Below are 60,948 nucleotides of genomic sequence, written 5' to 3'. Positions count from 1 at the left end.
TTGGGCTCTTTCAGGGTGATGCGGCCATAGTAGATTTTTTCAGGCACTCTCAAACCTCTTGACAAATGCCAAGATGGTCACCTTGGGAAACAAACAATAAAGCAAGTCAACGCCAACAACATAAGGAGAAGTCTACAGCACCTAGTATTCCCAGGCAGTCTCCCATCCAGGTATTAACAAGGCACGACCCTTTCTAGCCTCTGAGATCAGAGGAGATTGGGCGCTTTCAGGGTGATGTGCCCATAGGCAATCTCTTTGGGCACACTCATCCCTCTTGAAAAATGCCAAGATAGTCACCCTGGGAAATAAGCGAAAAAAAACAGGTCAACACCAACAACATAAAAAGAAGCCTGCGGCATCTAGAAAACCCAGGCGGTCTCCCATCCAGGTAAAAACCAGGCCCAACCCTGCTTAGCCTCTGAGACCAGACAAGATTGGGCGCTTTCAGGGTGTTGTGCCTGTAGGCAATTTCTTTGTCAATTTCTTTGGGAAACAAGGGAAAAAAAACAGCGCAACGCCGACAACATAATGAGAAGCCTACGGCACCTGGTTTTCCCAGGCTGTCTCCCATCCAGGTACTAACCAGGCCAATCACTGCTTAGCCTCTGAGATCAGATGAGATTGGGCTCTTTCAGGGTGTTTTGGCCGTAGGCACTCTCTTTGGACACTCTGAAGCCTCTTGACAAAGACCAAGATGGTCACCTTGGAAAACAAGCTAAAAAAAACAGGTCAAAGCCAACAAAATAAAAAGAAGCCTACGGCATCCGGTATTCCCAGGCGATCTCCCAATCAAGACACTAACCAGGTCAGAACCTTCTATGGCACCTGGTCTTCCCAGGCTGTCTCCCATCCAGGTACTAACCAGACCTGACACTGTTTAGCCTCCGAGATCAGACGAGATTGGGCGCTTTCAGGGTTATGGGCCGTAGGTGATCTCTTCGGGCACTCTCAACCCTCTTGACAAACGGTCACCTTGGGAACCAAGGAAAAAAAAAAAAAACAGGTCAACTCCAACAACATAAAATGAAGCCTACGGCACCTGGTATTCCCAAGCAGTCTCCCATCCAGGTACTAACCAGGCCTGACCCTGGATAGCCTCCCAGGCAAGACAAGATCAAGCGCTTTCAGGATGATGTGGCCATAGGCGATCTCTTAGGGCACTTTCAACCCTCTTGACAAACGGCAAGAAGGTCACCTTGGGAAACAAGTGAAAATAAACAGGTCAACGCCAACAACGTAAAAAGAAGCCTACGGCACCTGGTATTCACAGATGGTGTCCCATTCAGGTACTAACTAGTCCACGCACTAGGCCTCCGAGATCAGATGAGATTGTGTGCTTTCAGGGTGATGTGGCCGTAGGTGTTCTATTCAGACACTCTCAATGCTCTTGACAAACGCCAAGATGGTCATCTTGGGAAACAAGCGGAAAAAAACATGTCAACGTCAACAACATAAAAAGAAGCCTACGGCACCTGGTATTCCCATCTCCCATCCAGTTACTTATCAGGCCCAACGATGCTTAGCCTCAGAGATCAGACAAGATCGGGCACTTTCAGGGTGATTTGGCCGTAGGCACTTTCTTTGGGCACTCTCAACCCTCTTGACAAATGTCAAGATGGTCATCTTGGGAAACAAGCGAAAAAAACCAGATCAACACCAACAACATAAAAATTAGCATACGGCACCTGGTATTCCCAGTCGGTCTTCCATCCAGTTACTAATCAGGCCCGACAATGCTTAGCCTCCGAGATTAGACAAGATCGGGCACTTTCAAGGTGATGGGGCCATTGGCGATCTCTTCGGGCACTCTCAACCATCTTGACAAACGCCAACATGGTCATCTTGGGAAACAAGCGAAAAAAAACAAGTCATTGCCAACATTGGAGGCTAAGCAGGGTCGGGAAATCAGTTCCCTTGCCTGAAATAGGCATCTCACAACTGCCATCTGGCTGCTTCCCGGGTTTCCAACTGCTTCAACTAATCCCAGGAGACAATACTTAGCCTCCATCCTGGTGGAGGTTCCAAAAACCCGATCAATGGTTCCTGTCACCTCCGTCCAGTAGCGGATCAACTTCGGGCATCTCCAAAACATGTGAATCATGTCTCCCCCCATGTTCCCGCACCGGGGGCAGTTTGCATCTGGCCACTCTGCCAAATTGGAAAAGTTTACGAGGAGCATAATAAGTTCTATATAATAAGAACAGATGTGACATCCTCTGAGAGGAGAGCCACAATTGACCACAGGCAGGATTCCTGTGGCCAATTATAGCTCAGGGGGGTTTAGTACACACCCCACACTATATAAGGCCGCCAGCGCGGCGGTCTTGTATGGTGTGTTGCGGCGGTCAGGGAAAGAGGACGATAGGCAGGGACAGTGTCTTTACTGCTTGGGAACTGCTTTGGAACCTAGCACTGTTAGAGTGGGGGTTATGTGCCTCCTGCACAGTACACACCTGAAGCTACCCTTTATTACTGGTGTTCAATTTCTGCAATACAGGCATCTGCAGTGGTTGTTGAGTGTGGGTGTTGTGTGCCTACTGCACAGTATACACCTGAAGCTACCCCTTATTGCTGGTGTTCTGTTTCTGTAATACAGGAACCTAGCACTGTTACAGTGGGTGTTGTGTGCCTCCCACGCTTTTCCTTATTTTCGGCAGCTGGACGTGTTGAGCCACATTATGCCGAAGACTTGGTTGGATGTGGAAGACCAAGCCCTCCTAATGCTCCTCATCCACTCTCACCCAGGCCCAGGGTACTAGCCTGTGTTCTGTATACACTAGGCTTTCTTCTGTATACCTTATTCTCTCTTTAGCCTGTCATTTATGTACACTAGACTCCTTGTTTAACTCATAAATGACAGTTTATATAGAAGGAAGGCTAAGCTAAGTATATACAGAGAGGCTAAGGGTAAGTTTATACAGAAAACCGGTTCGGTATACAAAGTAGTAGGCTATTGTATACAGAGAGGCTAGAGAATAAAGAAGACAGGCTAGTGTATACAGGACACATGCAGTGTATAGTGTATACAGATAACAGTATAGTATACAGTATAGTATAGTATATACAGTATAACAGTATAGTATATACAGTATAGTGTATACAGATAACAGGCTTGGTTATAGAGAGAGACTGATACTATTATATTCAGAAGAAAAGCTAGTGCATACAGAGAGGCAGGCTGGGGTATAAGTTTATACAGAAAACCGGTTCGGTATACAAAGTAGTAGGCTATTGTATACAGAGAGGCTGGGGTGGGGTATACAGAGAGGCTAGTGAATACAGATAGGGGTATGTATACAGAAATGCTAGTTTATACAGTGTAGTGTATACAGAGAGGCTGCCATAAGGTAGGCTGGGGTATACAGAGATGCTAATTAATACAGGTAGGGTGATGTATACAGAAATACTAGTGTATTCAGAGATGCTAGAATAAACAGTGAGGCTGGGGTACACAGAGAGGCTAGTTTAAAGAGATGTTAATGTATATAGAGAGGTCAGTGTATAGAGAGAGTCGAGTGTATACAGAAAGGACAGTGCATATAGAGAAACTAGTGTATACAAGACAGGCTTGGGTATACATCAAAGCTGACAGTGTATGCAGAAGACTGGGTAGTGTATACAGAGAGTATAGTGTGTATAGAAGACAGGCCAGTGTAAACAGACAGGCTAGTGGGTACAGAAGACAGGCTGGTTTATTAAAGCTAGTTTGTACAGGCTAGCGTATACTGAAGACAGGCTGTGGTATACAGACAGTTTAGTGTATTCAGAGAGTCGGCGAGACTGGCTAGTTTACACAAAGTTTAAAGAGATGCAAGGGGTACTAGCTAGTAAATATAGAAGACTACAGCATACAGAAGAAAGGCTAGTGAATACAGAATAAAGGCTGGCTTCTACGGAGAGGCAAGTGTATGCAGAACACTATCTAGGGTATACAGAGAGGCTAGATTATACAGAGAGGCTAGTGCATACAGTGAAGCTATTGTATAAGGAAGCCTGGTTAGTGTATACAGAGAAGTTACGGTGTACAGAAGAAAGGCTAGACAGGCTATAAAGAAGAGACGAGTGTTTACAGATACAGTTTGGGGTATACAGAGATGCTAGTTTATACAGAGAGACTAATGTATACAGAAGACAGGCTAGGGCATACAGAAGACAGAATACGTATTCAGAACATAGGCTAGTGTATTTCGAAGACAGGCTATTGTATGCAGAAGACCGTCTAGTGTAAACATGCTGGTGTATATAGAGAGGCTAGTGAATTTAGACCCTCTAAGTGATAACAGAAGACAATCTGGAATATACAGAGACATTTCTTCATTTCATCTAGCTCACATCTCTAATGGAGTTTGTCTCATTGCCTTTTCATTCTTATGCTAAACATAGATTATACTCACTACACGATTATAATCATGCAATAAAACTATCATACATCAAAGTACGGGCAAACCAATAACGGCCAATGCCTTAACAAATGACTTATCTTTGCTCTCTTTTGCTCTATTATGCATATTTGTTAATTCTCCACATCAACTGATATCACCATTGACGACACACCATCCTGACTTATTTTGCTTTATTACTAGAAATAGAGAGTACTATCTCAAAATCCGGTTAAATCTATTCACATCGATGTCTACCGCTAATTGTACGGTAATGTAAAATGTACACAAAACCATCCATTTGCTATCAGATATGCCGCACATACTAAGAGTAATGAAACTATCGCTCGCTAACGATGTAAACAGTTTTATTGCTCTTCTGACATTAACCGAGTATCTCTGACATTAACTATCTCTCTGCTCTAGAATTGTAATAATAATAATAGGATTGTGTAATGCAAAGATCAACTAGTCTAATATAACCTTTCTCAATGGTACCGGCATATCCTTTAAATTTAGACTAACGCAACTATTTCTCGGCCATTCTCAAGCTAAGCTTTCAATTTCTTACAGTTGAACAGTGATACTTCCTCCCTGCAATATTAAGCCATTTAAATGTCCTATTGGTGGCCTATATTATACAACTGTCTCAAAAGCATTTATGTAGAGAGTAAAACTAGTCTTACATCTTAATAAAACAGTTTTATTGCTCAACCAGTATCAGCTGTCATGACATAAGCAAATAAACGTTTCCACTGTTTGACTTTATTTTCTGTATTACTTCTTTTTCTCCACCTTAACTGTCACAGTTAAAACACAGTGACAAAACATTTCTTTTAACCGTTGCAAAATGTGAGAAAAGCAGTGTAAGCCGTCTTTCTGCCATATGCTTCAGAAAATTAATGTATCACTTTTAAATCCATATCAATTCCACATCCTAATACATTTTAACCGTCTTAAAATTTTAACATTTACTGATATTACATTATGATTATACCAGTGGAAAATTACCGCGTAAAGGAACTGTCAAATTCCTGTGACATAATCATAATCTCAGAGTTAGTTATCTGATAAATTTACTCAACGATAAACTTAGATTATTTTTCATGCTAAATCAATTTAATCTTAAATAATGTATACTATATTCTACTGTACTCTTAAATTATGTACTGTTTTTCTGTAGCTAGCCGTGCTCATATTTCGTGTCGTGTTACAACCATCTATTCTCATTGCTATTCCGACAGCAGCAAAATGTGAGAAAAGCAGTGGGACGGTTTAATTGATTGAGAAGTGATTGCACTATTAATGTTCAGGGTTACTGATACATTATGCCGATAACCAGTGAAAACGGAAAACTGTCGTCTTCATGCGTAACAAAATTAATGGAACGATTTACACGATGGAATTTTCAAGCTACGTCAATTTACTCTTAAAAAATGTATACCCCTTAGCTGCTTAGCTCACACTTTGCTGTATGTAGCCGCGTAAACTGTATTAATGGTAACATGAAAGTAACCGATGGTAATTGACATTTCATGTCTAACTCACACCTCTAATGCAATCTGTCTCTTTACCATGTCATACTTTGCAAGTTATTATACTTTCTCATCCTTAAAGACACGTAAGGATACTGAAAAACGATAGAAATCTCGTCACGTCGTTGCTGATATTTCATGATTACAGCAATCATCTCATCTAATTGCTATTTCGTCAATCTGCCTTGGTATTACTTTGCAACGCTCTATTGAATAATGTAAAGGTAAGATAGATATTTTGTGTATTTCCACTTAACCTCGACCTGTATATACTGTATCAATATTATCCTTTCTAATGTTTCTAAATTAGATTATAGAGTTTGCTATGTCTAAATCCAGGTAACCTACTCACCTTTATTACGTACACTGCTTATATTAGGATTATACAAAATCATCTTAATGCTTCTTTACACGCTGCACATATGAAGAGTAATGCAATGCTACCGATGTGAACAGTTTAATTGCTCATCTCAAATTTAGCTGTTATCTCTCTGAAATAGGAAACTAAATTTGTACTACAACGATCACTCATCTAATATCAGACCACTCAGTGCTACCGGGATAACTTTTACATTTAGAGTAATGAAAGAATTTCTCAGTCATTTTGAAGCTACTGCAACTAACGCTTCTGATCTCTTTTCAACTGCAATACTTAATCTCTGCAATTTTAAGGAATATTTAGCTGCTTAGCTCACACTTTGCTGTATGTAGCCGTGTTAACTGTATTAATGGTTCATCTCTAATTCAAATACACAATTCTAATGCAGTTTGTCTTTTTGCCATGTCATCCTCTGCCAGGTGTTATCCTTTCTCATCCTTATGCTATATTTGGAGTATATTCACTACATGATTAAAAAGACACGTAAAGAACCAGAATTATAAAAACCTAGACACGTCGTTGCTGTTATTTCGTGTTATGCCGCAATCATATATATTATGTGTATTTACACTTAAACCCGACCTGTATATACTGTCTCAATATTAATCTGAGTTATTTAGCTAAATTTATTATTAGAATAAACAGATTAATATCTCTAAATCCTAGTAAACCAACAAACACAAAACCATCTTATTTCTACCTTACACGCAGCACATATTAAGATATTAACATTTAGCCGGTATCACATTAACTGTATATATCACCTCTGAAAACACACCACTGACCTTTTAACAGCACCAAAATATGAAAAAAGCACTGTATCTCTTTACATGATTAAGAAGTAGTTGCATTAGCAAAAAATAAAGTCCTGTCATCTGTACACGCTAGCCTTTCTGCATATATTAATCTCTCGGTGTACACCGCCTTCTCTGTCTTCTGTATACATGTTCCCGTAATCTATATACACTAGCCTGCCTTCTTTTTACAATAGTCTCGGTGTCCCAGTCTCTCTGCAAACACTAGCCTCACTGAATTCCCCAGACTGTCTTCTGTATACAAAAGCCTATCTGTAAACAATAGCTTGTCATCTGTACATACTAGTCTCTCTGTATACACTAGCCATTCTTCTGTAAACACTAGGCTCAGGGGAATAACATTAGCCTATCTATATTACCTTGTATGACTTTTCTATTTTCTGTTTCTTTTCTAGGGTGTACCTCGCCGTATACCCAAGCCGATCTTATTACCCCAGCCTCATTCCAATTATACTGTATAACCTAACTTCTTTTTATACCCTGGCCTCACTGTCAGCTTGTCTCTGTACACTAACCGCTCTGCTTTCCCTAGTCTCTCTGTATAAAATAGCCTCTCTGTATACATTTGTCTGTCTTTGTACTCTAGCAAGTCTGCATACACTAGCCTCTCAGTGTAAAACATCCTCTCCCTTTGTATAACCTAGCCTCCATCTCTTCATACCCAGGACGTTCTTCTGTATAATCTAGCCTGTCTTTTGTACACATTAGCCTCTCTGTATAAACTAGCCGGTCCTCTGTATACACTAGTCCGTCTGTATACACTAGTAAGTCTGTGTAACCAAGCCTCTCTTTCTGTATAACCTAACCTCCATCTCTGCATAACCAGGACGTTCTTCTGTATAATCTAGCCTATCTGTATGCACTAGCATGTCTTTTGTACACATTAGCCTCTCTGTATAAACTAGCCGGTCTACTGTATACACTAGTCCATCTGTATACACTAGCAAGTCTGCATACTCCTGCCTCTCTGTGTAACCCAGCCTCTCTCTCTGTATACCTTAGCCTCCATCTCTGCATACCCAGGACGTTCTTCTGTATAATCTAGCCTATCTGTATACACTTTTGTACACATTAGCATCTCAGTATAAACTAGCCGGTCTTCTGTATACACGAGCCTCTCTGTATACCCTTGGTTGTGTTTTGTATACACTAGCTTCTCTTTATACATTAGCTCTCTGTATTCCCAAGCATCTCTGTATACACTAGTCTGTCTGTATACACTAGCAAGTCTGCAATCACTAGCCTCTCTGTGTAAACCAGCCTCTCTCTTTGTATACCCTAGCCTCCATCTCTGCATACCCAAGATGTTCTTCTCTATAATTTAGCCTATTTGTATACACTAGCCTGTCTTTTGCACTCATTAGCCTCTCTGTATAAACTAGCCGGCCTTCTGTATACACTAGTCCGTCTGTATACACTAGCAAGTCTGTGTAACCCAGCCTCTCTCTAAATTCTAAATTCGTCATTGACGGAAAATGGCCTTGTTTCTCAACCCTAACAGATCCGACAGGGCTTTTCCAACTGCCTTTTTGGAGAGCGGCGCAACGACATTATATTTTCTCCATTCCATTCCCAATCCTCAAACTTTCGCCTGCCCTCAGACAGAGTTCAAGACTCTATGCAAGAGCGAAGGCCCTTTAGCCCACATTATCTCTCAAACAGATCACCCACACTTAGACCTTAATTGCTAGTTTTCCCCAGCACAGAGACAACGCATTATCACTTTGGCTCTGAAAACCTCACTGTGCACGAAGAAACACGAGACAAATTTTAAACTTCTCACCAGGTGGTATTTGACACCATCAAAGCTGCATAAATGTTTCCCCTCTTCCTCGAACATATGCATTTTCTGGTCCTGCCCCAGCTTGGTGGACTTCTGGACAGAGATCCGATGCATAACACAAAAATTCACAGACTTCTCCATCCCGGAAGAGGCTGCATTCTTTCTCTTGCACCATCCACAGATTCCTATTAAGAAGTACACAAAATCTATTTCACGGCATGTGATAAATGCGGCGAAATCCTGCATCCCTCTCTATTGGAAAAAATGTTCCCCCCTTTTCATTATTCACTGGCTTAGGAAAATATAGGACATTAAAAAAAGTGGAGGACTTGATCCTCACATCACACGGTAAACAAGAATTTTTTCAACAAACCAGGGATATCTGGAATACCTTTATATTCTCGCTGGAAGGATGTCGCCTGCTATTGCCTTAGTGCTCTGAGCTTTCCTTGACTGGCCCCTTGGGCAGTGGCTGCCCTCGTGTCTCATCCCCTCTTCTCCTTTCCTGATCTTTAACCCCTTCTCTTTTCTGCCTTCTTGCCCTATCTCTCACCCCCTCCACCCCCTCTCTCTTTTGGAAAAAGTGCAAAATTGGGAATGACGGCCCCCCCCCCCCCTCTGGATGGATTATGTAGGAGGGACCTGGGGTTTGTGTGACCCTGGATCTTGGTACAGTACTTTATCCGTGCCTCGAATCATTATGATTGATGGAAGGCAGACTCACAGTTGCGAATATACCTGTATCAAGTATTGTTCAGCTGCTTTTTGCTCTGTATTTCTCTGTTGCATTATGTACTCGGTGGACCGCCTTCCCCTGTTTGGAGAAAAAATTATATTTGAAAAAAAAAAAGAAGCCTACGACACCTGGTACTCCCAGGTGGTCTCCAATCCAGGCATTACTAAGGCCCGACCCTGCTTAGCCTCCAAGATCAGACAAGATGGAATAGATTCAGGGTGATGTGGCCGTAGCCAATATCTTCAGGCACTCTCAACTCTCTTGACAATCTCCAAGATGGTCACCTTGGGAACAAGCGGAAAAAAATAGGTCAATGCCAACAACATAAACAGAAGCCTAATGCATCTTGAAATCCCAGCCGGTCTCCCATCCAGGTACTAAACTGGTCCCAACCCTGCTTAGCCTCTGAGATCCGATGAGATTGGGCTCTTTCAGGGTGATGTGGCCGTAGGAGATTTCTTCAGGCATTCTCAACCCTCTTGACTAACGCCAAGATGGTCACCTTGGGAAACAAACAAAAAAAACAAGTCAACGCCAACAACATAAGAAGAAGTCTACAGCACCTAGTATTCCCAGGTGGTCTCCCATCCAGGTATTAATAAGGCCCGACCCTATTTAGTCTCTGAGATCAGACGAGATCTGGTGCTTTCAGGGTTATTTGGCCATAGACGAGCTCTTCAGGCACTCTCAACCCTCTTGACAAACACCAAGATGGTCACCTTGGTAAACAAACAAAAAAAAAAACAAGTCAACGCCAACAACATAAAAAGAAGCCTACAGCACCTAGTATTCCCATACTCTAGCCTCTCTGTGTAACACAGTCTCTCTCTCTGTATACCCTAGACTCCATCTCTGCATACCCAGGACCTTCCTCTGTATAATCTAGCCTATCTGTATACACTAGCCTGTCTTTTGTACAAATTAGCCTCTCTGGATAAACTAGCCGGTCTACTGTATACACGAGCCTCTCTGTATACCCTTGGTTGTCTTTTGTATACACTAGCTTCTCTTCATACATTAGCTCTCTGTATACCAAGCCTCTCTGTATACACTAGTCCGTCTGTATTCACTAGCAACTCTGCATACACTAGCCTCTCTGTGTATCCCAGCCTCTCTCGTTGTATACTCTAGCCTCCATCTCTGCATACCCAGGACGTCCTTCTGTATAATCTAGCCTATCTATATACACTAGCCTGTCTTTTGTACACATTAGCCTCTCTGTATAAACTAGCCGGTCCTCTGTATACACAAGTCCATCTGTATACACTAGCAAGTCTGTGTAACCAAGCCTCTCTCTCTGAATACCCTAGCCTCCATCTCTGCATAACCCGGACGTTCTTCTGTATAATCTAGTCTATTTTTATACACTAGCCTGTCTTTTGTACACATTACACTCTCTGTATAAACTAGCCAGTCTTCTGTATACACTACTCCGTCTGTATACACTAGCAAGTATGCATACTCTAGCCTCTCTCTCTGTATACCCTTGCCTCCATCTCTGCATACCCAGGATATTCTTCTGTATAATCTAGCCTATCTGTATACACTAGTGTGTACAGAGGACCGGCTAGTTTATACAGATAGGCTAGATTATACAGAAGAAAGTCCTGGGTATGCAGAGCGCTCAGCTTCAAGGGATGGCCAACGTGAGTAATATGAGGGACACTCCCCCCCCCCCCACCTACCAGATCTGACTTTCATCCCCTTGCCCTCTCTGCCCCGATCATCTGGTGGCAATTTTATGCACTCCCTGGCCCCCACCCATTTATAATCCTTACCGACCTTGCCTTCCGCTGCTCACAGCAACACACTGGATGACTTGTCCAATTAACCAATTTGTACAAGACACCGCTATCCTCCTGTGTCACACCGGTCCCCCTTGGAGGCTTTATCCCTCACTTTTTGGGTGGTCCCTGCCTCCCCCAGGATGCTCCACATATACCCCGACGACATTGTCTGAGGGGCACCACTTGACAGGACACCAGGCTGTCATACCGGTGGCATCTCCCATTGGAGGAAGGGATGAGCAGATTCTTTCATGTACAGAGCAGGGCGGCTCATCTTCCCTTCTGGAGTCTTGACCTTAGAGGGGGGAGTTGCACTTTGGGGGGTCTGAGTGATACCTAGTGCGCGGTACTGGAAGGGCTTTGACATTCCCGCATATTTGTCCCCTCCCCCTGGTTGCGCCCCTTGTCCCCCCTCTCTGGCCCCCACCTACTCTTTGCCGACATTGCCTTCTACAGCTTACGGGGACACCCTGGATGACTTATTTATTGAGCCTATTGGTACGAGACACTGCTTCCCTCCAGTTTGACTCTGGACCCCCTTGGAGGATTTACCCCTTACTGTTTGGGTGGTCCCAGCCTCCCTCCGGATGCTCTACACAGCCCCCGATGGCGATGCAGGAGAGACACTAATTGGCGGGCCCCAGGACTGCTGCTCGTGTGAAGTCTCCCTTTGGATGGAGGGATGGTGGCCCCAGCCCCTTGCCTGCCGGATTTTCCATGCACCGACCAGGGCTGCTCCCTTTCATCTTGATGTGGTGACCATGGAGTGGGGGAGTTGAAATTTATGGCGTCCGGGTGGTTGCTGGTGGGAGTGCGCTAAAGGACTTGACATTTCCGCATGTTTGTCCCCTCTCCCTTGCTGCCAACGTCCTTCCTTCCCCCCTTCCCCTCCTTCCCTCCTTCCCTTCCCTCCCCCCTTTCCTTCCTCCTTTCCCCCCTTCCCCCCTTTTCCCCCTTCCCTCCCCCTTTTCCCCCCGGGGCGTGGACAAGGGAGAGGGGGTAAGGAGAGGACAATCTGCCAAAGGGAGAAATGTTTGGGGACTGCATGTACTTTTGGGGTATGGGACGGGGGGGGGGGGTGGATCCCATTCTGTGATGCCTTTTCTGTTTTGACGGGCTCCCTCGTGCATACCTACGTTTAGGGCGAGCCGAGGTGACCCCTCAGTGCTGTCTTTTATTTGCATACCGGTATCAGACGTGACATTTACCACTGCCGGGACTGGGGAGACTAGGATCCGTGGGCTCCCTCTCCGTCCTGTCTACCCACCAACCAAAGTAGGGCGGTGCTTTGAACCCAGTGTACATCTGGTAAGCGCTATAGCATAATTGTGCTGTTTTAGTATACCCTTCCTGTACTGTTGAGTGCGGACAACCCTTTAAGGTTAAGGTTAAGGGGTTAAGGTGCCCGGCCTCTTTTTCCCCTTACCTTTCCTTCCATTTGCCCATCCATTACCTACCCAATACCTACCTTGGTTCAACTTTCTTTGCTTTTCTCTGACGTCCCCCTCACAATCCCCGAGGAGCGATGGCTGACTCAGTCAAGGTCACCTCTCTGAAAGTTAAGGGACTGAACTCCCCTGAAAAACGGTGGATCCTCCTGTGAGAACTGAAGACTTCCTGTACTGATGTGGCCTTTATACAAGAAACACATTTTAAAAATACTAGCCTCCCCTTTCTACGGTCGAGATCCTTCCCTAAGGTCTACCATTCTACTAACCCCTGCTCTAAGACCAAGGGAGTCTCCATTCTGATCTCTAGCAGGCTCCCCTGGGTTCTCTAGGATTCTCTGGTGGACCCTGGGGGCCGATATCTTTTACTTAGGGGCCACATTGGAGAGCTCATTTTTACATTTGCCACTGTGTATGCTCCCAATGATCACCAAGACACGTTCCTCATAAATACCCTGCACAGATTATGTGACTTTCGGGAGGGCCAGATGATATTAGGTGTGGACTTTAATGTCCCCTTTCGCCCTCGGTTGACACTTCTGCCTCTTGCTCCTCGCTCCTCATTTCCTCTAGAAAACGGATTACTAAGTGTTTACTGAATGACCAATTAGTTGATGTCTGGCGTCTGCAACACTCCGGGGAAAGGGACTACTTTTTTTGCTCTTCCCCTCACAAATCATACTTGAGGATAGACTTGGTGAGCTCTTCCTCCATCGGCCACATTACTTGTTGGAGGCTCACAAGTCAGTACTCCGCAGGGTACTTATCAGGCACAGGGCACGCATCAAACGAACACGGAAGGAACAGCTTGCTAATCTGTTTCGTGAACTTGCCTCTGTGGAAGCGAAACATAAACATGCCCCCTCATGGACCTTAGAGATTGAATTGGGGACACTCCGTACCCAGATTACTGACCTACTCCATTATAAAGCGAAAGCGGCACTCCAGTTTTGTCATAAACTGACGTAGGAGTCAGGGGACAAATGCAGTAAAATCTTAGCCAGGTCAGTAAAGGAGTTGAAATTTGCCTCTTACATACCACATATATTGATAGATGAGAATGGCCAGAGGGCCTCTACCCCAACCCAAATAGCCAAAGTCTTTGAAAAATTTTACTCTGATCTCTACAACCTGCCCGATTCAGGGTCCGGACAGGACAATATAGACAGATATGTAACCGGCTCTGGTCTACCAACCCTCTCATCTGAATCACGGGAGTACTTGGAGGACCCAATCACACTGGAAGAAGTCCAGACGGCCGCGGGACCTCCAAAGGTAGGTAAGGCTCCGGGCCCTGACGGATATACCGCACAATACTATAAGACCTTCCTCCCTATTCTCACCCGCGCTTGGTGAATTTATTTAATACTCTGAGCTCGAATGGGTATTTTCCTGAGGATACCCTTAGAGCCCACATCTCGTTGATACCTAAGGAGGGCAAAGACCCGTGCCTATGTGGGAGCTACAGACCCATTTCCCTCCTAAATTCGGTCCTAAAACTATTTTCTAAAATCCTCGCCACGCGATTGGCACAGCACTTGCAGTCCCTTATACACATTGATCAGTTAGGTTTTATTCCCACTCGGGAAGATAGGGACTACACCATTAAGGTGCTTACCCTGGTCCATAAAGCAAAGTCATCTGGGACCCTTGTCTTTTCGTGAGTACTGATGCCGAGAAGGCTTTTGATCGGGTCAAATGGACATTCATCTTCTCGGTCCTTCGCCATATCGGTCTGAGTGAACGGATGCTGGCATGGATAAGTAAGATATACTCACGCCCTTCAGCTCAAGTCAAAGCGAATGAGGTGCTCTCATCTCCCCTTGACATCGGGAATGGGACCAGACAGGGTTGCCCCCTGTCGCCCCTATCATTCGCACGTCATTGGAACCCTTTCTCTCCACAATTCGACAAAAACTACAAAAGTACATGCAGTCCCCGAACATTTCTCCCTTTGGCAGATTGTCCTCTCCTTACCCCCTCTCCCCTGTCCACGCCCCGGGGGGAAAAGGGGGAGGGAAGGGGGAAAGGGGGGGGGGAGGGGGGGAAAAGGAGGGAAAGGGGGGAGGGAAGGGAAGGAGGGAAGGGGGGAAGGGGGGGGCAGCAAGGGAGAGGGGACAAACATGCGGAAATGTCAAGTCCTTTAGCGCACTACCACCAGCAACCACATGGATGCCATAAATTTCAACTCCTCCACTCCATGGTCACCACATCAAGATGAAAGGGAGCAGCCCTGGTCAGCGCATGGAAAATCCAGCAGGCAAGGGGCTGGGGCCACCATCCCTCCATCCAACGGAAGACTTCACCCAAGCAGCAGTCCTGGGGCCCGCCAATTAGTGTCTCTCCTGCATCGCCATCGGGGGCTGTGTAGAGCATCCAGAGGGAGGCTGGGACCGCCCAAACAGTAAGGGGTAAATCCTTCAGTGGGTCCAGAGTAAAACCGGAGGGAAGCAGTGTCTCAATAAATAAGTCACCCAGGGTGTCCCCGTAAGCTGCAGAAGGCAATGTCGGCAAAGAGTAGGTGGGGTCCAGAGGGCTGGGACGAGGGGCGCAACCAGGGGGAGGGGACAAATATGCGGGAATGTCAAGCCCTTCCAGTACAGTGCACTAGGTATCACTCCCCCTCTAAGGTCAAGACTCCAGAAGGGAAGATGAGCCGCCCTGGTCTGTACATGAAAGAAACTGCTGCCAAGGGGTTGGGGCCATCATCCCTTCCTCCAATGGGAGATGCCACCGGTATGACAGCCTCGTGTCCTGTCAAGTGGTGCCCCTCCGACAATGTCATCTGGGTATATGTGGAGCATCCACGGGGTCAGGGACCACCCAAACAGTGAGGGATAAAGCCTCCAAGGGGGACCGGTGTGACACAGGAGGATAGCGGTGTCTTGTACAAATTGGTTAATTGGACAAGTCATGCAGTGTGTTCCTGTGAGCAGCGGAAGGCAAGGTCGGTAAGGATTATGAATGGGTGGGGGCCAGGGAGTGCATAAAACTGCCACCAGATGATCGGGGCAGAGAGGGAGGCTGGGACCGCCCAAACAGTAAGGGGTAAATCCTCCAGTGGGTCCAGAGTAAAACCGGAGGGAAGCAGTGTCTCGTACCAATAGGCTCAATAAATAAGTCACCCAGGGTGTCCCCGTAAGCTGCAGAAGGCAATGTCGGCAAAGAGTAGGTGGGGTCCAGAGGGCTGGGACGAGGGGCGCAACCAGGGGGAGGGGACAAATATGCGGGAATGTCAAGCATCCAGGATGCTTGACATTCCCATGTCAATGTCAAGGGCAAGGGGATGAAAGTCAGATCTGGTAGGTGGGGGGGTGAGGAGAGTCCCTCATATTACTCACGTTGGCCATCCCTTGAAGCTGAGCGCTCTGCATACCCAGGACTTTCTTCTGTATAATCTAGCCTATCTGTATACATTAGCCTGTCTTTTGTACACATCAGCCTCTCTGTATAAACTAGCCAGTCCTCTGTACACACTAGTGTATACAGATAGGCTAGATTATACAGAAGAATGTCCTGGGTATGCAGAGATGGAGGCAAGGGTATACAGAGAGAGAGGCTAGAGTATGCATACTTGCTAGTGTATACAGACGGAGTAGTGTATACAGAAGACTGGCTAGTTTATGCAGAGAGTGTAATGTGTACAAAAGACAGGCTAGTGTATAAAAATAGGCTAGATTATAGAGAAGGACGTCCTGGGTATGCAGAGATGGAGGCAAGGGTATACAGAGAGAGAGGCTGGGTTACACAGCCAGGATAGTGTATGCAGACTTGCTAGTGTATACAGACGGACTAGTGTATACAGAGAGGCTTGGGTATACAGAGAGCTAATGTATAAAGAGAGGCTCGTGTATACAGAAGACCGGCTAGTTTATACAGAGAGGTTGTGTACAAAAGACAGGCTAGTGTATACAGATAGGCTAGATTATACAGAAGAATGTCCTGAGTATGCAGAGATGGAGGCTAGGGTATACAGAGAGAGAGGCTGGGTTACACAGACTTGCTAGTGCATACAGATGGACTAGTGTATACGGAGAGGCTTGGGTATACAGAGAGCTAATGTATAAAGAGAAGCTATTGTATACAAAAGACAACCAAGGGTATACAGAGAGGCTATTGTATACAGAAGAACGGCTAGTTTATACAGAGAGGCAAATGTGTACAAAAGACAGGCTAGTGTATACAGATAGGCTAGATTATACAGAAAAACTTCCTGGGTATGCAGAGATGTAGGCTAAGGTATACAGAGAGAGAGGCTGGGTTACACAGACTTGCTAGTGTATACAGACGGACTAGTGTATACGGAAGCCCGGCTAGTTTATACAGAGAGGCTAACGTGTACAAAAAACAGGCTATTGTATACAGATAGGCTAGATTATACAGAAGAACGTCCTGGGTATGCACAGATGGAGGCTAGGGTATACAGAGAGAGAGGCTGTGTTACACAGTGAGGCAGGAGTATGCAGACTTGCTAATGTATACAGACGGACTAGTGTATACAGAGAGGCTTGGTATACAGAGAGCTAATGTATAAAGAGAAGCTAGTGTATACAAAAGACAACCAAGGGTGTACAGAGAGGCTCCTGTATACAGAAGACCGGCTAGTTTATACAGAGAGGCTAATGTGTACAAAAGACAGGCTAGTGTATACAGATGGGCTAGATTATACAGAAGAACGTCCTGGGTATGCAGAGATGGAGGCTAGGGTATACAGAGAGAGAGGCTTGGTTACACAGACTTGCTAGTGTATACAGATGGACTTGTGTATACAGAGGATCGGCTAGTTTATACAGAGAGGCTAATGTGTACAAAAGACAGGCTAGTGTATATAGATAGGCTAGATTATACAGAAGGACGTCCTGGGTATGCAGAGATGGAGGCTAGAGTATACAAAGAGAGAGGCTGGGATACACAGAGAGGCTAGTGATTGCAGACTTGCTAGTGTATACAGACAGACTAGTGTATGCAGAGTTGCTAGTGAATACAGATGGACTAGTGTATACAGAGAGGCTTGGTATACAGAGAGCTAATGTATAAAGAGAGGCTAGTGTATACAAAAGACAACCAAGGGTATACAGAGAGGCTCGTGTATACAGTAGACCGGCTAGTTTATACAGAGAGGCTAATTTGTACAAAAGACAGGCTAGTGTATACAGATAGGCTAGATTATACAGAGGAAGGTCCTGGGTATGCAGAGATGGAGGCAAGGGTATACAGAGAGAAAGACTGTGTTACACAGAGAGGCTAGAGTATGGGAATACTAGGTGCTGTAGGCTTCTTTTTATGTTGTTGGCGTTGACTTGTTTTTTTTTGTTTGTTTACCAAGGTGACCATCTTGGTGTTTGTCAAGAGGGTTGAGAGTGCCTGAAGAGCTCGCCTATGGCCACATAACCCTTAAAGCACCAGATCTCGTCTGATCTCAGAGACTAAATAGGGTCGGGCCTTGTTAATACCTGGATGGGAGACCACCTAGGAATACTAGGTGCTGTAGACTTCTTCTTACGTTGTTGGCGTTGACTTTTTTTTTTTGTTTGTTTCCCAAGGTGACCATCTTGGCGTTAGTCAAGAGGGTTGAGAGTGCCTGAAGAACTCTCCTACGGCCACATCACCCTGAAAGAGCCCAATGTCATCTGATCTCAGAGGCTAAGCAGGGTTGGGACCAGTTTAGTACCTGGATGGGAGACCGCCTGGGATTTCAAGATGCCGTAGGCTTCTTTTTATGTTGTTGGCGTTGACCTATTTTTTACCGCTTGTTCCCAAGGTGACCATCTTGGCGTTTGTCAAGAGAGTTGAGAGTGCCTGAAGATATTGGCTACAGCCACATCACCCTGAATCTGTTCCATCTCGTCTAATTTTGGAGGCTAAGCAGGGTCTGGCCTGGATAATGCCTGGATGGGAGACCGCCTGGGAATACCAGGCGTCGTAGCCTTCTTTTTTTTTTTCAAATATAATTTTTTCTCCAAACAGGGGAAGGCAGTCCCCCGAGTACATAATGCAACAGAGAAATACAGAGGAAAGAGCAGCTGAACAATACTTAGTACAGGTATATTCACAACTGTCAGTCTGCCTTCCATCAATCATAATGATTCGAGGCACGGATAAAGTACTGTTCCAAGATCCAGGGTCACACAAACCCCAGGTCCCTCCGCATAATCCATCCAGAGGGGGGTGTGGGGTCATCATTCCCAATTTTCAACTTTTTTCAAAAGAGAGAGGGGGTGGAGGGGGTGAGAGATAGGGGAAGAAGGCAGAAAAGAGAAGGGGTGAAAGATAAGGAAAGGAGAAGAGGGGACGAGACACGAGGGCAGCCACTGCCCAAGGGGCCAGTCAAGGAAAGCTCAGAGCACTAAGGTGATAGCAGGCGACATCCTTCCAGCGAGAATATAAAGATGTCCCAGGTTTGTTTAAAAAATTCTTGTTTACCTTTTGATGTGAGGATCAAGTCCTCCATTTTTTTAATGTCCTATATTTTCCTAAGCCAGTGAGTAATGAAAAGGGGGGAACATTTTTTCCAATAGAGAGGGATGCAGGATTTCGCCGCATTTATCACAAGCCGTAAAGTAGATTTTGTGTACTTCTTAATAAGAATCTGTGAATGGTGCATGAGAAAGAATGCAGCCTCTTCCGGGATGGAGAAGTCTGTGAAATTTTATGTTATGCATCGGATCTCTGTCCAGAAGTCCACCAAGCTGGGGCAGGACCAAAAAATGCATATGTTCGAGGAAGAGGGGAAACATTTATGCAGCTTTGATGGTGTCAAATACCACCTGGTGAGAAGTTTAAAATTTGTCTCCTGTATCTTCGTGCACAGTGAGGTTTTCAGAGCCAAAGTGATAATGCGTTGTCTCTGTGCTGGGGAAAACGAGCAATTAAGGTCTAAGTGTGAGTGATCTGTTTGATAGAGAATGTGGGCCAAAGGGCCTTCGCTCCTACATAGAGTTTCGAACTCCGTCTGAGGGCGGGCGAAACTTTGAGGATTGGGAATGGAATGGAGAAAATTATGTCGTTGCGCCACTCTCCAAAAAGGCAGTTGGAAAAGCCCTGTCAGATCTGTTAGGGTTGAGAAAGAAGGCCATTTTCCATCAATGACGAATTTAGACGCATGGTCTAGGTTGGAATTTCTAAGTGGGTCCCCGGTTCTAAGTTTGGATGGCCACGTATAGGGAATAGGGGGGAAGTCAAAGACGTGAGTGTGTTTTGGGTAGCGATCAGGTGACTGATTTTCAACGAAGCCCCTATGGTGGGATGTGACATCAATTCTGTGGGTAAATCCTTATAGCACCACATGGCGCTTCTTAGCGGAATTCGGGAGTGAGATTGTTCTAGTTGCACCCAGAGCTTAGAAAGTTTGTTTTGATTCCAGTCGCAAGTCAGGGAGAACCAACCCTCCCTGTTGTTTAGACAATGTCAACTGTGACCGCTTAAGTCTGAGATTTTTGTGGGCCCAGTTAAATTGAGTGAGCAGGGATTGAGCTTGCTTAAAAAATGGGACTGGAATCTGGATTGGGAGAGCTTGGAAAAGATAGGTAAATTTAAGGAGTATGTTCATTTTAATAAGATTGCATCTCCTGAACCAGGAATGGAGGCCAGAAAGTCCCCCGTGAAGCAAACTGCGGATCTTTGTGACAAGGGGTGTGGGAAAGTTCAACATAAACGTACGCGCAATGTCCGGTGGAATGTAAGTACCTAAGTTCTTAAGGGCTGTATGGGTCCATTTAAATTGAAAATTGGACTGCAAGTCTAGTAACGTTTGTGGGGGGACTGCAACCCCCATGGCCTCTGATTTCAAGAAGTATCCCATATAGCTGGAATTCCTGAAGGAGATTTGGCAAGGATACTCTGGGATTCGTCAGCAAGAACAGCATGTAATCCGCGTAGGCAGATATCTTGCACTCAATAGTACCCATTTGGAGTCCCGTTATGTCTGAGTTTTGTCGAATTGTGGAGAGAAAGGGTTCCAATGACAGTGCGAATAATAGGGGCGACAGGGGGCAACCCTGTCTGGTCCCATTCCCGATGTTAAGGGGAGATGAGAGCACCCCATTCGCTTTGACTTGAGCTGAAGAGAGCGTGAGTATATCTTACTTATCCATGCCAGCATCCGTTCACTCAGACCTATATGGCGAAGGACCGAGAACATGAATGTGCATTTGACCCGATCAAAAGCCTTCTCGGCATCAGTACTCACGAAAAGACAAAGGGTCCCAGATGACTTTGCTTTATGGACCAGGGTAAGCACCTTAATGGTGTTGTCCCTATCTTCCCTGGTGGGAATAAAACCTAACTGGTCAATGTGTATAAGGGACTGCAAGTGCTGTGCCAATTGCGTGGCGAGGATTTTAGAGAATAGTTTTAGGACCGAATTTAGGAGGGAAATGGGTCTGTAGCTCCCACATAGGCCCGTGTCTTTGCCCTCCTTTGGTATCAACGAGATGTGGGCTCTAAATCCCCATTCGAGCTCAGAGTATTAAATAAATTCACCAAGCGCGGGCCGAGAATAGGGAGGAAGGTCTTATAGTATTGTGCGGTATATCCGTCAGGGCCAGGAGCCTTACCCACCTTCGGAGGTCCCACGGCCGTCTGGACTTCTTCCAGTGTGATCGGGTCCTCCAAGTACTCCCGTGATTCCGATAAGAGGGTTGGTAGACCAGAACCGGTTACATATCTGTCTTTATTGTCCTCTCCGGTCCCTGAATCGGGCAGGTTGTAGAGATCAGAGTAAAATTTTTCAAAGACTTTGGCTATTTGGGTTGGGGTAGAGGCCCTCTGGCCATTTTCATCTATCAACTGTGGTATGTAAGAGGCAGATTTCAACTCCTTTACTGACCTGGCTAAGATTTTTCCGCATTTGTCCCCTGACTCCTACGTCAGTTTACAACAAAACTGGAGTGCCGCTTTCGCTTTATAATGGAGTAGGTCAGTAATCTGGGTACGGAGTGTCCCCAATTCAATCTCTAAGGTCCGTGAGGGGGCATGTTTATGTTTCGCTTCCACAGAAGCAAGTTCACGAAACAGATTAGCAAGCTGTTCCTTCCGTGTTCGTTTGATGCGCGCCCTGTGCCTGATAAGTACCCTGCGGAGTACTGACTTGTGAGCCTCCCAAATTATCCCCGGGTCGCAGTCCTGCGTTTAGTTTTCTTGAAAATAAAGGGCCAATTCCCTGGTCACATCTGCTAAAACTTCCGGTATCTCTAGGAGGCTCTCATTAAGGTGCCAGAATAGAGACCTAGGTGAGGGGTTCCTAGAGAGGGTGAAGGTAAGGGCTACAGGAGCGTGGTCAGACCAAGTAATATGGCCGATGGAGGAAGAGCTCACCAAGTGCAGTTGGTATAAGACTGTTATAGCTGTTTAAGAAGTTGTAGATGTATAACGAAATGTAATGTGAAATCTATGGAAAGAAAAGATGAAAAAATAAAGAATTTATAAAAAAAAAGAAGAAGTCTATCCTCAAGTATGATTTGTGAGGAGAAGAGCAAAAAGAGTGGGTTCTTTACCAGGAGTGTTGCAGACGCCAGACATCAACTAATTGGTGATTCAGTAAACACTTAGTAATCTGCTTTATAGAGGAAATGAGGAGCGAGGAGCAAGAGGCAGAGGCAGAAGTGTCAATCGATGGCGACAGGGGACATTAAAGTCCCCACCTAATATCAACTGGCCCTCCCGAAAGTCACATAATCTGTGCAGGGTAGTTCTGAGGAACATGTCCTGGTGATCATTGGGAGCATACACAGTGGCAAATGTAAAAGGGAGCTCTCCAATGTGGCCCCTAAGAAAAAGATATCTGCCCCCAGGGTCCACCAGAGAATCCTGGGGAACCCAGGGGAGCCTGCTAGAGATCAGAATGGAGACTCCCTTGGTCTTAGAGGAGGGGTTAGTAGAGTGGTAGACCTTAGGGAAGGATCTCGACCATAGAAAGGGGAGGCTAGTATTTTTAAAATGTGTTTCTTGTATAAAGGCCACATCAGTACAGGAAGTCTTCAGTTCTCATAGGAGGATCCACCATTTTTCAGGGGAGTTCAGTCCCTTAACGTTTAGAGAGGTGACCTTGACTGAGCCTGCCTTAGCTCCTCGGGGAGGGGGACGACAGAGAAAAGCAAAGAAAGTTGAACCAAGGTAGTTATTGGGTAGGTAATGAATGGCAGGAACAAAGCGGTAGAAAGGAAGGGCAAATGGAAGGAAAGGTAAGGGGAAAAAGAGGCCGGGCACCTCAACCCCAGGGGGAGAGGGAAATTAAGGGTTGTCCACACTCAACAGTACAGGAAGGGTATATTAAAACAGCACAATTATGCTATAGCGCTTACCAGTTGTACACTGGGTTTAAAGCGCCGTCCTACTTGGGTTGGTGGGTAGACAGGTCAGAGAGGGAGCCCCCGGATCCTAGTCCCCCCACTCCCGGCAGTGGTAAATGTCACGTCTGATACCGGTATGAAAATAAAAGACAATCAGTAACATCATAGAACCAAAAAACAATAGTGTAATCAAAACAGTGGTAGAGCATATATCTGTCAGCACCGAGGGGTCTCCTCGGCTCGCCCAAAATGTAGGCATGCATGAGGGAGCCCGTCACAACAGAAAAGGAATCACAGAATGGGATCCACCACCCCCCGTCCCATACCCCAAACGTACATGCAGTCCCCGAACAAATGCATTTTTCCCTTTGGCAGATATTCCTCTCCTTACCCCCACGTCCCGGGGGAAAAGGGGGAGGGAAGGGGGGAAAAACGGGGAGGGAAGGGGCGCAGCAAGGGAAAGGGTACAAGCATGTGGAAATGTCAAGTCCTTTAGCGCACTCACAGCAGAAACCACCCGGACCCCATAAATTTCAACTTCTCCCCTCCAGGGTCAACACATCAAGATGAAAGAGGAGCAGCCCTGGTCGGTGCAAGGAAAATCCGGCAGGCAAGGGGCTGGGGCCACCATCTCTCCATCCAACGGGAGACTTCACCCGAGCAGCAGTCCTGGGGCCCGCCAATTAGTGTCTCTCCTGCATCGCCATCGGGGGCTGTGTAGAGCATCCAGAGGGAGGCTGGGATCGCCCAAACAGTAAGGGTTAAATCCTCCAGGGGGGTCCAGAGTAAACTGGAGGGAAGCAGTGTCTCGTACCAATAGGCTCAATAAATAAGTCATCCAGGGTGTCCCCGTAAGCTGCAGAAGGCAATGTCGGTAAAGAGTAGGTGGGGGCCAGAGGGGGGGACGAGGGGTGCAACCAGGGGGAGGGGACACATATGTGGGAATGTCAAGCCATTCCAATACAGTGCACTAGGTATCATTCAGACCCCCCAAAGTGCAACTCCCCCCCCTAAGGTCAAGACCCCAGAAGGGAAGATGAGCCGCCCTGGTCTGTACATGAAAGAACCTGCTGCCAAGGGGTTGGGGCCATCATCCCTTCCTCCAATGGGAGATGCCACCGGCATGACAGCCCCGTGTCCTGTCAAGTGGTACCCCTCCTACAATGTCGTCAGGGTATATGTGGAGCATCCAGGGGGAGGCAGGGACCACCCAAACAGTGAGGGATAAAGACTCCAAGGGGGACCGGTGTCAGACAGGAGGATAGCGGTGTCTTGTACAAGTTGGTTAATTAGACAAGTCATCCAGTGTGTTCCTGTGAGCAGCGGAAGGAAAGGTCGGTAAGGATTATGAATGGGTGGGGGCTCGGGAGTGCATAAAACTGCCACCAGATGACCGAGGCAGAGAGGGCAAGGGGATGAAAGTCAGATCTGCTAGGTGGGGGGAGGGGGTGAGGAGTGTCCCTCATATTACTCATGTTGGCCATCCCTTGAAGCTGAGCGCTCTGCATACACAGGACGTTCTTCTGTATAGCCTATCTGTATACATGAGCCTGTCTTTTGTACACATTAGCCTCTCTGTATAAACTAGCCGGTCCTCTGTACACACTAGTGTATACAGATAGACTAGATTATACAGAAGAACGTCCTGGGTATGCAGAGATGGAGGCTAGGGTATACAGAGAAAGAGGCTAGAGTATGCATACTTGCTAGTGTATACAGACGGACTAGTGTATACAGAAGACCGGCTACTTTATATAGAGATGCTAATGTGTGCAAAAGACAGGCTAGTGTATACAAATAGGCTAGATTATAGAGAAGAACATCTTGGGTATGCAGAGATGGAGGCTAGGGTATACAGAGAGAGAGGCTGGGTTACACAGAGAGGCTGGTGTATGCAGACTTGCTAGTGTATACAGACGGACTAGTGTATACAGAGAGGCTTGGGTATACAGAGAGCTAATGTATAAAGAGAAGCTAGTGTATACAAAAGACATCCAAGGGTATACAGAGAGGCTCGTGTATGTAGAAGACCGGCTAGTTTATACAGAGAGGTTAAAGTGTACAAAACACAGGCTAGTGTATATAGATAGGCTAGATTAACTGCCATTTATGAGTTAAACAAAGAGTCTAGTGTACATAAACAACAGGCTAGACTATAAAGAGAGGATAGGGTATACAGAAGAAAGCCTAGTGTATACAGAACACAGGCTAGTACCCTGAGCCTGGGTGAGAGTGGATGAGGAGCATTAGGAGGGCTTGGTCTTCCACATCCAACCAAGTCTTCGGCATGATGTGGCTCAACACGTCCAGCTGCCGAAAATAAGGAAAAGCGTGGGAGGCACACAACACCCACTGTATCAGTGCTAAGTTCCTGTATTACAGAAACAGAACACCAGCAATAAGGGGTAGCTTCAGGTGTATACTGTGCAGGAGGCACACAACACCCACACTCAACAACCACTGCAGATGCCTGTATTGCAGAAATTGAACACCAGTAATAAAGGGTAGCTTCAGGTGTGTACTGTGCAGGAGGCACATAACCCCCACTGTAACAGTGCTAGGTTCCCAAGCAGTTCCCAAGCAGTCCCTGCCTATCGTCCTCTTTCCCTGACCGCCGCAACACACCATAGTGTGGGGTGTGTACTAAACCCCCCTGAGCTATAATTGGCCACAGGAATCCTGCCTGTGGTCAATTGTGGCTCTCCTCTCAGAGGATGTCACATCTGTTCTTATTATATAGAACTTATTATGCTCCTCGTAAACTTTTCCAATTTGGCCGAGTGGCCAGATGCAAGCTGCCCCCAGTGCGGGAACATGGGGGGAGACATGATTCACATGTTTTGTAGATGCCTGAAGGTGATCCGCTACTGGACGGAGGTGACAGGAACCATTGATCGGGTTTTTGGAACCTCCACCAGGATGGAGGCTAAGTATTGTCTCCTGGGATTAGTTGAAGGAGTTGGAAACCCAGGAAGCAGCCAGATGGCATTTCTGAGATACCTATTTCAGGCAAGGGAACTGATTGCCCGACAATGCTTAGCCTTCAATGTTGGCAATGACTTGTTTTTTTTCACTTGTTTCCCAAGATGACCATGTTGGCATTTGTCAAGATGGTTGAGAGTGCCCAAAGAGATCGCCTACGGCCCCATCACCTTGAAAGTGCCCGATCTTGTCTAATCTCGGAGGCTAAGCATTGTCGGGCCTCATTAGTGTCTTGATTGGGAGATCAACTGGGAATACTGGATGCCGTAGGCTTCTTTTTATGTTGTGGGTTTTGACCTGTTTTTTTTAGCTTGTTTCCCAAGGTGACCATCTTGGCCTTTGTCAAGAAGCTTCAGAGGGCCCAAAGAGAGTGCCTACGGCCAAAACACCCTGAAAGAGCCCAATCTCATCTGATCTCGGAGGCTAAGCAGCGATTGGCCTGGTTAGTACCTGGATGGGAGACAGCCTGGGAATACCAGGTGCCGTAGGCTTCTAATTATGTTGTCGGCATTTACCTGTTTTTTTTTCCCTTGTTTCCCAAAGAAATTGCCAAAGAAATTGCCTACGGGCACAACACCCTGAAAGCGCCCTGGTCTCAGAGGCTAAGCAGGGTTGGTCCTGGTTTTTACCTGGATGGGAGACCGCCTGGGTTTTCCAGATGCCGCAGGCTTCTTTTTATGTTGTTGGTGTTGACCTGTTTTTTTCGCTTGTTTCCCAAAGTGATCATCTTGTCAAGAGGGTTGAGAGTGCCTAAAGAGATCGTTTACAGCCGCATCACCCTGAAAGCACCCTATCTCTTCTGATCTCGGAGGCTAAGAAGGGTTGGGCCTAGTTAGTACTTGAATGGGAGACGGCCTTGGAATACCAGGTGCCGTATTCTTCTTTTTATGTTGTTGGCGTTGACCTGTTTTTTTTCGCTTGTTTCCCAGGGTGACTATCTTGGCATTTTTCAAGAGGGATGAGAGTGCCCAAAGAGATTGCCTATGGGCACATAACCCTGAAGGCGCCCGATCTCCTCTGATCTCAGAGGCTAAACAGGGTCGGGCCTTGCTAGTACCTGGATTGGAGACCACCCGGGAATACTAGGTGCTGTACACTTCTTATTATGTTGTTGGCGTTGACTTGTTTCTTTTGTTTGTTTCCCAAAGTGACCATCTTGGCGTTAGTCAAGAGGGTTGAGAGTGCCTGAAGAAATCTCCTACGGCCACATCACCCTGAAAGAGCCCAATCTCATTTGATTTCAGAGGCTAAGCAGGGCTGGGACCTGGTTAGTACCTGGATGGGAGACCACCTGGGATTTCACGATGCCATAGTTTTTTTTTTAAGTTGTTGGCATTGGCTTTTTTGCTTGTATCCCAAGGTGACCATCTTGGAGTTTGTCAAGAGGGTTGAAAGTGCCTGAAGAGATTGCCTCAGGGCACATCACCCTGAAAACACCCGATCTCGTTTGATGTTGGAGGCTAAGAAGAGTCGGGCCTTGTTAGTACCTGGATGGGAGACCGCCTGGGAATACCAGGTGTCATAGGCTTCTTTTTATGTTGTTGACATTGACCTGTTTTTTTTTGCTTGTATCTCAAGGTGACTATCTTTGCATTTGTCAAGAGGGTTGAAAGTGCCCAAAGAGGGGGGGCGTGGCTTAGCGGCTGATGTAGGAGGACGTGCATGCCTTGAGCTCCGCCGGCCATCCGTGCTTACATCCTTACAGTCTGCTCTGAAATGCTGTTTTCGGGGCCCTTACCTCCTGCCACGCTAGGAGAAGCATCTCGGACCACCGCGGTATATCTTGGGACCCATGCTGTGATGTCCAGACGCCATACCGGAGGGAAGGGGCTGACGGACCCCCCAGGCCAAGATGGCGCCAGCGTGCGGCGTGCAGCCAGAGACCAGTACAAGCAAGCGGCACAAAAGCTCCTCTATGGTGGTAAATCATTCAAGGATGCCCTGGCTGGCCAGCCCTCTCCTCAAGCTACCCCTGGAGGTTCTCCTGAGGCAGATGACACAGTCCCCTTGGAGGATGCAGATGGATTGTCCGCAGCATGGCACACAGTGAGTACACCCAGGGACAGTGCTAGGCCTGAGGCACAGGCCATCCCCTCTCCAGTACTGGAAAGTGAGCCTACACTAAGGGACATATTTGCCGCTGTCACCTCCTGTAATCACTCTATTGCAGCCCTCTCAGAGGACATTAAAGGGGTTAAGGCTGAAATAACTTTTGTCCGCCATGACATGCAAAAGCTCAGGGAGAGAACAGCTGCCTTGGAAGGCAGACTGAGTACAGTAGAGGATGATCTGGCCCCCATGCAAAGGGATCTGAAATATAATTGCCATCTTACTGAACAGCACGCTATGCGACTTGATGAGATGGAAAATCGCATGAGAAGCAATAATATTCACGCTTTGGGGATTCCTGGAACGTGTTGAGGGTAAAAACCCGGTTGACTTTATTGAAAATTGGTTGATTGCCACCTTTGGCAAAGAATCCTTGTCACCGCTTTTTGCTGTAGAACGCGCCCACCGGGTGCCATCTCGCCCCCTACCCCCGGGCAATCGCCCCAGGCCCTTCTTGTTTAAACTCCTCAACTATAGAGACAGGGATACCATTCTCTCTAAAGCGCGGGGGTTGTCAGACAAGATGGAGATTGAGAATTCCAGGATTTCGCTATTGCCGGACTTTTCAGCAGAGCTCCAGAAAAAGCGTGCAACATTTCTTGAAGTTAAGAGACGCCTTCGGGACCTTAACGTTCAATATGGTATGCTATATCCGGCCAGGCTCAGGGTTACGGCCCTGGGCTCCACGCACTTTTTTGACCGCCCTGCAGCGGCAGCACAGTGGCTTGACCAGGAGCACAACGCACTCAAAGCCGCCAAGCTTCAAAGATCTCCTCCACGATAACGGCACTTTCAGACAGGATGACTGGACTTCCACTTTTGCAGGTCCGGCGGAAGGCAGAGGTTTTTGGTTCCATTGCAACCCCATTAGAGCTACAGGATGCCTGCACATGTGAAACCCTGTTTGTCATCTAGAAGAGTCTTCTATGGGCGTTTCCATGGCCTTCCCCCAGCCCCCGAGTTTTGTATGGGGACTATTAGACTGCTATCTTTCCCGTGTGGGAGCCCCGCGGGCTTTAATACAGAAGATGCCACGGTTTTTTGCTGTTTAACTGTTTTTCTTTTCTTTTTCCTGTTGCTTAATTTTCTTTCTCTCAGGATCGCAACGGACAAGGACTATTTCCCGGCCTGTCTGCACCCGTCTGGGCGCCTCTTCCTAGCTGCTACAGCTCATGCCGGACTTTTTTCTCCCCATTTTTGGGGCATCTCAGGTGATGCGACTTCCCAGTCGCTTGTTGCTGATATATATGTGTTAACTGCATTTTTCCTCCCTGGTTGTTTACGAATGTTAATATGGTCACTCTTATCTACATTTATATTTTGTATTCCTGATGGCTAAGGTTAGATTTCTTTCTTGGAATGTCAGGGGGCTGGGCAGTCCGGTGAAGAGGCTGGCGGTGTTGCGGCACCTTAAGGATATGAAGGCTGGTATTGTGTGTCTGCAGGAGACACATTTTGCTCCTGCTGGTACTCATAGCCTTGGGTCTAGACTGTATACCCAGCAATTCCATTCTACATACTCTGCTTATGCAAGGGGAGTGAGTATCCTAATTAGACAACATACCAATTTCTCTTGCTCCCAACAGGTTATTGACCCGGGGGGGAGGTACATCTTCTTGTTGTGTAAGATTGCTACTGTACATTGCATTATCGCTAACGTTTATATCCCGCCGCCGTACTCGGCGGAGGTTCTTAGGCGCCTAGCTGGGTTCATGGCACAGTTCCCTGGCATACCCCTGCTGGTGATGGGTGATTTTAATAACTATGTTAACGGCCTGTGGGATAAGATTCCAACTCCTCCTGTGGTCCCCTCCCGCCCTAATGGCAATACTCCCTTTGCAGCTCTATTAGCTGAACTTGGGCTGGTAGATGTCTGGCGGAGAGCCCACCCCCACACCCGTTTGTACTCCTGTTGCTCTCCGGCGTTTGGGAGCTTGTCCAGAATAGACTTGTGACTGGGGAACTCCGCCCTTCTTCCCCTAATTAGTGACTCTGGATATGGGGTTAGACATGTATCCGACCACTCCTCTTTGTGGATTGAGATGTCCCTATCTACTGACCTCGCACCTAGGAGTTGGAAGCTTAACCCCTTTTGGCTTGCACTTTTCCCGCAGCCTGACCCCATAGCAAGTGCCCTTAAACTTTTCCTGCAGGACAATTTAGGCTCGGCCTCTATAGACGTAGTCTGGGATGCAGCTAAGGCCTTCCTTAGGGGGCAATTTATCACTGCTATAAATAGTATAAAACGGAATACTAAAGCTTGGGAAATGGAGGTCGGTAGAGCACTTAGAGAGTCAGAGCAGGCCTATGTTGACAACCCTTCGGAGGACACAGAGGTCTTGGTTGGGGGCGCAATCTATGTCTAGACAGGTGACTTTACAACTGGCAGAAAATAAACGATTTTTCCTACAACAAACGCACTTTGAGGAGGGGGAATCGACAGGCCATATGCTGGCTCTGCTGGCGAGGGCTCAGGGTTCCGCTCCTATGGTTCACTCACTGTGCGATTCACAGGGGGTGACCCACTCGGACACCCCTGGGATCTTACAGATATTTCGGTCCTTTTATGCAGACTTGTACTCCTCCAAGGTGCAGCCCGGTGACGGGGAGATTGTGGACTTTTTGAATGGTTGTGATATTCCATGCCTGTCTGCGTCGGATGGGGGGCTGTTGAACGCCCCCATAACGGAGGATGAATTGGCTTCTGCACTGGAACACTCCCATAATAACAAAGCTCCGGGGGCAGATGGCCTCCTATCCGAGGTATACAAGCGTTATGCCGGTGTTCTTTTGCCCACCCTTTTGAAAGTGTTCAACAACGCCCTAGAGACAGGGGTCCTGCCCGCTTCTATGAACGAAGCAATCATAATTGTACTTCTAAAACCGGGTAAGGTAGCGACATCACCGGACGCATATTGGCCCATCTCCTTGCTCACGACAGACGTTAAACTATTGGCTCGGGTCTTGGCGACGAGATTGTCCCTGGTAATACACAAACTGATCCATAGGGATCAATCAGGATTTATTCCCTCGCGTTCAACTGCCCTAAATATTCGCCGTTTATTCCTAAACCTACAGGTCCCTGTGGATAACCCTGGTAATCAGGCCGTCCTCTCACTGGACGCGGCTAAGGCCTTCGATAGTGTTGAGTGGCCTTATCTGTGGAAAGTGATGGAGCGGATGGGGCTGGGCAGTACATTTATTAGCTGGGTCCAACTATTATATGCCAAGCCGACGGCTAGGATTAGAGCTAATGCGGAGCTTTCCGACCCATTCGTGCTGTATAGAGGCACGAGACAGGGGTGCCCTTTGTCGCCCCTGCTCTTTGCCATGGCGCTTGAACCACTAGCAGCCAGAATGAGATCGGCTCCGGACATTGTTGGATTCTGCAGGCCCACTGGAACGGATGTGGTATCACTATACGCGGATGACACGCTTATATACCTGGGGGACACACAGGGTTCCCTCACAGCCACTATGAACTTGATTACCCTATTTGGTACATTATCCGGTTTTAAGATTAACTGGGACAAGTCTGTAATACTGCCCTTGTCCCCTCTAACGGCACCTCTACCCCCTTGTGCAAAGATGATCCAGACGGTTGCGTCCTTTAAATACCTGGGGGTACAGATATCCCCCGAGGTGACGGACTATGCCAATCTGAATCTTCTGCCATTGTTACTTAAGTTCAGGGATAAGTGTAAGATCTGGTGCAAACTGCCGCTATCGGTAGTGGGAAGGGTGAACCTCATTAAAATGGTATGGGCTCCGCAGTTGCTCTACGTTTGTCATATCTCCCCGACCTGGATCCCGAAACGTTGGTTCGATAAAATTGACTCTCAGTTTAGGGAATTAATATGGTGTAGAAAGACGGCCAGGCTTAGTTTACTTACCCTGCAATATAATAAGGACGAAGGGGGGTTGGCACTACCACATGCTAGGCTGTATTTTTTGGCTTCGCAGCTCCAGCACCAGGGTGGGTGGGGGTCAGATGATCCCCTGGACCCGATACGTAGGATACTGGATGACACTGTCGCCCCGGACATAGCATTGTCCAGGTTGGAAGCAGGCTTCCCTCATATGGACAGGAGTTCCCCGACTATTATACTGCTGAATACCCTATGGTCCCCGGTTAAACAACTATTACGAATACGTGGCTTCCTTGCCCTCAACCCTATTTGGCGGAATGCTAATTATGGTGAGCTTTTTAAGCTCAAGGGATTTGGTAACTGGAGTAGGAGCGGCCTCCGGTACCTCTCGCAGCTGTATAGTGGACGGGTACTGAAGTCCTTCATGGAAATACAGGCTGAGTTTGACATCCCACGTAGGGATTTTTTTAAATACTTACAGTTACCTCACGCGCTACAGACACAGGCATGAAGTGTGCAGCTTTCCCTAACGGACCATCCTGTGGTACAAGGGATATTCATGCAGACTGAACGTAAAGGTATGATTTCTAGGGGGTATGCTATGCTTCTTGACGCAGTGCAGGACCCGGCACGTCTTCAATGACGGCAGAAGTGGGAGGCGGACCTGGGGCCCTTGGACGCGGAGACCTGGAACCTTTGTTTGTCCTCCGCTCCGTTGGTGTTGGTATCGGCCTCCCATAGGCTCTCCCATCTATACTTACTACATAGGACTTATAGGACACCAGTTAAACTGCACAGTTGGGGTGTTAGGGGGTCTCCCCTTTGCCCTAAATGTATGCGGGACCATGGGGATCTCATGCATATGTTCTGGAGGTGCCCGAAACTCAAACGGTATTGGGATGGAATCCTTGACACTATATCTTCTGTGTTCTCTGTTGATATTCCGCAGTGTCCGTTGGTCTGCCTGTTGGGAGCCCTGGATGAAGAATCGTTGACGCCCTCGGTTCATACGGCCATTATTAGGTTGCTATATGTAGCCAGGAAATTAATAGCGCGATTGTGGATAACACACAGGGTTCCCACCAGGCAGCAATGGACGGAACAGGTGAACCAGATGCTGATCAGGGAAAAGATAACATACCAACACAGAAAGGCACCGCACAAATTTAATGCCATGTGGGGGGGATGGCTCGAGGTTCCGGGACTAGCCCCCCACCAACTTATACAGGACAGACTTTTACAGGGTTGACTGAAGGTCCAAGGACCTGTGCATGGAGGTACATAAATACTCGTGATCCCGGTAAGGGGCTAATTCTATGTCTCTCCCTCACCCGGTATTTGTAGGGGGTGTAGGGAGACACCAGTAGGACTGGGTGGAGGGATGCGGGCCGCAGTGCATAATCATGGTACTTATGTGGTTGTCTCCTGGTGCGGTGTGGTCTCTGAGAGAATGTTACTTTTGTTTTTACTCTTGGTTCCTTTTTCTTACTTTTTTTTTTTAGTTTCATTGACATTTTCCATGTCTCAGCAGTCTACAAACCGAGCCTATTTGTACTTTGTGTTTCCTGTATACCTTTTGATGTAAAAACCAATGCTGCTGTACGACTGTACTTTACTCCTATGTTTGGTTTGTACCATATGTGTTTTGCAATAAAAACTTATTTGATTTAAAAAAAGAAAGTGCCCAAAGAGATTGCCTATGGGCACATAACCCTGAAAGCGCCCGATCTCCTCTGATCTCAGAGGCTAAACAGGGTTGGGCCTTGCTAGTACCTGGATTGGAGACCACCTGGGAATAATAGGTGCTGTAGGCTTCTTTTTATGTTGTTGGCGTTGACTTGTTTTTTTTTTTTTGTTTGTTTACCAAGGTGACCATCTTGGTGTTTGTCAAGAGGGTTGAGAGTGCCTGAAGAGCTCGCCTATGTCCATATGACCCTGAAAGCACCAGATCTCGTCTGATCTCAGAGACTAAACAGGGTCGGGCCTTGTAAATACCTGGATGGGAGACCACCTGGGAATACTAGGTGCTGTAGACTTCTTCTTATGTTGTTGGCGTTGACTTGTTTTATTGTTTGTTTCCCAAGGTGACCATCTTGGAGTTTGTCAAGAGGTTTGAGAGTGCCTGAAAAAATCTACTATGGCCGCATCACCCTGAAAGAGCCCAATAGCATTTAAACTCAGAGGCTAAGCAGGGCTGGGACCTGGTTAGTACCTGGATGGGAGACCACCTGGGATTTCACGATGCCATAGTTTTTTTTTTTAATTTGTTGGCATTGGCTTTTTTGCTTGTATCCCAAGGTGACCATCTTGGAGTTTGTCAAGAGGGTTGAAAGTGCCTGAAGAGATTGCCTCAGGGCACATCACCCTGAAAACACCCTATCTCGTTTGATGTTGGAGGCTAAGAAGAGTCGGGCCTTGTTAATACCTGGATGGGAGACCGCCTGCTAATACCAGGTGTCATAGGCTTCTTTTTATGTTGTTGACATTGACCTGTTTTTTTTGCTTGTATCTCAAGGTGACTATCTTGGCATTTGTCAAGAGGGTTGAAAGTGCCCAAAGAGATTGCCTATGGGCACATAACCCTGAAAGCGCCCGATCTCCTCTGATCTCAGAGGCTAAACAGGGTTGGGCCTTGCTAGTACCTGGATTGGAGAGCACCTGGGAATAATAGGTGCTGTAGGCTTCTTTTTATGTTGTTGGCGTTGACTTGTTTTTTTTTTTTTGTTTGTTTACCAAGGTGACCATCTTGGTGTTTGTCAAGAGGGTTGAGAGTGCCTGAAGAGCTCGCCTATGGCCATATGACCCTGAAAGCACCAGATCTCGTCTGATCTCAGAGACTAAACAGGGTCGGGCCTTGTAAATACCTGGATGGGAGACCACCTGGGAATACTAGGTGCTGTAGACTTCTTCTTATGTTGTTGGCGTTGACTTGTTTTTTTTTGTTTGTTTCCTAAGGTGACCATCTTCGTGTTTGTCAAGAGGGTTGAGAGTGCCTGAAGAGCTCGCCTATGGCCACATAACCCTGAAAGCACCAGATCTCGTCTGATCTCAGAGACTAAATAGGGTTGGGCCTTGTTTATACCTGGATGGGAGACCACCTGGGAATACTAGGTGCTGTAGACTTCTTCTTATGTTGTTGGCGTTGACTTGTTTTATTGTTTGTTTCCCAAGGTGACCATCTTGGCATTTGTCAAGAGGTTTGAGAGTGCCTGAAAAAATCTACTATGGTCGCATCAACCTGAAAGAGCCCAATCTCATTTGATCTCAGAGGCTAAGCAGGGTTGGGACCGGCTTGACACCTATTTTGGTAACTATTGCACTTCTTTGGAGGCCATTTGTGTGGATGTACCCACATTTTGTGTACACACTCCATTGTAGCCAAGTAACAGTGGCGCCGGACCTTGCATATAAATAATTCTGTTACTGGTTGCATCCCCTTTGGGGCTGCGATTTATAGGGCTGGCGACGCTGTCTGTGTGCCCTCCCATTTACGTCTAGTCTCACTTTAGCCTCTGTAGCGCGGCCTGGGATCTGCAAGATCTGATTACTTTTTAATTGTTTCCTAAGGTGACCATCTTGGCGTTAGTCAAGAGGGTTGAGAGTGCCTGAAGAAATCTCCTACGGCCACATCACCCTGAAAGAGCCCAATGTCATCTGATCTCAGAGGCTAAGCAGGGTTGGGACCAGTTTAGTACCTGGATGGGAGACCGCCTGGGATTGCCAGATGCCGTAGGCTTCTTTTTATGTTGTTGAGTAAAATTTTTCAAAGACTTTGGCGATTTGGGTTGGGGTAGAGGCCCTATAGCCATTCTCATCTATCAACTGTGGTATGTAAGAGGCAGATTTAAACTCCTTTACCGACCTGGCTAAGATTTTTCCGCATTTGTCCCCTGACTCCTACTTCAGTTTATGACAAAACTGGAGTGCCGCTTTCGCTTTATAATGGAGTAGGTCAGTAACCTGGGTACGGAGTGTCCCCAATTCAATCTCTAAAATCCGTGAGGGGGCATGTTTATGCTTCGCTTCCATAGAGGAAAGTTCACGAAACAGATTAGCAAGCTGTTCCTTCCGTGTTCGTTTGATGCGCCCCGTGCCTGATAAGTACCCTGCGGAGTACTGACTTGTGAGCCTCCCAAATTATCCCTGGGTCGCAGTCCTGCGTTTAGTTTTCTTGGAAATAAAGGTCCAATTCCCTGGTCACATCTGCTAAAACTTCCGGTATCTGGAGGAGGCTCTCATTAAGGTGTCAGAATAGAGACCTAGGTGAGGGGTTCCTAGAGAGGGTGTAGGTAAGGGCTACAGGAGCGTGGTCAGACCAAGTAATATGGCCGATGGAGGAAGAGCTCACCAAGTGCAGTTGGTCATGTGGAATCAATAAGAAGTCTATCCTCAAGTATGATTTGTGAGGGGAAGAGCAAAAAAAGTAGTCCCTTTCCCCGGAGTGTTGCAGACGCCAGACATCAACTAATTGGTCATTCAGTAAACATTTAGCAATCCGCTTTCTAGAGGAAATGAGGAGCAAGGAGCAAGAGGCAGAAGTGTCAACCGATGGTGAAAGGGGACATTAAAGTCCCCACCTAATATCAACTGGCCCTCTCGAAAGTCACATAATCTGTGCAGGGTAGTTCTGAGGAACGTGTCTTGGTGATCATTGGGAGCGTACGCAGTGGCAAATGTAAAAAGGAGCTCTCCAATGTGGCCCCTAAGAAAAAGATATCAGCCCCCAGGGTCCACCAGAGAATCCTGGAGATCCCAGGGGAGCCTGCTAGAGATCAGAATGGAGACTCCCTTGGTCTTAGAGGAGGGGTTAGTAGAGTGGTAGGCCTTAGGGAAGGATCTCGACCGTAGAAAGGGGAGGCTAGTATTTTTAAAATGTGTTTCTTGTATAAAGGCCACATCAGTACATGAAGTCTTCAGTTCTCACAGGAGGATCCACCGTTTTTCAGGGGAGTTCAGTTCCTTAACGTTTAGAGAGGTGACCTTGACTGAGTCTGCCATTGCTCCTCAGGGAGGGGGAGGGGGATGTCAGAGAAAAGCAAAGAAAGTTGAACCAAGGTAGGTATTGGGTAGGTAATGGATGGCGGGAACTAAGGGGGAGAAAGGAAGGGCAAATGGAAGGAAAGGTAAGGGGAAAAAGAGGCCGGGCACCTGAACCCCAGGGGGAGAGGGAAATTAAGGGTTGTCCGCACTCAACAGTACAGGAAGGGTATACTAAAACAGCACAATTATGCTATAGCGCTTACCAGATGTACACTGGGTTCAAAGCGCCGCCCTACTTGGGTTGGTGGGTAGACAGGTCGGAGAGGGAGCCCCCGGATCCTAGTCCCCCCAGTCCCGGCAGTGGTAAATGTCACGTCTGATACCGGTATGCAAATAAAAGACAGCACTGAGGGGTCTCCTCGGCTCGCCCTAAAACTAGGCATGCACGAGGGAGCCCGTCACAACAGAAAAGGCATCCCCAGGACTTTCTTCTGTATAATCTAGCCTATCTTTATACATTAGCCTGTCTTTTGTACACATTTGCCTCTCTGTATAAACTAGCCGGTCCTCTGTACACACTAGTCCATCTGTATACACTAGTGTATACAGATAAACTAGATTATACAGAAGAACGTCCTGGGTATGCAGAGATGGAGGCTAGGGTATACAGAGAGAGAGGCTAGAATATGCATTCTTGCTAGTGTATACAGACGGACTAGTGTATACAGAAGACCGGCTAGTTTATATAGAGAGGCTAATGTGTGCAAAAGACAGGCTAGTGTATACAAATAGGCTAGATTATAGAGAAGAACATCTTGGGTATGCAGAGATGGAGGCTAGGGTATACAGAGAGAGAGGCTGGGTTACACAGAGAGGTCGGTGTATGCAGACTTGCTAGTGTATACAGATGGAATAGTGTATACAAAGAGGATTGGGTATACAGATAGCTAATCTATAAAGAGAAGCTAGTGTATACAAAAGACACCTAAGGGTATACAGAGAGGCTTGTGTATGCAGAAGACCGGCTAGTTTATACAGAGATGCTAATGTGTACAAAACACAGGCTAGTGTATATAGATAGGCTAGATTATACAGAAGAACGTCCTGGGTATGCAGAGATGGAGGCTAGGTTATACAGAGAGAGAGGCTGGGTTACACAGACTTGTTAGAGTATACAGACGGACTAGTGTATACAGAAGACCGGCTAGTTTATACAGAGAGTCTAATGTGTACAAAAGACAGGCTAGTGTATACAGATAGGCTAGATTATACAGAAGAACGTCCTGGGTATGCAGAGATGGAGGCAAGGGTATACAGACAGAGAGGCTAGAGTATGCATACTTGCTAGTGTATACAGACGGAGTAGTGTATACAGAAGACTGGCTAGTTTATACAGAGAGTCTAATGTGTACAAAAGACAGGCTAGTGTATACAAATAGGCTAGATTATAGAGCAGGACGTCCTGGGTATGCAGAGATGGAGGCTAGGGTATACAGAGAGAGAGGCTGGGTTACACAGACAGGATAGTGTATGCAGACTTGCTAGTGTATACAGACAGACTAGTGTATACAGAGAGGCTTGGGTATACAGAGAGCTAATGTATAAAGAGAAGCTAGTGTATACAAAAGACAACGAAGGGTATACAGAGAGGCTCGTGTATACAGAAGACCGGCTAGTTTATACAGAGAGGTTGTGTACAAAAGACAAGCTAGTTTATACAGATAGGCTAGATTATACAGAAGAACGTCCTGGGTATGCAGAGATGGAGGCTAGGGTATAAAGAGAGAGAGACTGGGTTACACAGAGAGGCTAGTGTATGCAGACTTGCTAGTGTATACAGACGGATTAGTGTATACAGAGAGGCTTGGGTATACAGAGAGCTAATGTATAAAGAGAAGTTAGTGTATACAAAAGACAACCAAGGAAATACAGAGAGGCTCGTGTATACAGAAGACCGGCTAGTTTATACAGAGAGTCTAATGTGTACAAAAGACAGGCTAGTGTATGCAGATGACTAGATTATACAGAAGAATGTCCTGGGAATGCAGAGATGGAGGATAAGGTATACAGAGAAAGAGGCTTGGTTACACAGACTTGCTAGTGTATACAGTCGGACTAGTGTATACAGAGGACCGGCTAGTTTATACAGAGAGGCTAATGTGTACAATAGACAGGCTAGTGTATACAGATAGGCTAGATTATACAGAAGAACGTCCTGGGTATGCAGAGATGGAGGCAAGGGTATACAGAGAGAGAGGCTAGATTATGCATACTTGCTAGTGTATACAGACGAACTAGTGTATACAGAAGACCGGCTAGTTTATACAGAGAGGCTAATGTGTACAAAAGACAGGCTAGTGTATACAGATAGGCTAGATTGTACAGAGGAAAGTCCTGGGTATGCAGAGATTGAGGCTAGGGTATACAGAGAGAGAGACTGTGTTACACAGAGAGGCTAGAGTTTGCAGACTTGCTAGTGTATACAGACGGACTAGTGTATACAGAAGACCGGCTAGTTTATACAGAGAGGCTAATGTGTACAAAAGACAGGCTAGTGTATACACATAGGCTAGATTATGCAGAAGAACGTCCTGGGTAGGCAAAGATGGAGGCTAGGGTATACAGAGAGAGAGGCTGGGTTACACAGAGAGGCAGGAGTATGCAAACTTGCTAGTGTATACAGATGGACTAGTGTATACAGTAGACCGGCTAGTTTATACAGAGATGCTCGTGTATGCAGAAGACCGGCTAGTTTATATAGAGAGGCTAATGTGTACAAAACAGAGGCTAGTGTATATAGATAGGCAAGATTATACAGAAGAACGTCCTGGGTATGCAGAGATGGAGGTGAAGGTATACAGAGAGAGAGGCTGGGTTACACAGACTTGCTAGTGTATACAGATGGACTTGTGTATACAGAGGACCGGCTACTTTATACAGAGAGGCTAATGTGTACAAAAGACAGGCTAGTGTATACAGATATGCTAGATTATACAGAAGAACATCCTGGGTATGCAGAGATGGAGGCTAGAGTATACAAAGAGAGAGGCTGGGATACACAGAGAGGCTAGTGTATGCAGACTTGCTAGTGTATACAGACGGACTAGTGTATACAGAGAGGCTTGGTATACGGAGAGCTAATGTATAAAGAGAAGCTAGTGTATACAAAAGGCAACCAAGGGTATACAGAGAGGCTCTTGTATACAGAAGACCGGCTAGTTTATACAGAGAGGTTAATGTGTACAAAAGACAGGCTAGTGTATACAGATAGGCTAGATTATACAGAAAAACGTCCTGGGTATGCAGAGATGGAGGCTAGGGTATACAGAGAGAGAGACTGGGTTACACAGACTTGCTAATGTATACAGAAGGACTAGTGTATACAGAAGACCCGCTAGATTATACAGAGAGGCTAACATGTAAAAAAGACAGGCTATTGTATACAGATAGGCTAGATTATACAGAAGAACGTCCTGGGTATGCAGAGATGGAGGCTAGAGTATACAGAGAGAGAGGCTAGAGTATGCATACTTGCTAGTGTATACAGATGGACTAGTGTATACAGAGGACTGGCTAGTTTATACAGAGAGGCTAATGTTTACAAAGGACAGGCTAGTGTATACAAATAGGCTAGATTATACAGAAGAACGTCCTAGGTATGCAGAGATGGAGGCTAGGGTATACAGAGAGAGAGGCTGGGTTACACAGAGAGGCTAGTGTATGCAGACTTGCTAGTGTATACAGACGGACTAGTGTATAAAGAGAGGCTTGGGTATACAGAGAGCTAATGTATAAAGAGAAGCTAGTGTATACAAAAGACAACCAAGGGTATACAGAGAGGCTCGTGTATGCAGAAGACCGGCTAGTTTGTTGGCATTGACTTTTTTTTTTTTCCTTGTTTCCCAAGGGGACCATCTTTGCATTTGTTAAGAGGGTTGAAAGTGCCTGAAGAGATTGCCTATGGGCACATCACCCCGAAAGCACCCGATCTCGTTTGATGTTGGAGGCTAAGAAGAGTCGGGCCATGTTAGTGCCTGGATGGGAGACCCCCTGGGAATACCAGCTGTCGCAGGCTTCTTTTTATGCTTTTGGCATTGACCTGTTTTTTTTTCGCTTGTTTCCCAAGGTGACCATCTTGGTGTTTGTCAAGAGGGTTGAGAGTGCCTGAAGAGATTGCCTATGGCCATATCACTCTGAAAGCACCCAATCTCGTCTTATCTTAAAGGCTAAGAAGAGTCAGGCCTGGTTAGTACCTGGATGGGAGACCACCTGGGAATACCAGTTATTGTAGGCTTCTTTTTATGTTGTTGGCGTTGATTCGTTTTTTTTCTTCGCTTGTTTCCCAAGGTGACCATCTTGGCATTTGTCAAGAGGGTTTAGAGTGCCCAAAGAGATCGCTTACAGCAGCTTCACCCTGAAAGAGCCCTATCTCTTCTCATCTCAGAGGCTAAGAAGGGTTGGGCCTAGTTAGTACCTGGATGGGAGATGGCGTTGAAATACCAGGTGCCGTATTCTTCTTTTTATGTTGTTGACATTGACCTGTTTTTTTTCGCTTGTATCTCAAGGTGACTATCTTGGCACTTGTCAAGAGGGTTGAGAGTGCCCAAAGAGATTGCCTATGGGCACATAACCCTGAAAGCGCCCAATCTCCTCTGATCTCAGATGCTAAACAGGGTCGGCCTTGCTAGTACCTGGACTGGAGACCACCTGGGAATACTAGGTGCTGTAGGCTTCTTTTTATGTTGTTGGCGTTGACATGTTTTTTTTGTTTGTTTCCCAAGGTGACCATCTTGGCGTTAGTCAAGAGGGTTGAGAGTGCCTGCAGAAATCTACTACGGCCACATCACCCTGAAAGCACCAGATCTCGTCTGATCTCAGAGACTAAATAGGGTCGGGCCTTGTTAATACCTGGATGGGAGACCACCTAGGAATACTAGGTGCTGTAGACTTCTTCTTATGTTGTTGGCGTTGACTTGTTTTTTTTGTTTGTTTCCCAAGGTGACCATCTTGGCGTTAGTCAAGAGGGTTGAGAGTGCCTGAAGAGATCTCCTACGGCCACATCACCCTGAAAGAGCCCAATCTCATCTGATCTCAGAAGCTAAGCAGGGTTGGGACAAGTTTAGTACCTGGATGGGAGACCGCCTGGGATTTCCAGGTGCCGTAGGCTTCTTTTTATGTTGTTGGCGTTGACCTATTTTTTTCCGCTTGTTCCCAAGGTGACCATCTTGGCATTTGTCAAGAGGGTTTAGAGTGCCCAAAGAGATCGCTTACAGCAGCTTCACCCTGAAAGAGCCCTATCTCTTCTCATCTCAGAGGCTAAGAAGGGTTGGGCCTAGTTAGTACCTGGATGGGAGATGGCGTTGAAATACCAGGTGCCGTATTCTTCTTTTTATGTTGTTGACATTGACCTGTTTTTTTTCGCTTGTATCTCAAGGTGACTATCTTGGCACTTGTCAAGAGGGTTGAGAGTGCCCAAAGAGATTGCCTATGGGCACATAACCCTGAAAGCGCCCAATCTCCTCTGATCTCAGATGCTAAACAGGGTCGGCCTTGCTAGTACCTGGACTGGAGACCACCTGGGAATACTAGGTGCTGTAGGCTTCTTTTTATGTTGTTGGCGTTGACATGTTTTTTTTGTTTGTTTCCCAAGGTGACCATCTTGGCGTTAGTCAAGAGGGTTGAGAGTGCCTGCAGAAATCTACTACGGCCACATCACCCTGAAAGCACCAGATCTCGTCTGATCTCAGAGACTAAATAGGGTCGGGCCTTGTTAATACCTGGATGGGAGACCACCTAGGAATAATAGGTGCTGTAGACTTCTTCTTATGTTGTTGGCGTTGACTTGTTTTTTTTGTTTGTTTCCCAAGGTGACCATCTTGGCGTTAGTCAAGAGGGTTGAGAGTGCCTGAAGAAATCTCCTACGGCCACATCACCCTGAAAGAGCCCAATCTCATCTGATCTCAGAAGCTAAGCAGGGTTGGGACAAGTTTAGTACCTGGATGGGAGACCGCCTGGGATTTCCAGGTGCCGTAGGCTTCTTTTTATGTTGTTGGCTTTGACCTATTTTTTTCCGCTTGTTCCCAAGGTGACCATCTTGGCGTTTGTCAAGAGAGTTGAGAGTGCCTGAAGGTATTGGCTACGGCCACATCACCCTGAATCTGTTCCATCTCGTCTGATCTTGGAGGCTAAGCAGGGTCGGGCCTGGTAAATGCCTGGATGGGAGACCGCCTGGGAATACCAGGTGTCATAGGCTTCTTTTTTTTTTTCAAATATAATTTTTTCTCCAAACAGGGGAAGGCGGTCCCCCGAGTACATAATGCAACAGAGAAATACAGAGCAAAAAGCAGCTGAACAATACTTGATACAGGTATATTCACAACTGTGAATCTGCATTCCATCAATCATAATGATTCGAGGCACGGATAAAGTACTGTACCAAGATCCAGGGTCACACAAATCCCAGGTCCCTCCGGCATAATCCATCCAGAGGGGGATATGGGGCCGTCATTCCCAATTTTCCACTTTTTTCAAAAGAGAGAGGGGGTGAAGGGGGTGAGAGATAGGGGAAGAAGTCAGAAAAGAGAAGGTGTGAAAGATCAGGAAAGGAGAAGAGAGGATGAGACACGAGGGCAGCCACTGCCCAAGGGGCCAGTCAAGGAAAGCTCAGAGCACTAAGGCGATAGCAGGCGACATCCTTCCAGTGAGAATATAAAGGTATTCCAGATGTCCCAGGTTTGTTTAAAATATTATTGTTTACCTTGTGATGTGAGGATCAAGTCCTCCATTTTTTTAATGTCCTCTATTTTGCTAAGCCAGTGAGTAATGAAAGGGGGGAAACATTTTTTCCAATAGAGAGGGATGCAGGATTTCGCCGCATTTATCACATGCCGTAAAATTGATATTTTGTACTTCTTAATGGGAATCTGTGAATGGTGCAAGAGAAAGAATGCAGCCTTTTCCGGGATGGAGAAGTCTGTGAATTTTTGTGTTATGCATCGGATCTCTGTCCAGAAGTCCACCAAGCTGGGGCAGGACCAAAAAATGTGGAGCAACGTGCCCTCTTCTTCTCCACACCTCCAGCATATGTTCGAGGAAGAGGGGAAACATTTATGCAGCTTTGATGGTGTCAAATTACCACCTGGTGAGAAGTTTAAAATTTGTCTCCTGTATCTTCGTGCACAGTGAGGTTTTGAGAGCCAAAGTGATAATGCGTTGTCTCTGTGCTGGGGAAAACTCTCCAAAAAGGCAGTTGGAAAAGCCCTGTCGGATCTGTTAGGGTTGAGAAAGAAGGCCATTTTCCGTCAATGACGAATTTAGATGCATCTTCTAGGTTGGAATTTCTAAGTGGGTCCCCGGTTCAAAGTTTGGATGGCCACGTATAGGGAATAGGGAGGAAGTCAAAGATGTGAGGGTGTTTTGGGTAGCGATCAGGTGACTGACTTTCAACGAACCCCCTATAGTGGGATGTGACGTCAATTCTGTGGGTAAATCCTTATAGCACCACATGGCGCTTCTTAGCGGAATTCGGGAGTCAGATTGTTCTAGTTGCACCCAGAGCTTAGAAAGTTTGTTTTGATTCCAGTCCAATACACGCCCCAGATGGGAGGCCAGGTAGTAGTGTCGCAAGTCAGGGAGAACCAACCCTCCCTGTTGTTTAGACAATGTCAGCTTTGACCGCTTAAGTCTGGGATTTTTGTGGGCCCAGTTAAATTGAGTGAGCAGGGATTGAGCTTGCTTAAAAAACGGGACTGGAATCTGGATCAGGAGAGCTTGGAAAAGATAGGTAAATTTAGGGAGTATGTTCATTTTAATGAGATTGCATCTCCTGAACCAGGAATGGAGGCCAGAAAGCCACCCGTGAAGCAAACTGCGGATCTTTGTGACAAGAGGTGGGGGGAAGTTCAATATAAACGTACGCGTGATGTCCGGTGGAATGTAAGTACCTAAGTTCTTAAGGGCTGTATGGGTCCATTTAAATCGAAAATTGGACTGCAAGTCTAGTAACGTTTGCGGGGGGACTGCAACCCCCATGGCCTCTGATTTCAAGAAGTATCCCGTATATCTGGAATTCCCGAAAGGAGATTTGGCAAGGAAACTCTGGGATTCGTCAGCGAGAACAGCATGTCATCCGCGTAGGCAGATATCTTGCACTCAATAGTACCCATTTAGGGTCCCGTTATGTCTAAGTTTTGTCGAATTGTGGAGAAAAAGGGTTCCAATGACAGTGCGAATAATAGGGGCGACAGGGGGCAACCCTGTCTGGTCCCATTCCCGATGTCAAGGGGAGATGACAGCACCCCATTCGCTTTGACTTGAGCTGAAGGGAGCATGAGTATATCTTACTTATCCATGCCAGCATCCATTCACTCAGACCTATATGGCGAAGGACAGAGAACATGAATGTCCATTTGACCCGATCAAAAGCCTTCTCGGCATCAGTACTCACGAAAAGACAAGGGGTCCCAGATGACTTTGCTTTATGGACCAGGGTAAGCACCTTAATGGTGTTGTCCCTATCTTCCCTGGTGGGAATAAAACCTAACTGGTCAATGTGTATAAGGGACTGCAAGTGCTGTGCCAATCGCATGGCGAGGATTTTAGAGAATAGTTTTAGGACCGAATTTAGGAGGGAAATGGGTCTGTAGCTCCCACATAGGCCCGGGTCTTTGCCCTCCTTAGGTATCAACGAGATGTGGGCTCTAAGGGTATCCTCAGGAAAATCCCCATTCAAGCTCAAAGTATTAAATAAATTCACCAAGCGCGGGCGAGAATAGGGAGGAAGGTCTTATAGTATTGTGCGGTATATCCGTCAGGGCCCAGAGCCTTACCCACCTTCGGAGGTCCCAGGGCCGTCTGGACTTCTTCCAGTGTGATTGGGTCCTCCAAGTACTCCTGTGATTCCGATGAGAGGGTTGGTAGACCAGAGCCGGTTACATATCTGTCTATATTGTCCTGTCTGGACCCTGAATCGGGCAGGTTGTAGAGATCAGAGTAAAATTTTTCAAAGACTTTGGCTATTTGGGTTGGGGTAGAGGCCCTCTGGCCATTCTCATCTATCAACTGTGTTATGTAAGAGGCAGTTTTCAACCCCTTTACCGACCTGGCTAAGATTTTTCTGCATTTGTCCCCTGACTCCTACGTCAGTTTATGACAAAACTGGAGTGCAGCTTTCGCTTTATAATGGAGTAGGTCAGTAATCTGGGTACGGAGTGTCCCCAATTCAATCTCTAAGGTCCGTGAGGGGGCATGGTTATGTTTCGCTTCCACAGAGGCAAGTTCACGAAACAGATTAGCAAGCTGTTCCTTCCGTGTTTGTTTGATGCGCGCCCCGTGCCTGATAAGTACCCTGCGGAGTACTGACTTGTGAGCCTCCAAAATTATTCCCTAGTCACAGCTGCTAAAACTTCCGGTATCTGGAGGAGGCTCTCATTAAGGTGCCAGAATAGAGACCTAGGTGAGGGGTTCCTAGAGAGGGTGTAGGTAAGGGCTACAGGAGCGTGGTCGGACCAAGTAATATGGCCGATGGAGGAAGAGCTCACCAAGTACAGTTGGTCATGTGGAATCAAGAAGTCTATCCTCAAGTATGATTTGTGAGGAGAAGAGCAAAAAGAGTAGTCCCTTCCCCCGGAGTGTTGCAGACCCAGACATCAACTAATTGGTCATTCACTAAACACTTAGTAATCCGCTTTCTAGAGGAAATGAGGAGCGAGGAGCAAGAGGCAGAAGTGTCAACCGATGGCGAAAGGGGACATTAAAGTCCCCACCTAATATCATCTGGCCCTCCCGAAAGTCATATAATCTGTGCAGGGTAGTTCTGAGGAACGTGTCTTGGTGATCATTGGGAGCGTACATAGTGGCAAATGTAAAAAGGAGCTCTCCAATGTGGCCCCTAATAAAAAGATATCGGCCCCCAGGGTCCACCAGAGAATCCTGGAGAACCCAGTGGAGCTGCCAAGGGGTTGGGGCCATCATCCCTTCCTCCAATGGGAGATGCCACCGGCATGACAGCCCTGTGTCCTGTCAAGTGGTGCCCCTCCGACAATGTCGTCGGGGTATATGTGGAGCATCCAGGGGGAGGCAGGGACCACCCACACAGTGAGGGGTAAAGCCTCCAAGGGGGACCGGTGTCAGACAGGAGGATAGCGGTGTCTTGTACAAGTTGGTTAATTAGACAAGTCATCCAGCGTGTTCCTGTGAGCAGCGGAAGGAAAGGTCGGTAACGATTATGAATGGGTGGGGGCACGGGAATGCCTAAAACTGCCACCAGATGACCGGGGCAGAGAGGGCAAGGGGATGAAAGTCAGATCTGGTAGGTGGGGGGGGGGGTGTCCCTTATATTACTCCTGTTGGCCATCCCATGATGCTGAGCGCTCTGCATACCAGGATGTTCTTCCGTATAATCTAGCCTATCTGTATACATTAGCCTGTCTTTTGTACACATTAGCCTCTCTGTATAATCTAGCCGGTCCTCTGTATACACTAGTCAGTCTGTATACACTAGTGTATACAGATAGGCTAGATTATACAGAAGAACGTCCTGGGTATGCAGAGATGGAGGCTAGGGTATACAGAGAAAGAGGCTAGAGTATACATACTTGCTAGTGTATACAGACGGACTAGTGTATACAGAAGACCGGCTAGTTTATATAGAGAGGCTAATGTGTGCAAAAGACAGGCTAGTGTATACAAATAGGCTAGATTATAGAGAAGAACATCTTGGGTATGCAGAGATGGAGGCCAGGGTATACAGAGAGAGAGGCTGGGTTACACAGAGAGGCTGGTGTATGCAGACTTGCTAGTGTATACAGACGGACTAGTGTATACAGGGAGGCTTGGGTATACAGAGAGCTAATGTATAAAGAGAAGCTAGTGTATACAAAAGACATCCAAGGATATACAGAGAGGCTCGTGTATGCAGAAGACCGGCTAGTTTATACAGAGAGGCTAAAGTGTACAAAACACAGTATATATACAGTGTGTATATAGATAGGCTAGATTATACAGAAGAACATCCTGGGTATGCAGAGATGGAGGCTAGGGTTACACAGACTTGCTAGTGAATACAGACGGACTAGTGTATACAGAAGGCCGGCTAGTTTATAGAGAGAGGCTAATGTTTACAAAAGACAGGTTAGTGTATACAGATAGGATAGATTATACAGAAAAACGTCCTGGGTATGCAGAGATGGAGGCTAGGGTATACAGAGAGAGAGGCTAGAGTATACATACTTGCTAGTGTATACAGTAGACCAACTAGTTTATACAGAGAGGCTAATTTGTACAAAAGACAGGCTAGTGTATACAGTTAGGCTATATTATACAGAAGAACGTCCTGGGTATGCAGAGATGGAGGCTAAGGTATATAGAGAGAGGGGCTGGGTTACACAGAGAGGCAGGTGTATGCAGACTTGCTAGTGTATACAGATGGACTAGTGTATATAGAGGACCGGCTAGTTTATACAGAGAGGCTAATGTGTACAAAAGACAGGCTAGTGTATACAGATAGGCTAGATTATACAGAAGAACGTCCTGGGTATGCAGAGATGGAGGCTAAGGTATACAGAGAGAGAGGCTGGGTTACACAGTGAGGCAGGAGTATGCAGACTTGCTAGTGTATACAGATGGTCTAGTGTATACAGTAGACCGGCTAGTTTATACGTAGAGGCTAATGTGTACGAAAGACAGACTAGTGTATACAGATAGGCTAGATTATACAGAAGAACGTCCTGCTTATGCAGAGATGGTGGCTAGGGTATACAGAGAGAGAGGCTTGGTTACACAGACTTGCTAGTGTATACAGAGGACCGGCTAGTTTTTTTTCAAATATAAAATTTATTGTATTTATCTCCGGTTAGGGGCATACCCCACAATACAAACAGAAAGAACAATTAGAGCCATAAATACAGAAAGCATTCCGGTATAAGAGAGAGTAACAACCCGAGTAGTGCAATGAAAGAAGACATGGTAAAACAAATGGGTAGATAAGGGGTCCTTGCTTCCACGTGTAGTAAGCAGGAAGAAAAACCGTGGGGATGAGAGCTCATTGAAAGGGTACAGAAGCAGAGTACAGTTTCTGTGCCTCCTCCTCCTAAGCGAGGGGAGGAAGCCCAGAGTCGCCGGAGGTGTATAAGGGGAAGCATCAAGGAAGAACGGGGGTAGAGATAGAGAGAGAAAGAAAAAAAGGAAAACAAAAAGGGGGGAAAAGGAAAGGGGGAAAGGAGGGGGAAAGAGGGCAGGGATAAACAGAGAAGGGAAGGGACAGTCAATAGACAGAGAGGCAGACATGGCGGTGGTGCAGGTCGACAGTTCCATAGTAGGGGAGCCAGGGGAGAGTCAGGGCTTCAGCAACGATTGGCCTTCAGTGGAGAATATGAACAAACACCAGATGTCCCATTTTTTTTTATATATTTCTTGTTTGTGTTGTGCAGTAAGAATTAGGTCCTCCATTTTCCGTATATCCTCTATTTTCTGCAGCCATTGAGCCACAGTCGGGGGGGAGCTTCGTTTCCAGTGAAGGGGGATGCACGCCTTAGCGGCATTGAGGAGGTGACATATGAGTGATTTCCTATACGTTTTAAAGGAAGCCTCTGAGAGATGAAGTAAAAAGAAAGCGCCATCATCCGGGATGGGGTAGGCCGCAAACTTCTGAGAGATGCGACAGACCTCCTCCCAAAACGGCCGCAACCTGGAGCAGGACCAGAACACATGGAGGAGTGTGCCTCTTTCTTCCCCACAGCGCCAGCACCGATCCGAGGACAAGGGGTAGCATTTGCTTAATCTGGACGGTGTCAGGTACCAACGAGTAAAGATCTTAAAATTGGTTTCCTGAATTTTAGTACAAAGAGAGGATTTGAGGGCTAAAGTGACAATGCGTTTCGTTTGTAGCGGTGAGAATGTACGGTCGAGGTCCCGCTCCCACTTCGTTACACAGGGTAGGTTAGGCCGGTCTACAGGTGAGGATAACAAGGCATAAGTCTGGGAAAGTACGTGAGCCAACGGGTCAGTCGTGGAGCATAGGTTCTCAAATGGTGTCAGGCAAGGTGCGAAGTCCCGGGGGTGTGGTAGGGAGTGTAGAAAATGGTGCAATTTTAAGGCTGTCCAGAATGGAAGACGGTAGGGTCCCGAGGACACAGTGAGTTCCGGTAAAGAGGGCCATCTCCCCTCCACCAGAAACTTGGCGGCGTGGTCAAGGCCAGAGTTGAGTAGAGATGCATATGTAGTATGGTGTAGACCCGGCTCAAAACTTGGGTGACCCAAGATGGGGAGTAGGGGAGAGATTTTGGAGATGAGAGAGGTCCTGGAGGCTGCACCATAGCTCTGCTTCAGTGTTGTACCAATAAGGGGGTGCAGTTTCAAAGGCGATGGGAGCTCTTTATAACACCACAGTGTCCCTTTCAAGGGTATATGAGTTTGTGCCTGTTCGATCTGCACCCAGAGTTTAGATGCCGTATTACGCCTCCAATCAATAATCCTACCTAAATGAGACGCCACATAGTAATTACGTATGTCGGGAAGTGCTATGCCCCCACAATTTTTGGGGAGGGTTAGCTGTGAGTGGCGCAGCCTAGGCGTAGGAAACGCGCCCAGACAAATTTGGTGAAGAGGGATTGCACTTGCCGAAAGAAAAGAGGGGGTACATGAATGGGTAGGGCCTGAATGAGGTAGATAAATTTGGGGAGGATAGACATTTTCAGGAGGTTACTTCTCCCGAACCACGAGTGAAGTCCTCCCTGCCATTGTTCTAGAAGCAATCGAGATTTAGTCAGTAAAGGTGGAAAGTTAAGGTCAAAAGTCCGTGCAAGAGAAGCCGGGATTTTCGTGCCCAGATACGTCAAAGCCTTATCGGTCCATTTAAAACTAAAATTGGCCTGCAAGTCAGAGAGGGTCCGGGGCGGTACTGCTATGCCCATAGCTTCGGACTTCGTAAAGTTTATTTTCAGGTGGGAGATCGCACCATAGAGCTGAAACTCTCTGAGGAGGTTCGGTAGGGAGATTCTGGGGTTAGTCAGCGAGAATAAAAGATCATCCGCATAAGCTGATATTTTATAATGACCGACACCAGAACGGATTCCCGAGATATCAGGGTTACGCCGAATAGTACAAAGAAACGGTTCCAGGGAGAGGGCAAAGAGCAAGGGCGACAGGGGGCAGCCCTGTCTCGTCCCGTTCCCGATGGGAAAGGGACTCGAGAGGACCCCATTCGCCTTGACTTGCGCAGAAGGAATAGAGTAGATATTGGCGATCCACCGCAACATTTTGTCCCCCAACCTATGTGGCGGAGGACAGAGAACATATAAGGCCAGTTAACCCTGTCAAAGGCTTTTTCGGCATCCGTACTAACCAACACACAGGGAATTTTTTGGGTTTCTGCAATGTGAAGTAGGTTCAACACCTTAATGGTGTTGTCTCTCGCTTCTCTAGAGGGTATAAACCCCACCTGATCTAAGTGGACAAGGGACTGGATATGCTGTGCTAATCTGGTGGCTAAAATTTTGGAGAATAGTTTCAGATCGAGGTTTAAAAGGGATATCGGCCTATAACTACCACATTGGCCAGGGTCTTTTCCTTCCTTAGGGATCAGGGAAATATGTGCTCTCAGAGTGTCCCTCTGGAAGGAGGTGTTTGCATTGAAAAGGGTCACCAATCGTGGGCCCAGTGTTGGAAAAAGGGCCTTATAATACTGGGCTGTGAAACCATCCGGCCCCGGTGCCTTGTCTGCCTTCAACGTGGAGACTGCTATTTGCAGTTCCGCCAGAGTGATGGGCTCCTCCAGAAGAACCCGTGTCTCCGGCGGAAGTGAGGGGAGTTGAGAGTTTGTAATGTACTCCATATAGAAGTCCCTAAAGGTGTTGGAGATCTGTGCTGGAGTTGTGACTCTCTGGCCTTGCGAATTGACTATCTGTGGGATATATGAAGCCGATTTGATAGCTCTAACCGACTTGGCCAACGTCTTACCGCATTTGTCACCGCTTTCATAACAGATACGTCTGGAAAATTGTACCGCCGCTTTTGCTCTATAGCGGAGAGTCTTGGTTATTTGTGTGCGGAGGGTCAACAGCTCTGTCTCTAAGGGTTGCGTGGGAGCATGTTTGTGTTGTGTCTCCAGTGTCGCTAATTTGGCAAGCAAGTGTGTGAGGTGCTCATTTCGTTTTCTTTTAAGAAGTGCCCCATGTTTAATGAGTATTCCCCGAATGACCGTTTTATGGGCCTCCCAGAGAATCCCAGGATCGCAGCCCTGAGTGTCATTCTCCCTGAAATACAGGTCAAGCTCAGTAGTAACATCTGTAAGGATCTCGGGTACTTGCAAAAGGCTCTCATTGAGCCTCCAGAAACGAGATCTAGGGGAAGGGTGGTCACTGAGAGAGTAGGTCATATAGATGGGGGCATGGTCCGACCAAGTAATCTGCCCCAGGGAGGTAGAGGATACCAAGTGTAGCTGATCGTGTGGAACCAAAAAAAAGTCTATTCTGGAGTAGCTTTTGTGTGGGGTAGAGTAGAAAGTATAGTCTCTCTCAGTGGGGTGGTGGAGCCTCCATATATCCCATAGCTGGGTGTCATGTAGGGTTTGGGTAAGCCGCTTCCGACAAGTGGGCGACATAGAGGAGTGTCCTGACGACGTATCAGAGGAGGGAGATAAGGGGACATTAAAGTCGCCGCCTAGAATCAATTGACCCACTTTAATATCCATTAAGCGTGTTAAGGTGTGTCTGATAAATCTGTCCTGGTGAACATTAGGTGCATAGAGGGAGGCTAGTGTAAATTGCATATCTCCAATCAGGCCTTGCAGAAAGAGAAAACGTCCCTCTGGATCCGCTGTAACCGCCTGGCATTGCCAAGGCAGCTTGCCAGAGATCAAAATGGATACCCCTCTGGATTTAGAGGAGGGGTTCGTGGAATGGTATACCCTGGAGAAGTGTCTATTCCGGAGAAGGGGAAGCTTATCGTCCCGAAAATGGGTTTCCTGGATGAAGACAATGTCCGCATGAGCCTTTTTGAGGTCATGCAGCAACATCCGTCGCTTCTCGGGGGTATTCAGGCCCTTGGCATTCAGGGATACAATCCTGACTGAATCCACCGCCATGTCTGAGAAAGGGAGCGGTGGGGACAGGAAGGGGGTGAAAAGTAAAGAGGGGGTGTGGAAAGGGGTTAGGAGAAGATTATAGAAAAAGGGGGCGGGAAGTACCAAGGTGAACGGCCGAAGCCGCGGATCACCCTAGTATCCCGTGTGGGGGATGCGGTAACAAACTAAATGGAAGACACAGTCTTCGTATGTGTATAACCCTGTAGTTCGGGGTACACAGCGGCCTACGGGGGGCGAAGGTAGACAGAGGACCGGTGTTGAGGTCCCGGACTCCTCGTCCACCCCGGCATGAAACGGTACAATTAATAGTATAAGTCGGTAATACAAAACATATGGTAATCTGCAAACCTGTGAATAGCATATATGCAAGAAACGGACAGCAGGGAACAAACATTAACATAGCCCATGCGGGCGGAACCTGTAACATCACAGCGGTGGAGATAACAAAGGCGCTCCAACACCCACAACACCAAAAAAATAGAAAAATAAAATAAAAGTAGCATCTCCCGATCTAGGACAGCGAACACCAACCTCCCTCCTCCCACCACTGTAACAATGAACCCACAGGTAAGGTGTTCCAGAAGGCGTCACTGCTGGTGGAACAGGAAAGTTGATTTATGGTGAAGAGCCCTCTGACCGATACGGACAAGGATGATAGACAAGGACAACATAAACTCGCTACCTGAAATGGACCTGAAAGTGTGCCCTGGTCTAACGTACGGTATACCAAAATAAGGGGGCATACCTTAAAATGAAATAAATATGAAATGGGTGAAATGAGTACTCATATGAGGAGTATGCTAGAGTGAAGGCCTGAAAAAAGGGGACGGGTGGGCGGGTATCGCGCACCGGAACCGACGAGGAAGATGGGCGAACGGCAGGTTATATACACCACCGGGCTCCTCCCATAATTTCAGGCCACCATACTGGCCTTTCTATTTATGGTGAAGAGCCCTCTGACCGATACGGACAAGGATGATAGACAAGGACAACATAAACTCGCTACCTGAAATGGACCTGAAAGTGTGCCCTGGTCTAACGTACGGTATACCAAAATAAGGGGGCAAAACACTCAGGTAGGGGATGTATTTTATTGAACCAAGACTGTTACTGGGTAAGTTTGACAAAGGCCTGGGCCATCTCAACTTGCGGATTGGGTACGTAACGGGCAAAACAGGAGGACTTCCATCTACCCAACTTTTTGATAACGTGGACCGGGACCCCTTGGCGGGAGGCCGTTGAAGCTGCCCCGATGCGAAACGAATGTCCCGAGTAGTGTGCAGGATTGAGGTGAAGGATGCCCAGGAGTATCCTGACATGCTCCATGAACTGGGCTGCGTTGAGAGGTTTGGAGTGAAAGGGGAGAAGTGGGCTAGTCCCTGGTTGATCGGCCAAAAGGGTCAGCAAGCGGGTGAGGACAGCAACCGGACACCAGCGGTTGTGGGTTTTATAGAGATGTATGTCCGTACCTGGGCCAAGCTGCTGTGTCTTTGAGACCGCTAAATGTAGGATGAAATGGTCCTCAAACCTAACTAGATGGTGCTTGCACAGCATACGTGCCGAGGGGCCACTGCAGGTAAACTCGCCTGGCCGCAAGAAGCCGTAGAAGGCCAGGTGTATGGCTGCTTGCAGGACGACACTGTCATGGAGACCGAAAGGTGAGGAGGCCAGAATGTCTGACATGTCCCTGAACACTTCGCCCGTGATAGGCAGCCGTTTGATGCTGGAAACCGGCCGACGTTTCTGAATGCCGCGCATGAGTGCCCGGACGGCGTGAAAGGTGAATAAGGAGGGCTTGGTAGGGTCCTGGAGGGACGTGAAGTGTTGTACCCCGGCCAAGTACAATCGGATTATGTTGAAAGACAATGCCAAGTCCGAATGGCAGTAGGAAAGGAAGGCAAGGACTTGCTTGACCCGGGAGGTCTCTGTATTGTGGGATGATATGAAGCGAGTAAAGGCCCTCCAGGCCGACTGATAGGCCTTGCGGGTATTGTCTGAGAGGGAGTGATCAATAAGTTGAGTCGCTGCTGACAAGTGCGGGGCTAATCCAATGTCAGTTGAGACCAGTCCGGGATAGCTGCAGAAGTTGGTCCGGCTCCGGGCACCTGATCAAAAAACGAAACAAAGTTAAAGCGGGAGAGGGCATCCGCCGCCTGATTGAATTTGCCGGGGACAAAAGAACAATGAAGGTTAAACTGAAACAATAATGAGAGCTGGGTCAGTCGCCGCAGGAAGGACATAATCTGTAGAGATCTGGACCTGCCTTTATTGACAATCTCCGCAGTGGCCAGGTTATCTGTAGAAAAGACCACCGTCTGGCCTGACCAGCTGCGGCCCCAGGTGTGTGCAGCGGCTACAATGGGATATAGCTCAAACAGGGAGGACGTCTCAGTGAAGCCAGGAATAGCCAGTATCTGTGGAGGCCAGGGGGCTGCGAGCCAGAGGTTGCCAAAAATAGCCGCAAAGCCCGTGGAGGCCGCCGCGTCGGTCACCACCCGAGGTGAAAGGGCGGACACGGAGGGGACGAACAGGGACACTCCGTTCCAGGAGGACAGGAATTCCTCCCACATGGCTAGGTCTGCAATAGCCGCGGAATCCAGGTTGAGTACTTGCTCCGGATCCTGAGAGTGGGATAATAAGGCCAGCAGGCGTGACACGAACGAGCGCCCCTGGGGGATGATGCGCATAGCAAAATTGAGCATACCAAGAAGGGACTGGAGCTGTCTCTTGGTACAAGTCCTGGCATGAGTAAAGTCCCTCAGGACCGTCCTGATGCGGGTCAGTTTATCCGGGGGAAGGCTGGCCTGCATAGTGTTAGTGTCTAGGCTGACCCCGAGAAAGGTGATAGCCTGCGACGGACCCTCCACCTTGTGCTCGGCAATGGGGACATTAAGGTTATTGAAGACTCCCCTCAACTTAGCCAGATCTTGTGGGGGAGAGCCGGGCGGCTCTATCAGCAGGAAGTCATCCAGATAATGAATGACTTCCCGACACTGGGCTACGTGTAACAAGATCCAAGCAAGAGCCTGTGCGAAGGTGTCGAAGAGCCAAGGACTACTCTTGGACCCGAACGTGAGCTTAGTGGCAAAGTAGTACCGCTGCCTCCACTTGATTCCATGCCAGCACCAGAGGGAAGGATGGATAGGAAGAAGTTTAAAAGCATTTGAGATGTCGGCCTTGGAGAGCCAGGTACCTGTGCCTGTCTTAAGAATGGCCTGGATGGCCATGTCTACTGATGCATATTTAAGGGAGAACTCCTCAGAGGGAATAAGGGAATTGAGGCTGGGAACCGTGGAGGAATGAGGCGCTGACAAATCATAAACCAATCTGAGTTTATTAGAGAACTTGCCCTTGACAAGCCCAATAGGGCTGACTCGCCAGGTGACGAATGGGGGCTGTACGAAAGGGCCGATGACAAAGTCCTGATCTAGTTCAGATTGTAGCAGTTGGTCGATGGCTAGCTCATCCGTGGCTGCTGAGCGGAGGTTCTGGCATTCGTGTGTGACGTGAGGGAGAGAGATAAGTCCAGTGTGAAAGCCTTCCGTGAAGCCCTGGACGAGGAAGGTGGACAGTGAGGGGGTAGGGTGGCTGGATAGGTAGACGCTAAGCCATGACACATTGAGCCGGCTTAGTCAGGACCTTTTGAGCTGCTTGATCTCGCACATGAGCCGGGGGTGAGCTCTATGACATTGAGTGCACACATGGAGCAGCCTACACTGGCTGAAATTACACGACCCACTGTTATAATTATTGCAGATTGAAGCACCGCCCATGGTCTTAACTGGGCGCCCTAGCTTATCGGTCTGTGGCGGGCGAGCTGGCGCTTGCAGGCCCTGAGCGGTCCCCGAGGTAGATGGGCCGACGAAGGGCGGGGCTGCCACTGAGGTAGCGCACCAGGCCGCAGTATGTGTTGCTGACTGGCAGATTGCACACAGAGGGGACCGAAGCCCCGCGAAGTGGCGGCAGAACAGTTCTGTGTCCATGGTGCTCCAATCCGTAGGGGTCTGGAACTGGGAGAGCCTGGCGGCTGCTTTAGCGGAGAAGGATCGGTGGTAGTCATAAAATGAAAATCCGCCGTACTTGTAGCCCAGGTCAACTACCACATGGAGGTACCGATCCAGCTCCTCCCTCCTGGCAGGGGAGGCTGAGCAAATGATGTCCCTCATCATGCCAAAGGCTAAGGTAAACTCAGTGACAGAGAGTTTTCTATCTAATCTGGGGTCCTTAGCTTTGAGGACCACTGATACGTCCCCCCAAGTATAGGCCTTATTCTCTGCCAGCTCATGAATTGAGATCAGCAGGGAAGCCAAATTGACGTCCTTTCCCTCTAAGATGTCCTTCCTGATGTTTGCTGACACCAAATGAGATGGGTACACTATTGGTGCAGCTCCGGGGATACCTGCAGGAGGGCTCACAACTGGCAGGGATGCTGGTACAGGCGGAGAAACAGAGGGTTGGGTCTCGAGGAGGGCCACTCGGCCCTGCAGATCTGTCATTGAGGTCGTGATGGATGACACCAGGGTGTGGAGCTGGGAGATAGAAGAGGCGATGGAGCCTAAGGAGGCCTGCTGAGTAGAAGCCTCCACCGCCGCGGGAGGAGGAAACAGGAGCCGGAAAAGCTCTGCCTTTCTGGCTGTTGCTGAAAAGGGCACACCCCTGCGTCTCAGCTCGGCTGTTAGCCTGGGAATGGTCCAAGCTCTGAAGGCCCTTTGGCTGCCATTCTCTGAACCGGATGGAGACAATGGAGCCGTGAGGTCCTCGCTGCCGGCCTGGGACATGGTGGCGGAATTTGGGTCTGACGAGGCCACAAGCCCTCTGATGCGGGTCTTTCTCCTAATACGGACCTATAAGGGGTGACATGGATTACAACTGGTTGGAGACTCCTAAAGAAATACCTGTTTCAAAGAAGGCAGCTTTGCTGAAGGGCATTTTCCCCGCTAGATGATTATGCTTACCTAAGGAGGCACCGTCTGACCAGGTGCAGGCTGGACCTACTGAACTCGACTGACCTGAGGAGATGAAGGTGAAGTTTGTTTGAGACTCCCACCTGACGAAGGCTAGCTAACAGTGGAGGTGAGACGTCACACATGAGATAAAATGACACCAAAGAAGGAAATAAAAAATTTTTCTCTTTCCCCCCCCCTGAATCGCCCCCCCCCTTTTTTTTTTTTTTTTTTTTTTTTTTTTTACCCCCCCCCCCTATTTTTTTTTTTTTCTCTTCTTCCCCTTTCTTTTTTTTTTTTTTTTTTTTTTTTTTTTTAGTGAAATGAGGCTGACGAGCAAGGGCCCCCCGATAAGAATCCAACGTTGAAGAATCAACTGGACTAGAAGCGGGAAGTGATACGTGACCGTGAAATTAATGAATCTGCCATGACAGAGATCCGAATCGCCATGCCACAAACTTGCGACCGAGCACGAAACGGAACCTGGAGCATGTACTGAAATGAGGCCATTCCTGGGGCACGCCGGGACGAATTGGTCCATGAACATGACTATTCGTACCGGAACGTGATAGGTGAAATGAAATGAAACCCATGACAAAGACTGGAATCAGAAGACGAGCCCATGCACCTAACAAATGAATCCCGTCTTTGGAGCATGTACTGAAATGAGGCGTAGCAGCTGGGCACACCGGAACGAATCGGTGCATCAAATAAATGCAACAAGATTCGAATCGGAGTGTAATAAGTGACAGAAATGATATCCCATGACAGAGACAAGATTCAACGACTGGACTGATGGTAGCAAATAATGAATCCGTCTCTGGCGCATGTACTGAAATGAGGCGTAGCAGCTGGGCACACCGGAACGAATCGGTGCATAAAATAAATGCAACAAGATTCGAATCGGAGTGTAATAAGTGACAGAAATGATATCCCATGACAGAGACAAGATTCAACGACTGGACTGATGGTAGCAAATAATGAATCCGTCTCTGGCGCATGTACTGAAATGAGGCGTAGCAGCTGGGCACACCAGAACGAATCGGTGCATAATAACATGCGACAGGATCCGAATTGGAGTGTAATAAGTGACAGAAATGATGTCCCATGACAGAGACAGGATTCAACGACTGGACTGTAGGTAACCAAAGAATCCGTCTCTGGAGCATGTACTGAAATGAGGCGTAGCAGCTGGGCGCACCAGGACGAATCGGTGCATAGAGGAATGCGACAGGATTCGAATTGGAGCGTAATAAGTGACAGAAATGGTATGCCATGACAAAGACAAGAATCAGGGACCGAGCGTGAACCTGCAAGTGATTCAGTCTCTGGAGCATGTACAGAAATGAGGCCGAACCCTGGGGCACTTCAAAGCGAATCGGTGCACCAGCGGTGCGACAGGATTCGCGACGGAGCGCGACTAGTGACAGAAATGATATTGGAGCAGCAGAAATGACTGGGACTGAAATGTTTGAACGAGGTGAAATGAGACACATAACATAATTGCAAGAAATGAAGAGACATATTCGAACTGGAGCAGAGCAAGCGAAACGTGCGGACTGATTGCCTTGTCGTAACAAGCAGTCGGCTGTGGGTCGAACGATTCGACCGCTACAATAGAAATGCACGGGCAGTCGAACGGTTTCGAATGCCGTAGCTGCGAATGAATCGCCTGACGTGGCGTAATCGAACGTGTCGAATGATGACAACGCCTACATCGAAAGTAGCATACAGTGACAAGCGTACGAGGCCACCGAAACATTCGATATGACAGAACCGAGCGGCTCGTGCGTACAAGCATAATGACGGTACATCGAGAACATAATGAAAAGAGGGTGCCGAAGCCCTACCTGCGACAGCCGGCCCGAGCGACAAATTCGATGGGTACGACGTCGACGAACCTACGGACGCTGATGGACGAGACGGGATTGTCGAATTGAAGACGAAAAATGCGGGAACCGCCGAACAGGCTCGCTGCGTCTGATCTGGATAGTCGGCCCTTGATATCTGACGTATCAGGTATCGCGCACCGGAACCGACGAGGAAGATGGGCGAACGGCAGGTTATATACACCACCGGGCTCCTCCCATAATTTCAGGCCACCATACTGGCCTTTCTATATATACCTGGATCATCTCCACCCACCCCCAAAAATACCCCATCTAGCAGTGCGTCCCATCTGCCGACCTTACAGATGGGGCAGGGTAGGATCCCTCAGGTACAGGAGCGAATAGTTGCAGGCAGACTTGTAATAGGTCCAAGGTCAACAGTGGGGCCAGAACCTCATGTCATACATGTGTGGTACACCCTGTGAGGGGAGAGCAAGGCAGAAAGGAGTGTGGTCCCCAATAGTTCCTCCTGCGCCTCCCGCGCCCCCCCTCCAGAGCCCCCCCCAGGCACAACTCCCACAAAAAACACAAAGTACCTCAAGGTCTGGGGGGAGGAGCACCAAAGAGATCAGCGCAAAGGTAGGTACAGAGGAAAGAAACTGCTTGGCAAAATACGGCAGGAACCCCAATCCCGGATCTCTCACCATATCCATCTCTCCGAGCTCGATATCCCCCGACGCTGCAGGGAGAGCACTTCCAGCAGACAACAGACTCGCACCGGGGGGGGGGGGCGAGAGCAGACTCAATGCGGCAAGGTAGAAACAGCCGTGGGGGGGGGCTTACACAGGCGGGTGGGCCGGGGTTGGTGAGAAGGGTTGCTGGGATGAGGTGCCAGGTCTGTGCAGTCCCATGCGATCAGCCGGTCTCCGCAGGTGGCACGATCACGGAAGAGTCCTCCAGAAAGGCGGCACAGGAGGGGGGGGCACGGAGCCCTCCCGCCGGGG

The 60,948-nt window shown here is 47.5% G+C and overlaps 13 pseudogenes; 11 read left to right on the top strand and 2 right to left on the bottom strand.

Annotated features, from left to right (window-relative positions):
• Positions 1 to 534: 534 nt before the first annotated feature.
• Positions 535 to 653, bottom strand: LOC143936930 (5S ribosomal RNA; annotated as a pseudogene).
• A 9,525-nt stretch (positions 654 to 10,178) lies between these two features.
• Positions 10,179 to 10,297, bottom strand: LOC143936604 (5S ribosomal RNA; annotated as a pseudogene).
• Positions 10,298 to 18,237: 7,940 nt separating this feature from the next.
• Positions 18,238 to 18,356, top strand: LOC143937158 (5S ribosomal RNA; annotated as a pseudogene).
• An 8,149-nt stretch (positions 18,357 to 26,505) lies between these two features.
• LOC143936447 (5S ribosomal RNA) lies at positions 26,506 to 26,624 on the top strand (annotated as a pseudogene).
• A 7,182-nt stretch (positions 26,625 to 33,806) lies between these two features.
• Positions 33,807 to 33,925, top strand: LOC143937118 (5S ribosomal RNA; annotated as a pseudogene).
• A 103-nt stretch (positions 33,926 to 34,028) lies between these two features.
• LOC143936744 (5S ribosomal RNA) lies at positions 34,029 to 34,147 on the top strand (annotated as a pseudogene).
• A 750-nt stretch (positions 34,148 to 34,897) lies between these two features.
• On the top strand, positions 34,898 to 35,016 carry LOC143936288 (5S ribosomal RNA; annotated as a pseudogene).
• Positions 35,017 to 35,115: 99 nt separating this feature from the next.
• On the top strand, positions 35,116 to 35,234 carry LOC143936911 (5S ribosomal RNA; annotated as a pseudogene).
• A 6,032-nt stretch (positions 35,235 to 41,266) lies between these two features.
• Positions 41,267 to 41,385, top strand: LOC143937164 (5S ribosomal RNA; annotated as a pseudogene).
• A 536-nt stretch (positions 41,386 to 41,921) lies between these two features.
• Positions 41,922 to 42,040, top strand: LOC143936542 (5S ribosomal RNA; annotated as a pseudogene).
• A 98-nt stretch (positions 42,041 to 42,138) lies between these two features.
• LOC143936459 (5S ribosomal RNA) lies at positions 42,139 to 42,258 on the top strand (annotated as a pseudogene).
• A 532-nt stretch (positions 42,259 to 42,790) lies between these two features.
• On the top strand, positions 42,791 to 42,909 carry LOC143936777 (5S ribosomal RNA; annotated as a pseudogene).
• Positions 42,910 to 43,007: 98 nt separating this feature from the next.
• Positions 43,008 to 43,127, top strand: LOC143936458 (5S ribosomal RNA; annotated as a pseudogene).
• Positions 43,128 to 60,948: the final 17,821 nt, after the last annotated feature.

The sequence above is a fragment of the Lithobates pipiens genome, unplaced genomic scaffold (genome assembly GCF_037356315.1).
Source record: "Lithobates pipiens isolate NorthernLeopardFrog02 unplaced genomic scaffold, aLitPip1_a1.2 Scaffold_28, whole genome shotgun sequence".
In the NCBI taxonomy this organism is placed as follows: Eukaryota; Metazoa; Chordata; class Amphibia; order Anura; family Ranidae; genus Lithobates; species Lithobates pipiens.
Note: the sequence above shows the minus strand (reverse complement) of the source record. Positions and strands in the feature narration are given on the sequence as shown.